The following is a 72,089-nucleotide window of genomic DNA, read 5'->3' as shown; positions in this document are numbered from 1 at the left end:
GTGACCTAGGGCAAGGTCACTTAACCCGTTCAGACCTTATTTTCCCAAGTTTAAAGTAGGGATAATGCATAGAACCCTCATCCATCTGTCAGTTTGTCGTACTGTGATGGTCTGCATGTCACTATGATGCTAGAAGCTCTGCCAATGGTATTTCAAATACCAGCAGGGTCACCCACGGTAGACAGGTTTCAGGGAAACTTCCAGACTAAGACTAGGAAGAAAGGCCTGATGATCTACTTCCAAAAATTAAAAATTAGCCAATGAAAATGTTATGGATCACAACAGAATATTGTCCGACATAGTGCTGGAAGATGAGCCCCTAGGTTGGAAGGCACTCAAAACACACAATGGCTGCAACAATGGACTCAAACATTCCAATGATTCTGAAGATGGCCTAGGACCCGGCAATGTTTTGTTTTGTTATACATAAGGTCACCATGCCTTGGAGCCAACTCTACAGCAATTAACAATGACAATGTATAGAAAGTAGATGGAAAACACGTAAGTGCTATGTAACTGTAGGCTTGTTCCAGTCTCTTCTGCTTTGACACTCCCCTGGGCGACATTTACAAGCTCAGCCGTGTAAGCCCTGTGGCGTAGATAACATAGACTTGATTCCCAGCTCTGCTCAAAAAGGCTGATTACCATGATAGTGTTGACTGAGCCCTTCTTCTCTGTTCCAATGAGTTTTCAAGTAAACTTTGTACAAACCTTAGGTTTATTACTGTTATTAGTGAGAAAACTTTTGTGAGAAACCTATTGGCTAAAGACTTCATCCTAACTCTTGTCCTCTGGGGAGTTTTATCTCCTCATTAAGCTTCTTCCCCAAAAAATATGGGAATGGCAATTGAGCCATTCTCACATTTTGCAAAATGTGAGCCAATTGAGCCTCACATTTTGCAAGGATTTGTCAATTTCTGCAGATTAGACACTGCCATAGGGGTTGGGAGGGAGCATTCTTTTTATTATTACTATTATTGGGTAAAACACATATAACAAAGCATTTGCCATTTCAACCACGTGTGCATTGTTTTTGTCAGCCGTAAAGAGTGCACAAGTCTTCTGTTCTGTGAGGTTCTCCAGCCCAGAGAAAGGAGCTAAGTTAAACATACTACAATTAGCAATTAACTATCTTGCATTGACAGAAATCAAACCATATCTATATTATATAATATTAAATATATGAAACTGTGGCCTTTGTAGGTTAAAAATTGTTCAACCGAATGTGTTTTGTCACTGGGCAGATTCTAGTAGCTTTTATTATTTCTTTCCCCACTCTTCCCTGTTTTGATGTTTTTTTTCTTTAAGAGCATCAGGTATGAGCGAAAAGAAGAAATAAAAATGTATTCTTGTAAATGCTCATCTCCTTCAACAATAAATAAATATTTTGTACATCGGCTCTATGGAACTCTGCTAAGTGCTTAGAATAGGAAAACGTATACAACCAAAGGACTTAGCCTTTTGCCAGGGAGAAAAGACAAAAAAGTAGGCAACCTGTTGAGTTGCTTATATTAAAAAATTTGAAAAAATTATAGGAAACTAAAATTAAACACCCCCCCCAAAATAAATTATCTGTGTAATAAAACTAAAGATATTTAATTATGTGATAAAGATCCTAGTCTCTGGATTTCATTATTGGGTATCATACCCCATAGAGACAAACCACGGGTCAATTACAAATGTATATTGAAACATACAACACTTTATTAAGGCTGTGATCATTCAAGTGCCGTTGCTGAAGACCCTGGTACTTGATGGGTTCATCTCACTGCTGTTAACTCCAACCTCCACAGCACTTCTAAGTTATGCAAGTAGTTAGCATACCCACCTACTTAGTAACAAACTGTTGAACCTATTATATACTTAAGTCCTTGGCCATGACCATGTAATTAGATACCTGGGTCCTTTAAAGGAGAGGAGCTTCATATAAATAAAGTAATACGACTGTATTCGTTGCCCTGACAGTATGTTTTACATTTATAGCACCCAGGGCTGGTACCCAGTGAGCATTCAAGGACCACTGGTGTTGATGATGAGAATGTTATTGAATTTACCCAGCCTGGCTGTAAGTTAACATAAAAAGGATTTTAAACACGAATTGATGACATCATAAGAATCTCTGAGGTAAAATAAATAACAGGATGATTTTCCACGAGCTGTTATAAAAACCCTAGACATAAACTTCTAGGGGTGAGGAAAAGGGAGTTTAGCCCTAGACTCAGTTACTAAATGAAAAGAAGGAAAAAAGAGAAATTGGGGGAAATCATCAGCTGATAACAAACTATGGGAAGTGAAACGCTTGGCTACCTGGGGTCTTAGTCTCTTTGTGCTGCTGTAACAAAATACCACAAAGTGGATGGCTTCAAAGAACAGAAATTGCTTATGTTCTGGAGGCTGTAAGTCGGAGTTTAGGGCTGGGCTCTCTCTATCCGCTCTAGGGAAAGACCTTTCCCTGTTTCCTTTAGCATCTTGGTGGCTGCAGGCCTTCTTGGTATTTTTAGCTTCTAGATACATCTTCACGTACCTTCTTCCTGTTGCCTGTGACTCTGTTTCTGTATCTGTCCTTCTCTTCCACAAAATAACACTCAGAAGAGATTAGGGTTAGGACCTACCCTACTCCAGTAGGGTGTTTCTGCAAAGTAAATCTATTTCCCCAAACAAGGTCACATTCACTGGTGCAGGGGTTAGGACTTCAACATATCATTTTTTTTTTTTTAGGGTTGGGTGGGGGGACACAATTCAATCCATAGCACCCTGTATATATGAACATTAATTAAGTAAATAAGGCTGTGAGGATTGTACGTCTGTTTGATAGGTTGTTTTTAGCTGCTGCTGAGTCATCCTATGACTCATGCCCAACCTCGTGTACAAGGGAAGGAAATGCTGCCCGGTCCTGCACCATCTCCATGATCAGCTGGGATCAGACCATTGTGCTCTGTAGGGTTTTCACTGGCTGATTTTTGTAAGTAGATCACCAGGCCTTCCTTCCTAGTTTGTCTTAGTCTGGAAGCTCCACTGAAACCTGTTCAGCATGACAGCGACACGTCAGCCTCACTGACAGATGGTGGATGATAGGGGTAGCACGTTGGCCTTTGGGGTCTGAGTCCCCAGCTGTGACATGTTCACTCCCAGTGGTCAGGAGTGTTGGCAGAGTGAGTCCCCCACACCCTAATGCTCCTGATCTGCCTACCCCTCTCCATTCTCTTTCTCCTTTTCTTTTTTTTTTCCCCAGCCAATTTTTTAATCTAAATTTTAAAATCCCATAAGCATCCTAAATTGAATTCCCTCAGGCAAACCTTGAACTTTCTCTTCATTGTTCATTTTCAAAGCTCCATAACTCTAAGAAATGTTTTGTTTGTTTTAAAAAAATATATTTTTTAAACAAAATACAGAGTAAAAACCCAAGCATCCACCACTCAGAATGAACAAATGTTGAGAAGGTGAGTCATGGTGCAGGAAGCATTGAGTTTCTGTTTACTCAATAGTGATGGAAAACTTGGCAATGGATATTGGTGACTGCACAGCATGATTGATGTAATTGGAGTCACTGAAATGTGCACGTGAAAAATGTTGATTTGGCAAATGTGTTACATATATTTTTACAACAACAAGAAAATAATTAAAAAGCAACAGAACATTATAGATAAAAACTAAAGTCCCCTGTACCTCTGACTTAGTCTCATTTCCCTTCCCCCTACTCCATGCCACCATCACTAACGTGGTGAGTCCTTCTAGTTCTTGTTTTAGACTTTTACTGCATGTATATGTATTACAAACAGTACACAGTATTGCTTTGTTATTATTCTATATTTTACACAAAGGTACACATCCTTCTGGAATTTGTTGCTTTCATTGGACATTGAGCTCCAGCCCTGGGAGTACAAACAGACTGTGTTCATTCCTTTAACTGCCCCACAGTATTTCTTCTTCATATGAACATTCTTCAGTGTATCCATTCCCATTTGATAGCTGTATTAGTTCCCTAGAGCTGCTGTAACAAATTACCACAAACTTGGTGGCTTGTCATTGTTGTTAGGTGCTGTTGATTTGGGTCCAACTCACAGCGACTCTGTGTACAACAGAACAAAATGCTGCCTGGTCCTGTGACATCCTCACAATCATTGCTATGTTTGAGCCCATTGTTGCAGCCACTGTGTCAGTTGTCTTAATTATCTGGTGCTGTTATAACAGAACTACCACAAGTGGATGGCTTTAACAAACAGAAATTTTTTCTCACAGTCTAGGAGGATAGAAGTCTGAATTTAGGATGCCAGCTCCAGGGGAAGCCTTTCTCTCTCTGTTGGCTCTGGGGGAAGATCTTTGTCACCAATCTTCCCCTGGCCTAGAAGTTTCTCAGTGCAGGGACCCTGGGTCCAAAGGACAAGTTCCACTCCTGACCCTTCTTGCTTGGTGGTAATGAGAGCCCTCTCCTCTCTGCTGGCTTCTCTCTTTTATAACTTAAAAGAGACTGATTCAAGATACAACCTAATCCTGTAGATTGTGTCTTGCTTCATTAACATAACTGCCTATAACCCTACGTCATCAACATCACAGAGGTTAGGATTTACAACACACAGGATAATTATATCAGATCATAAAATGAATCATAAAATGAACAACCACACAGTACTGGGAATCATAGCCTAGCCAAGTTGACACACATATTTGTGGGATACAATTCAACCCATAGCTAGGGTCTTCCTGTTTTTCACTGACCTTCTACCAAGCATGATGTTCTTTTTCAAGGGCTGGTCCCTCCTGATATCATGTCCAAAGTATATGAGATGAAGTCTTGCCATCCTTGCTTCTAAGGAGCATTCTGGCTGTACTTCTTCCAAGACAGATTTGTTCATTTTTCTCGCAGTCCATGGTATATTCAATATTCTTCACCAACACCATAATTCAAAGGCATTGATTCTTCTTTAGTCTTCCTTATTCATTGTCCAGCTTTCAAACACATATGAGGTGATTGAAAAGACTACGGCCTAAGAAAAAAAAAATAAAATTTTTATTTTTTTAAGTCAGGCAGGTGCACCTTAGTGTTCAAGGTGACATCTTTGCTTTTCAACACTTTAAAGAGGTCTTTTGCAGCAAATTGGCCCAATGCAATACATCATTTGGTTTCTTGACTGCTACTTCCTTGGGCATTGACTGCAGATCCAAGTAAAATGAAATCCTTGAGAACTTCAATATTTCCTCCATTTATTATAACACTGGTTACTGGTCTAGTTGTGAGGATTTTTGTTTTCTTTATGTTGAGGTGTAATTCATACCGAAGGTCGTAGCCTTTGGTCTTCATCAATAAGTGCTTCAAGTCCTCTTCACTTTCAGCAAGCAACGTTGTATCATCTAGGTTGTTAATGAGTCTTCCTCCAATCCCGATGCCACTCCTTCTTCATAAAGTCCAGCTTCTCGGATATTTGCTCAGCATACAGATAGTTGTATTAGTTTTCTAGAGCTTCTGTAACAAATTACCACAAACTTGGCAGCTTAAAACAACAAAAATTTATTCTCTCATAGTTCTGGAAGGCAGAAGTCCAAAATCAAGGTTTCAGCGGGACAGCACTCCCTCCGAAAGTTCTAAGGGAGAATTTCCTTGCCTCTTCCAGCTTCTGGTAGCCCCAGGTGTTTCTTGGTTTTGTGGAGGGATCACTGCAATGTCTGTCTCAGTCTTCACATGGCCGTCTTCGGTGTGTGTCTGTTTCGGTGTCCTCTTCTTATAAGGATACTAGTTATACTGGGCTAGGGCCCACCTCTCCATGACCTCATCTTAACTTGATTACATCTGCAAAGACCCTATTTCCAAATAAAGTCACGTTCACAGCTACTAGGAGTTAGAACTTGGACATAGCTTTTATGAGGACAGTGTTTAACCCACTACAATGACCCTTCCGGTTGTTACCAACTTGTCGCTATTACAAGCAATGGTGCTATTTCATAGAGTGCATGAGGGGTCAGCTTTTCTAGATATTGCCAAATCACTCTGCAAGGTGGCTGTACCAATTTACACCCCCACTAGCAGCACCTGAGAACTCCCATTTTCCCACATCCTTTCAAACCCTTGGCATTGTCAGACATTTTAATTTCTGTCAACCGGATGGGAGCAGCTCTTTGTGGTTTTAACTTTCATATCCCTGATGACTGTGGAGGTTTAGCACATCCAGGTGTCCCTTTATATGTATCGTTTGTCCCCGTCCTTTGCTAGTTTTCTATTGGGCTATTTATCTTTCTCTTATTAACTTGTCGTTCTTGGTATATTCTGAATATAATCCGTTGTCTATTTTATTTGTTGCAGATATCTTAGTCTGTCATCGGTCTTTTAACACTTTCATGGTGCTTTTATAGTACAGATGTTTTTCATTTGGAGGAACTCAGATGTATCCATTTCTGCTTTTTTGTGTCATGTCTAAGAAATTCTTGCCTGTCCCTAAGGTTATAAAAACATTTCAGAGTTTTGTTTTTCACTTATAGGTCTTCAGTCCCATCAAGAATTTATTTTCCATATGACAGGCAAGGTGCAAATCTGATTTTATTTTTTCCATTTGGATAACCAAAACCAAACCAAACCTGCTGCCGTCGAGTCAATTCCGACTCATAGCGACCCTATAGGACAGAGTAGAACTGCCCCATGGTGTTTCCAAGAAGCACCTGGCAGATTCGAACTGCTGACCTCTTGGTTAGCAGAAGTAGCACTTAACCACTATGCCACCAGGGTTTCCCAGCTGTCCCAATATCTCTGATTTGTAGCGCCATTGCTGTCACATCCCAAGTCCCAAATATACCTCGGATGGTTCCTGGGCCTTCTACTCTGTATAATTTTAAGTACCATTGCTTCTGCCCTTTCTATTCAGTTTATCTCTGCATGACTGCCCGGATATGATGTCTGCAAAGTGGTTATTTGATATAATTAAGATTTACAGGGAAAACTTTAATTTATTTGGCTGGAGGAAAGTGTGTTGATGAAGGTGGGGACTATACTTCTCTTTGGATGGGGTTTAATAAATGTTCAATAAAACAAAGAATTCTATGAGGAGGGGTTAGAGCATGGCAGAAAAGAATTCAAGCTTCTTAAAACACCTAAAATGTGCCAGGCATAGTTCTGGGCTTAGTTTATTACCTCATTTACTCTTCTCCATAGCACTTTGAAGTAGGTCTTATTCCCATTTTACAGATGAGAAAAATGGAGACCCTGGAGAGTTAAATAACTAGGTCAAAGTTACTTAGTGAGTGGGTAGCACAATTGGGACTGAGAGTTAAGACTGTCTACAAAGTCCTTGGCCTCTCTACCACAAAAAACAAAGCCTTCAAAGGCCAGCGTAGCAGGGGTGGGAGTTTGAGGACCATGGTTTCAAGGAACACCTAAGTCAATTAGCATAATAAAATCTGTTAAGAAAATATTCTGCATCCCACTTTGGAGAGGGGCATCTGGGGTCTTAAATGCTAGCAAGCGGCCATCTAAGATGCATCAATTGGTCTCAACCTACCTGGAGCAAGGAAGAATGAAGAACACCAAAGCCACAAGGTAATTATGGCCTCAAGAGACAGAAAGGACCACATAAACCAGAGACTCCAGAAGACTGAGACCAGAAGAACCAGATGGTGCCCAGCCACAACTGATGACTGCCCTGACAGAGAACACAACAGAGATCCCCTGAGGGAGCAGGAGAGCAGTGGGACACAGACCCCAAACTCTCATAAAAAGACCAGACTTAATGGTCAGACTGGGACTGGAAGGACCCTGGAGGTCATGGTCCCCAGACCTTCTGTTAGCCCAAGACAGGAACCATTCCCAAAGCCAACTCATCAGACAGTGATTGGACTGGATTATGGGGTGGAAAATGATACTGTTGAAGAATGAGCTTCTTGGCTCAAGTAGACACATGAGACTATGTTGGCATCTCCTGTCTGGAGGGGAGATGAGAGGGCAGAGGGGGCCAGGAGCTACCTGAACGGACACAAAAAGAGAGTGTGGAGAGACGAACTGCGCTCTCATTGGGGGAAGAGCAATTAGGAGCGTATAGCAAGATGTATGTAAATTTTTACATGAGAGACTAACTTGATTTGTAAACTTTCACTTAAAGCACAATAAAAATTAATTAAAAAAAAAAAAAAAAAGCTTGTCCAGCAGGACCAGGCCATCTCATTCAAGAAACTGGTGCTCAGAGACAAGAAGATGGTTTCATCCCAATTCACACAGCCATTGAGTTCGGGACTGGGACTAGCTGTGACCTTCAGCAGAGCTCACATTTGCTAAGTGTCTGTCACTGCGCAGCAGGCAGTTAGCACACATGATCACGTTACCTCTAACACAGCCCTGCAAAGTAGAAACCTGAGCCTTGTAGAGGGTAAGCAGTTTCCCAAAGTCACACTGCCACCAAGATGGACTACCAGGCTGCAGCTAGCTTATATGCCTTCGTGTACATTAGATAGAAAAGACATCTCTACTCCCCTGTTCCCCGTAAGGGGAGACACAGCCCCATGTAAGGGCCCACAGTGTGGCTGGCAGAACACAGGCTATGTTTCTGCCCCCGTGAGGCCCTCTGCCAGAGGCCCTTATGCAAATACAAGCTGACCATTGGTACATGGAGGCCCTGACTGGTTATAGGGCTTGATCCTAGCCTGGTCTGACTCCAAAAACTTGTTCTATTTCTCCTGCATTTCTTTTTTTTTTTTTAATAACTGCCTCCCAATTTTTCTGGTTCTAGCCATTTCATTGAGGCAAAATACTTCTATACCAACTCATTTCAAGCTCCCAATGGAAGAGCAACTAGGTGACAACAAGGAGTTGTTATGGACACGTAAATGTATACAACGTGTTTTGCTGTAGCTATGGTTAACGCATATTTGAACCACAATGGCTACTAGGTCATGTTCTTGTTATTGTTAGTTGCCCCCCAGTCGATTCTGACTCCTGGTGACCCCATGCGTGCAGAGTAGAACTGCTCCATAGGGTTTCCAAGGGTGTGACTTTTTCGAAAGCAGATTGCCAGTTCTGCCTCCCCAGGTGCCTCTAGGTAGGTTTGAACTGCCAACCTTTCAGCTAGTAGTCAAGCACTTAACCATTCATGCCACCCAGGGACTCATAAAATCTATTTATTAAGAAAAAATAAGTTAAAAGTATGTTGGTACAAATGTCCACTGTTAGCCCTACGGCTAACGTACAGACTGATACATTGGTGAGAACGCAGCCATGTCGAGAGTTCCAGCACGTGCAACAGGAGCTTGGCAGTGATGCCAAATGTTGTCAGAGACAGGCCTCTTAAAAAAAAAAAAAACCCACTGCCGTCGAGTCGATTCCGACTCATAGCGACCCAGGTACTCGAGGATTGTGCTAAATTTAAGTTGATAAACGACTAGTACGTGGGCTTAAATGGTACATAAAAATGAAAGCTGATGAAAGAAGTTGCACTTTTGGGTCAGCTCCCAGCCACCGGGGATGTCACTTTGAGAACGACTTCCTGAAACAAAAAGAAAAGTCAGACAGTGTTGGCTTTCTCTGGGTTCCCAATAGAAATTCTAGTATGGAAATACTCAGGCGTGTTTATTACTGACCGCATACCTGAGCTATTCCCCGTTCTTTCCAGATGTCGGAATGCGCTGAACTGTGTCCACATGACAGTAGCTCGTCTAGCACACACACTGCAGATGTTTAAGGCAGAAATGACTGCAGTCCCTTCATGCGTTTAGAAAGAGATGATCAGAATACAAACCAGAAAGTGGCTGTGGGACTAGAATCTAATTATCCTACAAGGAATGATAAAGCAGTTTTATAGCTGTACCAGAAATAGGGAAACCTAGAAGGAGTGGAGACGAAGAACTTGATTGAAGTTCTAGGAAAAAAAAAAAAGTTTCCACATGTCCTAAATCCAGATATTGTTCTCAAAAGAGCTGTTTAATAGCTAAATGGTACAAAGAACAAAATGTTGCCCTTCAGGGAGAAATTGAGACCCTAAAACCAATAACTGCCCGTTCTGCAGTTATGGCTCCTCCTGATCAAGTACCGTATTTTTACACAAATAACGTGTGCATTATACGATTTTTCCAACCATGCAACCCCCTCCTGCATTATTTTCCTAGGTGCACTATACATGTTACATGCAGAGGAAGATACAGTAGCTATTGGCTCAAATTGGACCGAGTTAAAACCTTTACTACCATGGTTTCTTTTTACCTGGCCTCATGTCCACCCCCTTAGTTGATCTCCTGAGCCTGGTTCCCATGCTTCAGGCAATCCTTTAATGAAAAAAGCAGCAGAATGACAAACTCTGCTTAACCCTTCTTGGCAAAGGAGCAGAGATTTCATTTGATTTTTGGAGAGAGGCTGTCGCCCCCTTTCTCTACAGCCCTCACTGTGGCCAAGAGGAGCGCATGAAGCACTTGGGTTTGGTGATTCAGCTGTTTTGTGACGCTCAGTTCGGTCCTCAAAGGTTTCTTTCTGTTCAGACTGAGCACCACAGAGTTCTTTCTCGGTAATAAATGCCTCCTTTTCTAATTATCCTTTTCCTGCTGTTGTCTGTCCTCTGATCACATTTTCCAACTTGGTCTGTGTGCCAGCCGGGTTCTCAGCGATACCTCAACCTGATAGGACTTGGCACTTGTTTCTTTTAGTCACTAGTGTGTTCTGAATAAAGCTCAGAAAAGTCACTTCCTTGGAGATTGTTAACACAGCCTCATTCCACGGGCAAAACTTTCCAGCCCTTTGCTCCCCTAATCTGTAGTTCCTGTCTGAGTCAATTCCAATTCATGGTGACCCCATGTGTGTCAGAGCAGAGCTGTGCTGATTTTTCAGAACTAGATTGCCAGTCCTTTCTTCCAAAGCACCTCTGGGTGGACTCAAACCTCCAGCCTTTCGATGACCAGTCAAGCATGTTAATTGTTTGCACCACCCAGGGACCCCTCATCTGTAGCAGACCAATCCAAATTTCCAAAACGGCTTTAATAAAAGAGCCTGGAATTGGTTCCCAGCAGTGAAGGCTGAAATTTGGCTTTTCTATTTGCCAGAAAACGTGAGAAAATATTTCTTTTTACCTTACCCCTTCTCCTGAATTTCTGTCTCACTAAGGGTAAAAAAGGAGTAAAATCTAATTCATCTCAATTAATGTGAGCTACCAGCATTTTTTACTGTTTTGGCCAAACAAATCCCCCCATTAAATAATCAACAGGCCAAATAAGGAAATGATTTCTCTTGCCAAGTTTATTCACTATGCTTTTATTGGCAAGCCTTATCTGACATGGAGTAACAGAATTTCAGTATTGGAAGAGATCTGACCTCGTCTGATTCAATCATCCAACGGCCGCCTGAACGTCCTCTATGTGGCAGCGGCTCTGAAACCTGGCTGCACATCAGAATAATGGAAGGCACTTGCTAAAGTGAAAAGCGTTTGGCCTCACGTCCTGAGGTTTGATCTGATCGGTCTGGGTGGGACCTAGAATGTTTATTTTGAAGAACACCCTGGAGATCCTGATGCAGCCACTCCACAGATCAGCGCTCAGGAACTATCACACAGCGTCTGTTATGGGTTGAATTGTGTCCCCCAAAATATGCCTTGAAATCCTAACCCCTGTCCCTGTGGATATAATCCCATCGGGGAATAGTGTTTTCTTTGTTATGTTAACGAGGCAATATCAGTGTGAGTTCTGTCCTAAACCTAATCACCTCTGAGTTATAAAAAGGGCAGATCAGACACAGAAGCAAGCACAGATGATGGGGGGAGAGACGCCACATGAAGACTGCCGAGGAACTAAGAGCCAAGGAACACTGGGGCCACAGAAGCTGAAAGAGACGAGAATCTTCCTCAAGAGCCAACAGAGAGCCTGCCTCTAGAGCTGGTACCATGAATTGTGAGAAAATAAATTTCTGTTTTTCACAGCCACCCAACTGGTGATATTTCTGTTACAGTAGCACTAGAAAACTAAGGCAGTGTCATAGTGTTTGGAGAACCTGCCAGATGTCAAAACCCCTTCTTGATCTTCTCCAACATCTGGCCCTCACCACCTTCCAAAGGAGCCAGATTTGAAGAGCTGTGACTATTGGAAAATTCTTCCAGTCTGAGCAGAAATATTTCTTCTGACAACTTCTTCCCACCAGTTCTACTCCTATCCCTTGAAGCTGCCCAGAACCAGTCTAAACACCAGGAAGCCTTCAGATATTGGAAGATGGCGCTCATGTATCTTTCCCGTGGTTTCTTCTCCAAATGAAACATCTCCCACTTCTTTAACAGTTCCTCTGTGTCTTGGTTCTGACTTTCTCCCCGGTGGATCACCCCGCCTGAGAATGACTCACCTTTGGACTTTGAAATTCAATAGACCTAAATTCTAGGGCAAGCTCTTCCTCTCACTAAGCAACTGTATGAATTTCGCCTTTGTGAGACTTGACTTTGTCATCTATAAAATAAAGATGGTACTACTGATTGTATGGTTGGTTGTTGGGGCCAGCATAGAGCCCCTTACACAGCAGGTCTCAAAGTCAGTGCCCTTCCACTTTCTGCTTGTCCTAGCTTTCTCTCAGAGCATAGGGTTTAGACAAACATTGTCCAGTAGAAATGGAATGTAGCCACATGAGTAACTTTTTTCAGAGGTAATTTTAAATTTTCTAGCAACCACATTAAAACAGTAAAAAGAAACAGTTGATATTTATTTTAATAGTATATCTTATTTGACCCAATATAGCTAAAACATGATCATCTCAACATACAATCAATATTTAAAAAATAACTATTAATCAGATGTTTTATATATATATTTTTCACTCTGAATCTTCAAAGTCTAATGTGTATTTTACTCTTCCATCACATCTCAGCTTGAACTCGCCTCATTTCAAGTACTCAAGAGCTGCATGTGGCTACCATATTGGATAGAGCGGGTTTAAAGATATATCTGCTCTTCAACTGGGTGGTACAAAGGGTTAATGTGCTTGGCTGCTAACTGAAAGGTTGGTAGTTCAAGTCCACCTAGAGACTGCTCAGAAGAAAGCCCTGTTGATCTTTCCAAAAATCAGCCATTGAAAACTCTATGGAGCACAGTTTTGCTCTGACCCACATGGGGTCACCATGAGTCGGAGGTGATTCAGTGACAACCGGTATTGGTATTGCTTCCTAAATTTGCTTGTAGCTTTTCCACTGTCAGAAGCCTCAGTTCTTCTGCTTCTGCTCTGAAAAGTTTATCTGTTTCTGCAGATTAATCTCGTGTCTAGAGCACAGTTCCTTCGGAAAAAAGCACCTGTGTTTTTAAATCCTGATGTATGAATTCATTATTCGATAATCATTTATTTATTTTATTGTGCTTTAGGTGAAAGCTTACAGTTCAAATTAATTCCTCATTCAAAAATTTATACACATATTGTTTTGTGACATGAAATGCAATCCTTATAATGTGACAGCACACTCCCCCTTTCCACACCAGGTTCCCTGTGTCCATTCAACCAGTTCCTGTCCCTTCCTGCCTTCTCATCCTGCCTCTGGACAGGAGATGCCCATTTGGTCTCATGTATCTGATTGAATTAAGAAGCACACTCCTCACATGTATTATTTTTTGTTTTATACTCCTGTGTAATCTTTGTCTGAAGAGTGGGCTTCAGGAACGGTTTTAGTTCTGGGTTAACAGAGCATCCAGGGGCCATAGTTCTGGGGGCTCCTCCAGTCTCTGTCAGACCATTAAGTCTGGTCGTTTTACGTGAATTTGAGCTCCGCTCCACGCTTTTCTTCTGCTCCTTCCAGGACTGTCTGTTGCATTCCCTGTCAAGGTGGTCATTGTTGGAGTAGCCAGGCACCATCTAATTCTTCTGGTCTCAGGCTGGTGGAGTCTCTGGTTTATGTGAACCTTTAGTCTCTTGGGTTAATATTTTCCTTGTGTCTTTGGTATTCTTCATTCTCCTTTGCTCCAAGCAGGTTGGGACTAATTGATACATCTTAGATGGCTGCTCACAAGCTCTTAAGATCCCATACGCCACTCACCAAAGTGGGATGCAGAACATTTTCTTAATAAACTTTGCTATGCCAGCTGACATAAATGTCCCCCCAAACTATGGTTTCCAGGGTCCAGTCCCTGTTACTCTGTCCCTCAAAGTGTTTGGATGTATTCAGGAAACTTCTTATCTTTTGTTTTGATCCATTTGTGCTGACTTCCCCGTACTGTATGTTGTCTTTCCCTTCACCGAAAATGGTCCTTGTCTATAGTTAGTGAATCCCCCTCCCTTTTCCCTCCCCACCGTTGTAACTATCAAAGAATGATTTCTTCTGTGTTAAAACTTTTCTTGAGTCCTTATAATAGTGGTCTCATACAATTTGTCCTTTTTCAACTGACTGATTCCACTCAGCATAATGCCTTCCAGATTCATCCATATTATGAGATGTTTCACAGATTCATCATCGTTCTTTATCATTTCATAGTATTCCATTGTGTATGTGTACCATAATTTGTTTATCCATTCATCTGTTGATGTGCACCTAAGTTGTTTCTATCTTTTTGCTATTGTGAACAAAGCTGCAATGAACATGGGTGTGCATGTATCTATTTGTGTGACAGCTCCTATTTCTCTAGGATATATTCCAAGGAGTGGGATTGCTGGATAGTAACTTCTATTTCTAGCTTTTAAGGAAGCGCCAAATCAATTTCCAAAGTGGTTTACCGTCTTACATCCCCACCAGCAGTGCTTAAGTATTACAGGCTCTCTACAACCTTTCGAACATATATTAGTTTGTGTTTTTAGATTAGTGCCAGCCTTGTTGGGGTGACATAGTATCTCATTGTAGTTTTGATTGGCATCTCTTTAATGGCTAAGGATCGTGAGCATTTCCTCGTGTATCTGTTAGCCACCTGAATGCCTTCATGAGTGAAGTACTTGTTCATATCCTTTGCCCATTTTTTAATTGGGTTATTTGTCTTTTTGTTGTTGAGGTGTTGCCGTATCTTGTAGATTTAGAGATTAGACCCTGATCAGATATGTTGTGGTCAAAAATTTTTTCCCAGTCTGTAGGTAATCTTTTTACTCTTTTGTTGAAGTTTTTGGATGAGCATAAATGTTTGATTTTTCGGAGCCCCGGATTATCTAGTTTCTCTTCTGGTGTTTGTGCATTGTTAGTTATGGTTTGTATACTATTTATGCCATGTGTTAGGGCTCCTAGCATTGTTCCTATTTTTCCTTCCATGATCTTTATCGTTTTAGATTTTATATTTAGGTCTTGGATCCATTTTGAGTCAGTTTTTCAGTGATGATTTATTGAGCACCAACTCTAGTCTAAGAACTGGGGGGAACACTGTCATTAACAAGGCACAGTTCCTGCCCTCAGGGAGCTTAAAGTCTAGCTAAAATACATACCCAAAGAACTATAAAACCGAGGCAGAACTATTATATACATGGAATAGCCAATATAACTGGTAGATATTTTATTGTCTTGACCACTGACATCAGAATTGCTCTTGAGGTTGTTTGCATTGCTGCTATGTAAGCTCTTCCTGTGCTTCACCCACATGCCCAGCTCTTTAGACTACTGCACTCATAGATGTTTTGTGGGACTAGACGGTTTTTTTGTCTGTTTTTTGCTGAATGGTTGGAGGGTATGGTGGAGGGATTCTCAAAGAAGTAGCTGGGCTGATGTAGTGTGAACAGTGTGTGCTGTAAGGGAGGAACCTAGAGGAGAAAGGGATGATAACAGTGTGCCTATGTCTCACATCCCCAGCTCCTCCCAAGCCAGAAATCTCATGGAAAGCTTTGGAATTTCGGGGGTGGGGGGTGTAGAACAAGGATTGAGCTGTTCGTACCTAGGTCAGTGGTTCTCAAACTTTGCTACACGTTAAAATCACTTGAGGGAGCTTTCAGAAATCCCATTGTCCAGGCCATACCCCAAAGTAATTAATCAGAACCCCTGTGAGTAGGACCCCAGGCATCAGTATTTTAGAACACCCCAGCAGATTGCAGTGTGCAGCCAAGGTTGAGAACAGGTGATCTTGATCAGGCAGGGCTTCTCAAACTTTAACATTCATACAAATCACCTGGGGATCTTGTTAAAATGCAGGTTCTCATTCAGTAGATCTGGGGTGTAGGGGCAAGAATCTGCATTTTTGACAGGCTCCCAGATGATACCAATGCTGCTGATGTAAAAAGTACTAATGTCTACATTTAACGCGCCAGGAGAGCCCACCTTATAGTTGGGTTACATGAAGTTCTCTTAGTAGTCAGAGGCTGGTCAGCTTACTTCTAGCAGGGAGGACAAGAGCAGGTTTCAGGGAGATGAAAACAATAAAGCTGGAGCATGAAGGGCAGGTGGGATTTCAAAGGATGAGAAGGGCAGGGAGTATTTCAACAGGAAAACAACTCCCACAGAGAGTCGGGAAGAAACAAAAACACAGCATATGTTTGGAGAAGGTAGTCTTGTGTGAAGGGTAGAAACCAGAAGACAACCGGAAGAAAGTAATGAGCCAAGAAAGTAGATGTAAAAACTGAGCTTAAGTTGCCACTGGAAAACTGGGAGGTCTTCTTTTTTTTTTTTTTCTTTGGTTGTGCTTCAGATGAAGGTTTACAAAGCAAATTAGTTTCTCATTAAACAATTAATACACATATTGTTTTGTGACTTCGGTTGACAACTCCATGATGTGTCAACACTCTCCCCTTCTCAAACTTGGGTTCCCTGTTATCAGCTTTCCTGTCCCCTCCTGCCTTCTTGTCCTTGCCACTGGATGGTGTGCCCATCTAACCTCACTTTGTTTTGTGGGCCTGTCTAATCTTTGCCTGAAGGGCAAACCTCAAGAGTGACTTCAGTACTGAGTTAAAATGGTGTCTGTAGGTCATACTCCTGGGGTTTCTTCAGTTTCTGTCAGACCGGTAAGTCTGGTCTTTTTTTATTTTTATTTTTTGAGTTAGAATTTTGTTCTACATTTTTCTTCAGCTCTGTCTGGGCCCCTCTATTGTGATCCCTGTCAGAGTAGTCAGTGGTGATAGCCGGACACCATCTAGTTGTGCTAGTGGAGTCTGTGGTACTTGTGGTCCATTAGTGCTTTGGACTAATCTTTCCCTTGTATCTTTGGTTTTCATCATTCTCCCTTGCTCCTGATGAGGTGAGACCACTCACAAGCTTTTTAGATCCCAGATGCTACTCACCAAAGTAGGATGTAGAACATTTTCTTTATAAACTATGTTATGCCAATTGAACAAGATGTTCCCCAAGACCATGGTCCCCACAGCTCTCAGCCCAGTAATTCGTCCCTCAGGGAGTTTGGATGTGTCTATGGAGCTTCCATGACCTTGCCTTGGACAAGTTGTGCTGGCTTCCCCAGTATCGTATACTGTCTTACCCTTCACCAAAGTTACCACTTATCAATTGCCTAGTTAGTGTTTTTCCCTCCCCACCTATCTGCTCCCTCATAGCCATCAAAGATTATTTCTTTTTGTGTGTAAATCTTTTCACAAATTTTTATAATAGTGGTCTCATACAATATTTGTCCTTTTGTGATTGATTTTGCTCAGCATAATGCCCTCCAGATTCATCCATGTTGTGTTTCACAGATTTATCATTGTTCTTTATCATTGCATAGTATTCCATTGTGTGTATATACCATAGTTTGTCTACCCATTCATCTGTTGATGGGCACTTAGGTTATTTCCATCTTTTTGCTATTGTGAATAATACTGCAATGAACATGGGTGTACATATGTTTATTCTTGTAATGGCTTTTACTTCTCTAGGATATATTCCTAGGAGTGAGATTGCTGGATCGTATGGTATTTCCACTTCTAGCTTTTTAAGGAAGTGCCATACCATTTTCCAAAATGGTTGTACCATTTTGTAATCCCACCAGCAGTGCATAAGAGTTCCAATTGCCAAGCTGGGTGGTTTTTTATTTGAAGTGCCAGTTTCTGAAAACCATCTAGTGACTTATCTCTGCCACTAATAGCAAAAAGAAAGAGACTGTCTTAGACTGAATTTTCTAGAGAAGCAAAATCAGTGAAGTGTATATAGAGAGAAGGCTCTCAATGAAATGGCTCACACGAATGTAGAAGCTGGCAAGTCTTAAGTCCGTGGGTCAGGCATCAGGCTGGAGTCTTCTTCTGATTTACACAGCAGCAAGGACTGACAAGCCCAAGATCAGTAGGAAAGACACCAGGCCTGTGGCTCACAGGCTTCAGAAGCCAACAAATCCCAAGATTGGCAGGTAAGCTGCTAGCTCATGTCCCAAGAACCAGAGGTCAGATGATGACAACCTAAATGCAGGATCCAGAGTGAAACCCTTACTGGAATATCTATATGCTGGAGGCAGGCCGCACCCTCAAGGAAACTGTCTTTTAACTGATTGGCTGCTCATAGCAGATCTTATCATGGAGGTGATAACATCATTACATAGCTGACAAATTACATTATTACATAACTGCCAAACTACATCATAACTCCCAAACCACTGAGAATCATGGCCCTGCCAAGTTGACGCACAACCTTTACCATCATAGTCTAACCCTTATCAACTTGGCACCTGTACACAGGTCCTTTAACCAAACATAATCTTTAAATAAAGACAGTGGTAAAGTCATCCTTGCATGATACAACTAACATGCATACAACCAAAAATGCACTAGCCCTGTTTTCATCTTATATTTTATAAGTGAAGAAAACAAAAATATATTTGATGCACAAATACAAGGAAGGAATACTCATAAAAATTACAGTCCTCATTTCTGCAACTGGTCACTTGGTCATAGCCATTCTGTATTCCCTTTATCCTCAACAAGCACCTCAGCTGGTAATGGTTCTTTGCCTGGGGCGATAACCCAAACCTTCATTCTTGAAGGGTCTGGACCATCAATAGTCATATCAGAATTGGGTTACTGTAATTTTCCATTGACTTTAATCACAGGACATGGTAGTACTAATAGACACCCTCCTGTATCCCAGACATAATCTTCTTTACCTCCATTATGCAATACCGATTCAATTTCCCCTTGGTAGTTAGGATCAATTACACTAGCCAATATGATAACTCCCTTCTTTGCCTATAGATCTAGAGGCATGAGGAGCCCAAAGTGGCCAGGTAGCATTCTTAACATCCAGTTCAATAGAATCTCTGCTATGTTTCCAGGTGGGAGCATTCCTCCCTTTGGAACTAAGACCTCTAGACCTGCAGAGCATGGGGTCACAGGGAAAGGAAGCAAAAATTTTGCAAGTGGGTCAGTAGGGGTAACAGTGAGTGGTTCTACTCCCATTTTCACCCCTTGATTCCTGGAACTGTGAATCCTGGTTATGGGAGAAACAGCACCATATACTGGACACAGGTTTAGAGACCATTATAGCCTCCTAGAGAACATTGCCCCAACCCTGTCAAGTATTACCAGCTAACTGGTGCTATAATTGTGTCTTTGGGAGGCCATTCCATCCTTCTATCAAGCCAGCTGCTTCAGGATGATGGTAAACATAGGGGTAGCAATTAGCCCATGATCATGGAATTCACTGGCCTTACCATGATCATGGGCCAATTGTTGCACTTCATTTGCTGTGAAGCGAGTCCCTTGATCTGAGGCAATACTATATGGGATAACATGATGGTGGATAAGGCATTTTGTAAGTCCACAGGTGGTAGTTTTGGCAGAAGCATTGCATGCAAGGAAGGCAAATCCATACCCAGAGTGTCTATTCCAGTGAGAATGAAACACTGCCCTTTCCATGATGGAAGCTCTCTTAGGCTGGGTTCCCTAGAGAAGCAAAATCAGTAAAGCTTATAAATATATAGAGATTTATATCAAGGAAACAGCTCACATGATTGTAGGGCTTGGAACATCCCAAGGTCTTGGATCAGGATAAAGGTCTTTCCCAATTCACGAAGCTGCAGAAGCTGGTGAACCCAAGATGAGCAGGTAAGAGAGAGCAGGGCTCCTGCTCACAGGCTGTGAAGGTCAAGGAATCCCCAAGGTCAGCAGGCTAGACTGCAAAGTTTCTCCTGATTCATGTAGCTAGAGGGGCTGGCAAACCCAGGATCAGCAGGTCAGGGAGCAGGACTCTTGCTTGCAGGCCGTGAAGACTGACACATCCCAAGATGGATAGGTACGCTACTAGCTCAAGTCCCAAGAACCAGAGGTCAGACAAAAGACAGCTGCTGGATCTAGAGCAAGCCAATAACCTTGGCAAGGTGAGCAGGAAGGAAGTAGGTTGCAGAAGGTGGAGAGACAAAGGCTGAGGGGGCAGTGAGCTGCTGCAGGCCCCACCCCCACCAGTGCAACTCAGCAGATTCCATCATGGCGGTGATCACATATTAAATTTCAATGGGGAAGCAATCACAACATTATACAACTGCCAAAACAGAGAATCATGTCCCAGCCAAGTTGACATACAATCTTAACCATCACAGAATGGTCCAATGTAATCAACCAGCCATCAGGTTGCTGGTTGATTACCTTAAGAATGGTACCATATTGGGGACTGAGTGTTGGTCTCTGCTGCAGGCAGATTAGGCACTCAGGAGTGGCTGTAGCCACGTTGGCCTTGGTGAGTGAAAGCCCATGTTGCTGAGCCAATGCAAAACCTTCATCCCTGCCACCATGGCCACTTTGTTCATGAGCCCGTTGGGCAATGATGGAATTGGCTAGGGAAAGAGGATGACTAGTTCCCACAGAAAGTGTCATCCTAACCACTTGATTGTTAAAGTCTTCCTCTGCCAAGATCACCTTTTGGGGAGCATTTTTTTTTTGTTTTCATTTGAGACATAAATGTCTTCAATTCTTTGGCCCATTTAGATAGGTCTATTTTTTTTTTTATCCACATATCTCTTCCCCATACCTCCTTGTCACTAATCGTCCAATCATGTTCCTTCCAAGTCTCTGACCACGCAGCCAAACAATTGGTCACAGCCCATGAATCAGTATACAATTGCACATCTGGTCTCCTTCCAAGCAAAGTGAACAACCAGGTGCACTGCTCAAAGCTCTGCCCATTGCGAGTATTCCCCTTCAACATTGTTCTTCAGGGAAGTCCCAGAAAGGGCCGCAGTGCTGCCACTGTATACTTTTGAGTGGTGTGTGTATAAATAAGAATCACTTGGGAATCTTGTTAAAAGGTAGAATCTGATTCAGTATATCTGGGGTGGAAAGGCAAATTCTCAGCAGGGGGTTGAACCGGAACAAATTAATTCAAAGCCCTGCCCCAAAGTAGGCTCTCGAGAAATATTTGCTGAATTTAATTAAAATATCATATCATGCAGATTCTGTGACCTCTGTAACACTCAGGGCCCTGAGACTTAACAAAGTTTAATAGCACTAAGGTGCTCTTATTTTAAAAAGTTTATGCAGAAAACCAGCTCAGGGGACTCTGGAAACACCAATCATTTCCCCTTCACTCCCGATACTAAGTTGTCTTCCCCTTCAGAGGCCAGGGCCTGTGGACAGATGGCCCCATGTGACTGAGGCCAGGAACTCTGTGGGGTTGCAGCAGAGAGGGTAGCAGGACTTGCTCCCTTGTGGAGAAACTGAGGGAAGGGAGAACGATGTTGACAGTGGGCATCAACCAAAAGAGGAAAAAGAAAATAATTGGCTGTGATGCCAAATGTTATCACAGCCAGACCTCTTAGGAGAGGACATATTTGGAAGTATAGAAGATTACTTGAAGGAATAAGATTTTTTTCCTGGCTCCATATTAAGTAGAAATTTATCTTGTGGACCTTGAACTAATAGGCACTGGATCGCATAAAAGATAGCATCTTCACCTTCAAGCTGGAGTTCCTTGTATCTGCCCTTCATAGAAGCTGCCCTCTGCAGAATTGTCACCTCTTTATTCTAAGAGTGTAGTTTGCTGGAATGTGTTATTGAGAGAAGCAGGATGTCCTTCTCTAGAGAATTTTAGAATAAAAGACATGAAAATCTGCACGTGTTAAACCCTGAGGAATCCTTGTGAATTAAACGAAATGGAGATGGTATAGGTACCATCTTACTTGGTGATGTGCTGTTGGCCCTGATGGCTTCTCTCAGTGGCTGCCAAGCCTGTTATAACTCTTTCATAGTGACCAATAGGACAATAAAACCTTGTGTTTGTGACCCAGCCTATTTCTTTCCATTCTAGCTATAACTTGGAATTTCTTACTTTTCAGTTTGCTATTCTTTGGAGACAGGGGCCCTGGTGGTACAATGCTTAAGCACTCAACTGCTAACCGAAAGGTCAATGGTTTGACTCACCAGCAGGTCCACCTGGTGCTCTGCTCCCATAAAGATGACAGCTTAGAAGTCCCTATGGGGCAGCTCTACTCTGTCACATGGGGTTGCTATAAATCAAAAAAAGACTTCACGGCACTCAACAACAGCATTCTTTGGAGAAGAGTCTGATTTCGAATACCTTTCTTTTAAGGTGTAATGGTGCCTTTCTGCTGGATGGAGACTTCTGGATTGGAAGGTATCTCTGAAGTTGAGATATCCTGGCTCTGGATTTTCCTTTGTGATGGCTGCGTGTGCAAGAGTTATTGCTAAGCAATTACTGTTCATCTACCCAACTGTGGAAGGGAACCAGGTGTTTGGAATAAATAAGTATTGTGAGGCATAATGGAGCCCCAGTGGTGCAGTGGTTAAAAGCTCGGGTCCTAACCAAAAGGCCAGCAGTTTGAATCCACCAGCCACTCCTTGGAAACTGTATGGGGCAGTTCTGCTCTATCCTATAGAGCTGCAATGAGTCAGAATTGGACTTAAGAGTAATGGTTTGTTTGTTTGTTTTAAATGAGGCATATAAATGGAAAAATGGTCGTGATAAATGGAGAAAAGACTGATGTGAAGGATTTATTTTACTTGGATCAACAATCAATGCCCATGGAAGCAGCAGTGAGGAAATCAAAGGATATATTGCATTGAAGACCTCTTTCAAGTGTTAAAAAAGCAAAGATGTCACTTTGAGGACTAAGGTGCACCTGACGCAAGCCATGATATTTTCAGTCACCTCATACGTAAGTGAAAGCTGGACAATCAACAAGGAAGACTGAAGAAGAATTAATGCTTTTGAATTACGGCATTGGTGAAGAATATTGAATATACCATGGAATGCCAGAAGAACAAACAGAGAAAAAATCAGCCAGAGTAGTCCTTGGAAACAAGGATAGTGAGACTTCTTCTCACCTACTTTGGACACGTTATCAGGAGGGACCAGTCCCTGGAGAAGGACATCACGCTTGGTAAAGTAGAAGGTCAGCAAAAAAGAGGAAGACTCTCGACGAGATGATCAACATGGTGGCTGCAACAATGGGCTCAAACATAACAACAATTATGAGGACAGCACAGCACTGTGCACTGTTTTGTTTGTTGTATATAAGGTCACAAATATGAGTAGGAACCAACTCAATGGCACCTAATAACAACAACAACAATGAGGCATAACTCCTTTACCTGGAATTAGAGGGAGCAAAAAGGTTTTTGATAATATTTCAAGTCAATTCTCTGCAGTGTTGCTAGAAGACAGGAATGCCATGGAAGGAAAGGCAGTGGTCTGACAGGCCTCTTTGTCTATCTCAGAGATGAGATGGAAAGAAACAACTGAGCTGATGCCGCCTTCTTTTTATAAAACTGCTATGCAGAGGGCACTGTCAAAAGGCAGAAAAAAAAAAGCAAAGGGTGTCAGTAGCTGTTTAGATGGAGAGACCCCAATGCTCTTTCCAGAGCGTCCATTTAAGCCAATTTGCTGTGAAACTTTCCAAAGCTAATGAGATATTAAATATGTTTTGTTGAGGGAAGAGGCTGATTAATCTTTGGTTTGATTTTCAATGTAACTGGCAAGACAAGGTACATGGCTTAAGTTTTGGAAGTGATTTTCATTTCGTAGCCCTGCAAAAACATGATTAGACTCATGAAGGGCATGGAGACCTGTGCCCACTTGGCTGGAAATTTAACAGCAGAATAGCGTGTGAAGTGTAACTTCTCTTCTGGATTGGGTTCATCAAATGGCCTTCCTGGTGTCAGTGGGAAGCTCTTCACCCCTCATTTAGATCCCTGAAAAAAAATTTTTTTTCCACTTGGCTGTAATGGTTGTCAAAGGCAGTTCTCGGTCTGGGAAGATTTCTAGAACTTGGGACTTTTCAGATAACTTTTTACACCAGATTAATGCCCAAAACTAAGACCAAACCCATTGCCATGGAATCAATTCTGGCTCATGGCGACCCCACATGTTACAGGGCTTTCTTGCCTATAATCTATACAGAAGCAGATCACCAGGCCTTCTTCTGTGGAGCCAGTGGGTGGGTTTGAACTGCCAACATTTACGTTAGCAGCAAATAGAAAAATGTTTGCACTACCTGGGCACTGAGGATTTATGCCGGTAATCAGTAATTATTGTTGTTGCTAGCTGCCGTCGAGTCTGCCCCGACTCATGGTGACCCTATGCATCATGGGATCAGACCATCGTGATCTATAGAGTTTTCATTGGCTAATTTTCAGAAGTCAATCACCAGGCCTTACTTCCTAGTCTATCTTAGTCTGGAAGCTCCTCTGAAGCCCGTTCAGCGTCATAGCAACACACAAGCTTCTACTGACAAAAGGGTGGCACCTACCCATGAGGTGCATTGACTGAGATTTAAACCCGGGTCTCCCCCATGGAAGGTGAGAATTCTACCACTGAACTACCACTGTCCCCTAATCAATAATTAACCTGTATCAAACCTATCGCTAGCCAATATAGAACCATATGTTATGTAATACACAGGTCACGGGCTAGTTGGTATGTAGAACATTTGGCTTTAGGGAGCCAAGAGCTGTTTACAATCAGGGTGAGTTGTTCCTTTATAGATGGCATCAAACCAAAAAGTATCGGAGGGACAGCTGGAAGAGCCCAAGCTTGCTTCGTGCTGAACAGCCTTGAAAAGACACCTGGATGCGCTTTCCAAAAAGCGGCTTCACATCAGTATCCCGCTATCTTCAACCTTTATTTGGAAGATTACTGCATAAGGTTAAGTATTTTTGTGTATAAAATTTCATTTATGTGGGATACTAGCTTCCTGATACAAACTTAGGGAGGCTAGCTATTTCTCATGTTCCTGTCATCTTCTAAATATAGCTGTTAGATGATCATATGACAGATGAACCAGGTAAAAATAAAAACAGACAATGCACCTGTGAGAAAATTGGAATGACTTCTAATCAGCCGGTGTACCTACCCATCAGAAGGAGTGACTGTTGTAACTGTAGTGATGACAGTTCTCACAAATGTCACTATTCAAGTGGAAACATGTAGAGCTCCACATTCAACAAGATCTTGAAATGCGTAAACAAATGGGGGAAAAAAACAGGAAAGATGTTAAACTACTGGCATTAGAACGTAGGTGCGGATTGAGGTGAAATCGAATGTACTCAGGGGCCAAGCACAAATGGGTGAAGTAACAGGGGCGTATGGAAGCAGGAACTGGGATGAACCGGAAGGTAAAAGCTTGCCGAAATTTATTTGTATTCATTTCCTGAAGCTGCCCTAACAAATTACCACAAACTCAGGTGGCTTACAAGAGAAATTTGTTCTCTCACGGTTCTGGAAGCCAGAAGTCCGAAATCAACATACGGGCGGGGTCATGCCATCTGTGCAGACTCTAGGGAAGAATTCTTTTTTTTTTTTTTAATTTATGTATTGTGCTTTAGGTGAAAGTTTCCAAATCAAGTCAGTCTCTCATACAAAAAGTTATACACATCTTGTGTACTCCTAGCCACTTTCTTCTTAATGAGACGGCACATTCCTCCTCTTCACCCTGTATTCCCCATGTCCATTCAACCAATTCCTGTCCACCTCTTCCTTCTCATCGTGCTACCAGACAGGAGTTGCCCACATAGTCTCATGTGTCTACTTGAGCCACGAAGTTCACTTCTCACCAACACAAGAATTCGTTTTTTGCCTCTGGCCTTCTGGTGGTTCAGGAGTTCCACAGCTTGTGATTGCATGACTCCAATCTCTGTCACCGTATTCACATGACTTGCTCCTCTGTGTCACTCTGTGTCCTTTCCTGTCTCCCACAAGGACACTCTCATTGGATTCAGGGCCCACCCTAATCCAATACTATATCATCTTCATCCCTAATTACATCTCAAAGACCCTATTTCCAAATAAGGTTATGTCCTGATAGAAATGAATGGGGGGCTGGGGTGAGGACACTATTCAACCCCCTACATTACTCAAATTAAAAAAAAAAAAAAATCCACTGCCCAATACTTCTCTGCTGACTGGGTTTGGCCTGTGAGCTACCAGTTGAGACCCTGGCAATATTGAGCTAGGCCTTAAGTCAAATGGTTAAGTCAGGAGTAGAGTCCTCTAGGCCTGTGTTCAAATTCTAAGCCTACCACTCACTAGCTGAGTGATCCACAGCAAATTACTTCTCTTAGTCTCCATTTTCTATCTGTAAATTGGAGCTAATACTGACGCCCAAATCACCGGATCATTGTGAGAATTAAGCTGCTAGCCAAAGGGTCGGCAGTTCAAATCCGCCAGGCCCTCCTTGGAAACCCTAATGGGCAGTTCTACTCTGTCCTATAGGGTCGCTATGAGTCGGAATGAGATAATATGTCAGCGTCGACAACAACAGTAATAAACGAAACTTGGTTTGTCATATGAAAAAGGAAAACTGGATATAAAGAAATAAAAGTTTGGTTTAAACTTAGAAAGATAGGGGTAAATATTAAGGTAACCACAAAGGAGGCTAACAATCCTACACATCAAAATAAAATACGAAAAAACATAAAATAAAATACGAGAAAAACATAAAGACTCAGCAAAAACAAAATCCATAACCATGAAAAAGAGGAAAAGACAACATATAAAAAAAAACTACTCAGCACAAAAAATTAAGTGAAAAGAAACTGTCAACAACACACAAAAAAAGACACCAACATGACAGCACTAAACTCATGAAAAAAAAAAAAAAAAAACTCATACCTATCCATAATTATGCTGAATGTAAATGGACTAAATGCACCAATAAAGAGACAGAGACTGGCAGAATGGATAAAAAAAATACGATGTGTCTATATGCTACCTACAAGAGACACATCTTAGAGACACAAACTAAAACTCAAAAGATGGAAAAAAATAATATCAAGCAAACAACAATCAAAAAGGAGCAGGAGTGGCGATATTTATTTCTGACGAAAAAGGAAAACTATTTTTTTTTTTTTTTCCCCTTGTCAAATTCTTCAAGCTGAAGGAAAAAGAATTTTAAAAAATACATTGACCCTGCTAACTCAGAACTGAAGTGACTCCAGAAGTCCACTTTTCAGTCAAAGATGAGTCAGGCCTATAAAACAATAACACGCTTGAGGAATGTGCTTCTTCTTAGTTCAGTCAAGTATACAAGACCAAATGGGCAACACCTGTCCAAAAACAAAGACAAGAAGGCAGGAACAGGAAAACTAGAGGAATGGACACTGGGAACCCACGATGGAAAGGGAAAGGGGGAGAGTGCTGACACATTGTGGGGATTACAGCCAATGTCACTGAACAATTTGTGTATAAATTCTTAAGTGAAAAACTAATTTACACTGTAAACTTAACACAATATGTATATACATGTATATCAATATTGAAAAACTCCTCTGGTGAATACCTTTGATGGAGGCCATGAGGGAGGGTTTGGAGTGCAGAAAATGTACCAACCAGGTGAACAGCCAAGACGTCCTTCCTTGCTCTCAGAAGGGAAGGAAGCTTTGAGGCATGCTTCGGCTCTTTAACCGGTTTCGAGCCAAGCTGTGGGGTTAACAGCCAACAAGTTGCAGGACTCATTGGCAAAACCTGGTGGCGTGTCACTGAATCACTGGTAATACTAAGGGTTCCCAAACCAGGGGACAGTTTGCTCAGTGACCAACTGAAGTTGCGAAGGTTTTGTTCTAATATTCATAAAAGAAACATTTAACCAAAACACCAATAGCAGCTCTTTTATCAAAAGTATACCTTTTAGCCTTTATTGAGGCAAACGACTTATGTGATGTATTGAGTTCCTAGAATTCACCCAACAGCAACTGGTTTGGTTTTTTGGTTTTGAGTTCCTAAATAATTGTGGGTTTTTTTTTTTTTTTTACATTTCTGAATTATTTTTGGACAATGGTAGATGTATCCCTAAATCTAGAATAAAAAAAAATCTAGAGAGCATCTAAAAAGTTGATGTACTGTATTAAGATTATTTTTGCACTACGTTTTAGCTATTATTTTTAAAAACTGGTTAGCAGTTTTCCAGAACTCTCCTCTTCTCACCCCTCCCTACTACCCAACTGAGAGTTTATGAAATTTATTTTGTTTTGTTTGTTGTTGTTGTGTGCCATGGAATGATTCTGACCCATCCATTGACCCATTGCCGTGAAGTCGATTGCGACTCATAGTGACCCTATAGGACAGAGTAGAACTGCCTCATAGAGTTTCCAAGGAGCGCCTGGTGGATTTGAACTGCTGACCTTTTGGTTAGCAGCCATAGCACTTAATCACTACTCCACCAGGGTTTCCTTAGTGACCCTATGACAGAGTACGACTGCTCCATGGGGTTTCCTAGGCTGTAATCTTTATAAGAGCAGGTCGACAGGTCTTTTCTCCTGTGGAGCCGCTGATGGGTGCAAACCACCACCATTTTGGTTAACAGCAGAATGCTTAACCATTGCGCCACCAGTGCTCATTTGTTTATCTGTGTTTAATTATATAGTCTCTGAAACTATATTTTATCTCAAGTGTAGATACTCAGTGACAGGTAAATGAAAAGGAACTTATGACATCCATCTTCAAATTGCCTTCATTCAACCGTCAAATTTGACTGAAGGTCTACAAAGTGTCAGGCACTGTGCCAGCACTAGAAATGCAAAGATAAAAAGATCAAACAAGGCTCAATCCTTGTCCTCAAAAGATCTCATTCCAGGGCTGAAAACAGACACATAGTCCCAAAGCACTATGAAGAATGTTCCCTGTTAATGCTGAGGCTGCTAGTTAGGGACCACACTTTGAGAACCACTGGTCTAAGAGAGGAAACCCTGGTGGTGTAGGGGTTAAGTGCTACCACTGCTAACCAAAAGGTCGGCGGTTGAAATCCACTAGGCGCTCCTTGGAAACTCTATGGGGCAGTTCTACTCTGTGCTAAAGGGTCACTATGAGTTGGAATCAACTGGATGGCAGTGGGTTTGGTTTTTTGGTTGGATCTAAGAGAATGGTTTTAACATGCTAGGTCAACACAGAGATGGGAGAAAGCATAGATACCAATGAACTCATTGCCTTTGAGTTGATTTCGAATAATAGCAACCCTGTAGGACAGAGTAGAACAGCCCCACAGGGTTTCCAAGGCTCTAATTTTTACCGGGAAACCCTGGTGGTGTAGAGGTAAAGACCTATGGCTGTTATCCAAAAGGCTGGCAGTTCAAATCTACCAGGAGCTCCTTGGAAACCCTATGGGGCAGTTCTGCTCTATCCTATAAGGTCGTTATGAGTCAGAATAGACTCAACAACAATGGGTTTGGTTTTGGGGGTTTAATCTTTACAGAGGAGCCCTGGTGGCACAATGGTTAAAGCACTTAGCTGCTAACCAGTGGCTCTGCAGGAGAAAAGACCTGGTGATCTGCTCCTGTAAAGATTGCAGCCTAGGAAACACTACGGGGCAGTTCTACAGTGTTCTATATGGCCACGATGAGTCAGAATCGACTCGACAGCACACGAAAATAACAATCTACCAAAGCAGACGCCACCTCTTTCTCCCACAGACCGGCTGATGGGTTCAAACTATAGACCTTTTAGTCAGCAGGCAAGCTCTTAACCACGGTGCTACCAGGGCTCCGTATAGACACCAGAGGACTATTACTTAAGTTGTGTCTTGAAGGACAAGGAGGATCATCAGTAGGAATAGGTACAGAGGTTATTTTAAGCAGTAAGAATGGTATGTTCTGAAGGCCCTTGATTTGACCCACGTTCATTCCTCCTCCTCTCCTTGCAAACCCTTTCACAGAGTGAAAATCACTGTTCTGGGCACTGGGGAGCCATTGAGAATTTCTATCAGGGAATGTCATAATCAAGTCTATGATAGCATTGTTGGGAACTGGATTGGGGAAAGGATAGAGGCTGGGAAAAGATTTAGGACATTACTACAGAGGTCCGTGCCTGAAATAAAAGCCCAGGTTAAGAGAGCGGTTGAAGACAATGGGGTAAATTAAAAACGTAGATATAACAGAGATTCAGTGAGACTTGGTGATCCCATTGGAGATGAGCCCTGGATTCCAAAAAGTTCCTTTAAATAATCTGCTTATTCCCCCTAATGCTATATCAGAGCTAAGGAAAAGGACTTACTTCCTTTTAATGAATGAGACCCACTTGAGTCCACCATCCGAGATCTGGCATAGTGATGCCTTAGGTGGATGGTAAAAGGGTCTCCCATCTCTAGCTACATGTGAAATGGAGAGTAGAAATGACCGTGGATTAGAAGAAAATTCCCTTGAAAGCACTAGCCAGATATTAGTAAGTAAGGCTGTCACCACAGTAGCAGAATCTCTGAGTCCTTCAGCTTCTCTGGGTCCAGCTTCTCCTGGTTTTCCTCCTACCTCGCTGGCCATTCCCCCCTCAGCCTTCTTTGCAGCTTCCTCATCCTCTATCCAATCATTAACTTTTGGTGTTCTTCAGGGCTTTCTCTGCTCAGGATATACTTCGTCCCCACGTGACTTTATTTACTACCATGGCTTCAAACCTGCTAACAAATCTCAATCCCCTGTTCACACTTCTCTTCTAAGCTCTCTAGACTTGAATATCCAAGTGTATATTTCCCCTATCCATTTGGGTGTTGTATCAGCTTGCTCTTGCCACAATAATGATGCATAACAAACAACCACAAAACCTCAGTGGCATAGGACAATAAGTATTTATTGCTCAAGTGTCTGGGATGCTTGTCTAGGAAGCCTTGGCTGATCTTGGCTGCATGTTTATGGTCAGCTGGATTTTGACTAATGAACAACTGGGGCAACTCTGTTCCACTTTGGTGTCTCATCCTTCAGCAAGCTAGCCTGGGTATGTTCTTCTGCCAATGGCAAAAGCACAAAAATGCGAGGGAAAACATGCAAGATCTCCTAAGGCTTAGAACTGGCCTACCATCATTTCCACCACATTCTACTGACCAGAGCAAGCCTCAAAGCTGGCCCAGATACTATGGGAAAACAAACAGACTGCCTTCTTTAAAGAGAGGAACTGGCAAAGGTCATGGGTACAGGGAAGAGGAAGAACTACAGCCATCAATACTATCAGTCTACCTCAGATGTTTTGTGGGTAGCACAAACTAAATATTTACAACATTGAATTCGTTCTCTCTCATCCCCCCAATTTGCTTTAATCCAACCTCACTGCCACTCCTGGCTCCAGCCACAAGTTTAGGCATTGAGTTTGCACTTCCCTCCCCTCCCCCTGCAAAGCCCCACACCGGCTATGAGTCCCCTACTTCCCCATGTGCCCTGGAAGCCAGCCTGGACCTTCTCTCAGTCTCTGGGACCTCAGGGCTTGTTCTCATTCTACATACTCTCTTTGCCTGCAGTGTTTTTCCCTTCTCTGTTCACCTGGTGTCACAGCATGAGAATCATGCCCCAGAAAAGCCCTCTGTGGTTTCTGCAACTCAGTCAGGAACCCCTGGCATGATGCCACCCAGCTTCCTGCATTTTTCTTTCTCATCTTTTGTATACTTTTAAAAAAAATGAATCTTTGTCTCTTCAACAAATGATGCTGGGAGAACTGGATCACCACATGAAAAAGAGTGAAGTTTAATCCCTACCTCCCATCATATGTGAAAACTAACTTAAAATGAATCAATGCCCTAAATGTAAGAACTAAAACCATAAACTCTTAGAAGAAAACATAAAGCTTCAGGGCCTTACTTTTGAGAAGAGATTTTTAGATATGATACCAAAAGAACAACAGCAAAAGACAAAAGAGGTAATGGGACTTCATCAAAATTATAAACTTTTGTAGATCAAAAGATTTTAACAAGAAAATGAAGAGACAACCTACAGAATGGGAGAAAATATTTGGGAACCACATACCTAATAAGGGTTTAACATCCAGAATATACAAAGAACCTATGCAACTGATTAAAAAATAAACAACCTAATGGACATAAATAAATATTTCCCCAAAGAAAAAGTACAAATGGTCAATAAACACATGAAAAGATGCTCAACAGCACTAATCGCTGGTGTTACTAGTTGCCATCAAGTCAGTTCTGACTCATAGCAACTCTATGTACAACAGAACAAAACACTGCCCATCCTCACAATTATTGCTACGTTTGAGCCCATTATTGCAGCCACTGTGTCAGTCCATTTCACTGAGGACCCTCTACCTTTTTTTTTTTTTCTGTCCCTCTACCCTACCAACCATGGTGTCCTTCTCCGGGGACTGGTCCCTCCTGATAACATGTCCAAAGTATGTGAGACAAAGTCTCACCATCCTCGCTTCAAAGCAGTGTTCTGGCTGTGCTTCTTCTAAGACAGATTTGTTCGTTCTTCTGGCAGTCCTTGGTATATTCAATATTCTTCACTAACACTGTAAGTCAAAGGCATCAACTGTTCTTTGGTCTTATCCATCGCCCAGCTTTCACATGCATAGGAGGCAATTGAAAATATTATGGCTTGGATCAGGTGTACCTTAGTCCTCAAATGTAAATCAAAACCATAATGAGATACAACTTCCCATAGGGTGGCTATTCTCAGAAAAATGGAAAATAACCACTGTTGTTGAAGATGTGGAGAAATTAGAGCCCTCTTCCATTGCTGGTACCTGTACACCAATGTTCATTGCGGCATTATTCACGGTAGCCAAAAGGTAGAAACAACCTAGTGTCCACCAACAGATGAATGATAAACAAAAGGTGGTATATCCACGCAAAGGAGTATTATTCAGCATTAGAGAGAAACAAGGTTCTGATACAAGCTACGACGCAGATAAACCTTAAACCCATTGCGCTGAGTGAAATAAGTTAAACATACAAAGACAGATATTGTATGATCCCACTTATATGAAATATTTAGAACAGGCAAATGCATAGAGGCAAAAGTTTATTAGTGATTACTAGGGGCTGGGGGGAAGAGGTGAGTGGGGAGTTATTTTTTAAGGGGTACTGAGCTTCTGTTTAGGGTGATGAAAACTTTTGGAAATGGATAATGGTGATGATTGTACAACATGGCGAATGTAATTAATGTCACTGAACTGTACACTTAAAAATGGTTAAAATGGCACAGTTCTTGTCATATACATTCTACCACAATAAAAAGAATTTTTTTAAATGAATCTGTGTACTTAATTGCTTCATGTCTTCCCTGTTGGACTAGAAGCTCCTCATGGTATCCCTAGTGTTCTCACAGTGTAGGCACATAGTAGGTGCTCAGGACAACCTTGTGGGTGTAGAAAACTGGAAGGATTCCCAGAGAGCCTTATGTATAGGTGAGAAGTCTGAGGCTCAGAGAGGTTAGGGAACCTCACATAGGGTCAAACAGCAGGATTTGGACCCGGGTTTCGGACACCAAGTCAGCTAACCTCCTTCCTGCACCTGTGGCTTCCAGGGTCCCTCTCCAGTTTCAGGGCAGAACACCAAATGTCCTATTCTAAGTTGGCTGACTTGCTCTGCCTCACTAAGAAAGTCAGAGATCCTCTCTTACCTTCAGTCTCCAAATTCAAAAAATAAAATCCAGTGAGGCAAGAGCTACTTCTTACCAATTAATAGGGTGAAACCAATGAATTGAAGGTGGATACGAACAGCACATCTCATGCCTTTATATCCCCCACTTCCTCCCTGCCTGCCTCTTGAGCTTATGAGAGATTCTTAACTTCTAAGAATAGATCATAATGAAGGCAAAGATGTGTTGAATGCTTACTGTGCACCAGACACTCTTCTGTGTGCTTTGATCGTGTTTTCTTATTTAAGCTTCATTTACTTATGTCCTAGTGTAATGGATTGAATTTTGTCCCCTCAAAATGTGTGTCAGCTTGGCTAGGCTATGATTCCCAGTATTGTGTGGTTGTCCACAATTTTGTGATCTGATGTGATTATCCTCTGTGTTGTAAATCCTAACCTCTATGATGTTAATGAGGCAGAATTAGAGGCAGTTATATTAATGAGGCAGGAGACAATCTACAGGATTAGGTTGTATCTTGAGTCAATTTCTTTTGAGATATAAAAAAGAGTCAAGCAGAGAGGAGAGGGACCTCATTGTCACCAAGTAAGAAGAGCCAGGAGTGGAGCATGTCCTTCGGACCTAGGGTCTCTGTGCTGAGAAGGTCCTAGGCCAGGGGAAAATTGGTGACAAGGACCTTCCTCCAGGGCCAACAGAGAGGGAAAGACTTCCCCTGGAGCTGCTGCCCTGAATTCAGGCTTCTAGCCTCCTAAAATGTGAGAGAATAAACTTTTTTATTAAAGCCTTCCACTTGTAGTATCTCTATTATAGCAACACTAGATAACTAAGGGAAACCCCAGTGGTGTAGTAGTTAAGTGCTATGGCTGCTAACCAAAAGGTGGCCGGTTCAAATCCACTAGGTGCTCCTTGGAAACTCTATGGAGCAGCTCTACTCTGTCCTATAGGGTCGCTATGAGTCAGAATCGACTCAAGTGCAGTGAGTTTGGTTTTTTTGGTTTTAGATAACTAAGACAACTAGTATTACCTCCATTTTAAACATGGGGAAACTGAGACCTGGAGAGCTTAAGTAACTTGACCAAATCTTACAGTCAACCTAAAGTCTGGACCCAGAGCCTACGTTCTTAATCACTCTGCCTCAGGACGGTTGTGTGTTGAATGAGTTTAAAGCAATACCCTCCAATGCAACGAAATGTGAGTCACAGATGGGAATCATACAGGTAGTTTAATTTTTCTAGTAGCCACATTTTTTAAAAAGAGGAAAAAACACTAGTGAAATTAATTTTAATAATCCTTTTATTTAACCCAAATATACCCAGAATTTTATCCTTTCAAATGTAATTGATATTAATTATGAGATAGATGGAACCCTGATGGTGTAGTGGTTAAGTGCTACGGCTGCTAACCAAAGGGTCGGCAGTTCAAATCTGCCAGGGGCTCGTTGGAAACTCTATGCGGCAGTTCTACTCTGTCCTATAGGGTCACTATGAGTCAGAATCGATTCAACGGCACTGGGTTTGGTTTTTTATGAGATAGATGGTTTACATTTTTTTCATACTAAGCCTTTGAAATCCGGCGTGTATTTTACATCTCGATTTAGACTAGCCACATTTCAAGTGCTCAATAGCCCTTGTGGCCAATGGGTACAGTATTAGACAGCACCAGTCTCAGTATCTCTCACTGTCACCCCTAGGCACCCAAATAGCCAGGCTTCTCTCATTTCCTACTCACAATAAACACCTACTGTCCCAATTAGGATCGGTCCCTGGGTGGCACAACCTTTGGTGGTCCCTGGATGAGCTTGGCTAACCTAAATGTCAGCAGTTCAAAGCCACCCAACAGCGCCACAAAAGAAATGCCTGCTTCCATAAAGATTATAGCCAAGAAAACCCTAATGGAGCAGTTCTACTCTGGAACACATGGGGTTGCCATGAGTCAGAAGCAACTCAAGGGCAACATTTTGGTTTTTTGGTCCCCTTGTGAATCCCAATCAGTTACGGGAATGTCTGGGCCTCCTTCACAACTCAGCCTTGGGGAGCTGTGGGGAAGGGGTGATTACCAACCTCCATAAACTGCAAATATCTTTTGCCCCAGGGATTGAAGAAAAATTCAGATTCATAGTTCCTGTCGACTAGATTGGGATCTTGGTTTGCCACTGGCTGGGCGGCTGGTCCTCTGAACTCAGCCTCAGCTCCCCACCCCCTCTCAGAATGGTGAGTCAGGGCTCCAGTTATGAATAACCCAGAGGTCCTGGAACAGTTGTCTTCCTGATTAGCGTTTGAATCACTTGATTCTCCAGGGATCAGATCAAGTTTGGGCCGGGGAAGGGGGATTGGTTCTGCCCAACAGACCAGGGCTCCCTGCCCAGATTTCTCTTCTGGCCTCTCTGTTCCTTCTTGGCTCCCAGACAGCCCAGGCATTTGGCAGAGGGGAGCTCGAATTTTCTGGAATTGCTTTTGCAGGGAATTTGGCATAAGTTAATCAGGCCCTTCGTGAGGCTTCCATTCGCTCAAGGTTTAGTTCATCGGTCTCTCTCTCTCTCTCTCTTTCGTTTAAAAAAGCTCTCACCATGAAAACAAAGTCTAACTCAGGAAGCTGACGGGTAGTTTAAATAAAATGAAAAATCAAAAGGAGATACTGGTTACTGTGTGTTGTCAACTTCTCACTTGACTAAGACCAATCTCTCCACCTGAATCTTTACCCAGAAAATCCTGCGGGTTCTACTTCCAGGTCTCTCTGGCCATGGTACTGGCAGAGACTTTTATCCACTGGTGCAAAATTTAAAATTCTTGCCAAAGAAAGAAGGACTCCAACCCTAGAGGGACTCTGATGTTGAAAACGAAATATAACAGTGGAGTTAATTAGCATCGCATGGCTCACAAAACCCCTTGAGGGGCTCCTTCTCAAATTTAAATCAGGCCTTGCGTGCAAGATGGAGCAGCTCCCACGGAGACCCCTTCCACCAACTCCAACAGCTCTGGCCACCGTTTTTCATCCTTCTCCTCTGGCTCCGGGAAGAGGAACAGCTGAGGCTGGATCCCAGGCAGCATTTACCAGCTGCATGCTAATAGTGCTGGGCCCTTCCCCAGCCCACTTCCTCCTTCCCCTGAGCCCTATGCTTCTTCCAGACCTTCTTAACCCTTTAGCCTCACACTCAGCTCAGACTTGGGGTGGCTTCAGGCATATCCCCCGCAGCTTTTAGGCGAGCTTGGACTTTTCAAAGTTGGGAAGGAAGTCAAAGAGGCCTTGACTCAAGCTCTTGTCCCAGCTCAGAGTAAGAGGGGGCATTTCTGAATAGTCTTGGCCATTTTTTGCACAGGAGCCATGAGCTTCACAGATTACCTGCATGCTTACAACAACCCTATCTAGCAGGTATTATAATCCTCATTTAACAGATGAGGAAACTGGGACTCCAGGAGATTAAGTGATATTTCTAAGGTTGATTGATATAGGAGGTAGTCCTGAGATTCCAACCAAATCTGTCTTGCTCCAAAACCCTGTGCCTGATACACTGTTCCTTATCCCTCTCCAGGCCAACTGCTGCAAACTTTACTACTACTAATGATAAAAAAATGATAGTAATGGTAATAAAACCAAACCAAACCCATTGCCACTGAGTCAATTCCAACTCATAGTGACCCTATAGGACAGAGTTGAACATCCCCATAGGGTTTCCAAGGAGCAGCTGGTGGACTTGAACTGATGGCCTTTTGGTTAGTAGATGAGCTCTTAACCACTAAGCCACCAGAGCTCCAGTAATGATAATAACGGTAGCTAATACTCTGTGAAAGAGCCCTAGTGGTGCAATGGTTAAGCGCTTGGCGGTTCAAACCCACCCAGAGGCTCTGCGGGAGAAAAGATGTGGTAATTTGCTGCTATAAAGATTACAGCCTAGGAAACCCTATGGGGCAGTTCTACCCTTGTCCTATAGGGTCATTATGAGTTGGAATTGGCTGGGCAGCACACAACAACAACAAATGCTCTGTGACAGATTGTATTTCCCAAAACCCCACTGCCGTCGAGTTGATTCTGACGCATAGTGACCCTACAGGACAGAGTAGAACTGCCCTATAGAGTTTCCAAGGAGCATCTGGCGGATTCGAGCTGCTGACCTCTTGGTAAGCAGCCGTAGCACTTAACCACTACGCCACCAGGGTTTCCTTGTATTTCCCAAAGATGGATAAATAGCTAAATATAACACAGAAGGCCCTGGTCAGAGCTATTAAGAGTTGGTAGAAGAGGCCTGTTCTGTGGGCACTGTTCCATCTCACACACAAACCTTTGATTAAATCTGAGGAATTCCTTGAGGGAGTTTCATGAGCCAAGCCAAGAGGGAAACAAGCAAAATATACATACTAAAAAATACATAATAATATACATAATTAATACATAAAAATACATACATTTCCAGAGCCCTGGTGGCACAGCGGTCAAGTGTTTGGCTGCTAATCAAAAGGCCGGCAATTGCAATCCATCAAGCGCTCTTTGGAAACCCTAAGGGGCAATTCTGCTCTGTCCTATAGGGTCGCTGTGAGTTAGAATCAACTCTATGTCAATGGGTTTAGTTTCTTTTTTTTTTTTTTTTTTGGTTTGAACCTGGGTGGGTTATGACTGCGCCGAGCAACAGAAGACAATAGAAGTGATGCTATATAACTTTTGAGGTATTAAAAATAAAATTTTCAAGGTATTAAATTTACGTATGAGGTCATTAGTCTTAACTTCTGAGCTGGAGAATGTCTGGTCTGGAAGTCAGACAAGAGTTCTAAAGAGATGTACAAAGCTATACTGAGCAAATTTCGGATTGGCTGGAGGGCATTTTTTTTTTTTTTTCCTTCCTTATTTGGGGTTAAGGGTAAATTCTGAACTAGGTTTAAATGAGCAGGCACGTCCTGATTGGCTAGCTTAGGTTTCCGTTTCCGGGAGAGTCAATTGATTGGCTTGAATTTCAACTCCTGCGAAGGTTAGGCGTTTACAAGAAATACACAGTTAGGCTTCGGTTTGCTGACATGGAGTTCAGCAAACTAGGTTGGAACTAGTACAGTCAGGATGACAGATGTTAGGTCATAAAAAGGACTCCGGGTCTCTCAAAGGGCTGCTTTTATCCCAAGGCTCGACTTCCTGGCCTCATTGCTTTGAACTGGCCCCCTGCTCTCCAATTTGCAACATGTTAATGTCACTGAATTGCACACGTAAAAAATGTTGAAATGGCAAATGTTTTCTTATTTATATTTTTTATAATATATATATTTACCCACAATAAAATAGTTAAAAAAAGAAAAAGGCTTTTCCTAAAATGTAAAATCAAATTACACTCTTGCTTAAACCCTTCAGTGATTTCCTGTTGCTTTCAGGATAAATTCCCAAGTCTTCAGAACATTCCAGCCCACCTCTTTCCTTCCGCAGTTATCTGATCCTCCTTTACTTTTACAGCCACGGGATTTGGTGCAGTCCCAGAACCTGCTCAGCTGCCCTGGCCTTTGCCCTGCTCCTCCCTCTGCCTCTCAGGCCAACTCCTTCTGTAAGACTCAGCTCAACTGAACTGGCCCCTCCTCAGGAAGCTTCCTTGATCCTCCCCCAACTCAGAAGTCTGAGTGAGAACACCCTAGACGGCAAGTCTCTTGCCCCACTAACCTGGCTTATTGTGATGACAGCTCACCTAGCATAGTAACTATTCAAAAAATGCTTGAGAGGGAAGGAAAGGGGAGAGGGAAAGAGAGATGGAGGGGAGGAGGAAGGGAAGAGAAGGAGGGGGGTGGAAGGAAGGAAGGAGATTAGGTAGGGAGGAAATAAATTAGGTGCTTGAATGATGGATGGGGGGAAATTACCGAAGAAAGAAAACAAGGAAGGAGCTTGGTTGGATCATTCCATCCTGGGTCTTCAGGGTTACAATTCCTTCATTGCGAAATAACCTATATCAAGGACCCAATAGATGAATGTTGATCAGAAGGAGGAAAAGTGTGAAACAGAACTTCAATCTTATGAAAACCAGACTTACTAGATACATTGAGACTGGAGGAACCCCCAAATCTATTGTATGAAAACAATTTTTAAAATGTGATCCGAAACTATCCCATGAAGTCATCTTTAAAGTAAACAACAGATTAATTCAATTAATAAAGAATGTTTGCTTTGAGCATTGTGCTCTTTTAAAGATTATCTATATGAGATCAAATCAACAACAGTAACTCTAAAGCACAGACAAGAACCTTAAGGGGCAGAGAATCTAGGTGTTAATGGTGGTGAAACAATATGGACAAAGAGAGTGAGAATGGCTACACAATTGAAGTACGCAACCATTGTCACTGAACTGTACACATAAAAATTGTTGAACGGTCGTATGTTTTGTTGTGCATATTTTCACCAAAAATTAAAAAGCAAAACAAAAGAGAAAATCCTACAATAGACAGTAGCTCCAGTCTACGCTCCAGAGGTTTTCTTGAAAGTTCACTACAACATGAAATGACAGTTCAACAAACTTTCTTGCCAAACACACTCTGTCAGTCTGGTAACACCCAAAAGACCTCAGCTTATTCAAAAACTAATGCCTCAGCTTCAAAAAGTAAAGATTGGAAACATTTTTCATTAGAAATGAAAATGTAAGTACCTCACGATGATGGGAAGACAACTGAACCCTTCCTTACCTTTGGGGAGAGGGGACCTGTATCTCTAGAAGCCAGCCTTTCTTCCAAGTTGGAGTTAAAATCCCAAAGGAAGATGAAGCAAGCATGATTTCCACTGTGACTTTCTCTCCCCTCCTCCCAAGCTCTCCCCACTTTCCATTTTTTCTCTGCCTGTCCCAGACTGACAATGGCCCTTTCTGTCTCCATACTGCTGGCTTCTTTTTTAACGTCTCTTGATGTAACTTGATTAAATCAGATCTTTTGCTTTGTTTTACAAATGACCACACGTCCAACTTTGAGAATCCCAGCCTGGGACACACACCTGTCCCACCTAAGTCAGGTGCCCTTGGCCTGTTTTTCTGCCAAATAATCTCCATGATGACATAATGAATGAGAGACTCCTTCTTGCCACCCTTCCAGAAGCACAACAAGAACAGGGCCCTGGGCTGTTCCCCGTGGGCACATCGCAGTGCAAATGAAGGAGAGACACTGAATCCCCTCTAATATGTAAAAAATGAAAGCCAATCATTTTGACACCTATGACACTAAGTGGAGAAGTAGAAGACTACTTCTGACCTAAAAATGAATCAAAATACATCATGTATTCTAAACCAGAACAGCACTGGTGGTCCAGTGGTTAAGAGCTCAGCTGCTAACCAAAAAAGCAGTTTAAATCCACCAGCTGCTCCTTGGAAACCCCATGGGACAGTTCTACTCTGTCCTATAGGGTCGCTATGAGTCAGAATTGACTCGATGGCCACGAGATATTCTAAACCAGAGGTCTCTTAAACATTAACGTACAGGTGGAACACCTTTGAAAATGTACCTTAACAAATGCTGTGTTCTCCTCGGCGAAGATGTTTAGGGACTTGATTGGGATTGACATGCTTTTAAAAATACAAAATCGCCTCAAGATTTTAATATAAGTTGAGTAGATGGTATGTTTACTTATCAGAGGGCAAGACGTAGAACATACCAAGTGCTCACTAACAATGTGTTCAATAAAATAATTCAGAAATGGGGGGTGTTTTTTGCAGTTTTTGTTAGTTGCCATTGAGTCAGCTCATACCAACCTTATGCGTAACAGAGCAAAACGTTGCCCCGTCCTGCACCATCCTCACAATTGTTGCTATGCTTGAGAATATCGTTGCAACCACTGTGTCAATCCATCTCACTGAGGGTCTCTCACTTTTTTCTGACCCTTTACTTTTCCAAGCATCAGGTTCTTCTCCAGTGAATGAGGGGGAAATTCACATCACTGTAATTTGTTGGGGACCTGTCTCCCCTGTGAGCTCCTTGTGCCACAGAGGTATAGCGCTGACACACAGTAGGAGCTCAATAAATGTTAACTGAACTGAGCTGCTTGTCAGAGGGCTGAGTCAGTCAAGCAGATGTAAAAAGAAACAGCCCGACTCCGAAAACTCTCTCTGGATTGTAGCCACAACTTTATTTCAGCAAATACTCTTAGGATTAAAGATATACTTATTTGCAGGAAAAAATGAAATGGAAAATCGGTCTCTTTTTTTTTTTTTATTGTGTTTTAAAAAATCTTTTGCAATTATCCACTGCCATTTCTTATCCATCAGGACTACATTAACGTGGCGTGTTGCTGTGAAAAGGCCTCCCTTAGACACATCGGATGGATTAACGCTGGCACTTGATCAGGTACAATTTTTGTTTCCAGAAAACATCTTTAGATACATAAAAACTACTTAAATGAGAAGCAGAAAATCCATCCTTTCTCCCGTCATCCAGCCAACCCTGGAAAAACTGACACTTCTAGAGGCTCCAGCTTTGTTCCCGCAGGAGCTGTTAACTTTGTGAAGGGGCCAACTCATGCGCTGTGAATTCCTCGCCACCTAAGCACTATAACAGCCGGGAGCAAAGCCGGCTGACTAACCCTGGCTTTAGCCACCACGCACCAGGGGGAGGAGGGACAGAAGGTACAAAAGGAGGGGCCGCAGGAGCTGAGCAGGGTTAACCAAAATCAAACCAAACCCATTGTCTATTTCAACTCATAGCGACCCTATAGGACAGAGTAGAACTGGCCCATAGATTTCAAAGGAGCGCTTGGTGAATTTGAACTGCCCACCTTTTGGTTAGCAGCTGTAGCTCTTAACCACTACACTACCAGGGTTTCCTGAGCAGGGTTAAAAAAAAAAAAAAAAATTGCTTGGAAAATATTCCTTGTCCCTGTCCTTGGAAATAGGATAGAAGAAGCTAACTTGGGGGTCATCCACTAGACACCCTAGAAATGCAGCTCTGCACACCCGTGTAAGCCATTATTTCCTGGGGCTTGCCCTGTCCTCCCTCCCCACCCCCCCACCTCCGTGTTGTTAATTCTTAGCTTAGGATGCACTAGTATAAAGTAGAGGGTCAACGAAAAAGAGGGAGACCCTCAATAAGATGGATTGACACAATGGCTGCAACAATAGGCTTGACACTAGGCTAAAATCTGTTTTGCCCTCAAGTCGATTCTGACTCATAGTGACCCTATAGGGCATGATAGAACTACCCCATAAGGTTTCCAAGGAGCAGCTGACAAATTTGAACTGCTGACCTTTTGGTTAGCAGCCAAGCTCTCAACCACTTTGCCACGGGGGCTCCGAACAGTGGGCTAGTGGTTCTCAAAGTGTGGTCCCTGGGCCAGCAGCAACCTGGGAACTTGTTAGAAATGCTTATTCACAGGCACACCCCAGGGCTACTGAATCCTCAGTCTGGTTAACAAGCCCTTCAAGGAATTCTGATGCACATTCAAGTTTGAGAACCATTGCACTAAACAAGTCCTAGGAAGAAAAATTCTTCCCTCCCCTCTTCAGCTGGCAAGGATTCCCACCAATTTTTCAAATCCCTCCTTGTGGTCCCCACCAGGGTCATCATTTGTTACGGCTCTGAAGGGTTGGTTGTAAGGGTTCAGAACAAGTGAAAGAAAATAGCATTTATTGAACGCTTGATGTGGTCAGACACTATCACAGACCTGTCACATGCCTCGTTTTCTTTGATCCTCAAAACAATCTTTTTAGGTAGATATTACACCATTAAAAAAAAATCCATACAGTAAAGATAGCTGTACCCGATGCTTATCCAATACTCACTGTTGTTGATGTTGTTTTTAGGTGCTATCGAGTCGGTTCTGACTCATAGTGACCCTGTGTACAACAACAGAATGAAACACTGCCCAGTCCTGTGCCATCTTCATTGCTGTTTGAGCCCATTGTTGCAGTGCTGATCCGTCTTGTTGAGGGTCTTCCTCTTTTTCGCTGACCCTCTGCTTTACCACATACTCACTAGGCTCTAGTTATGTTACAGGTATATCTCGTTTAACTGTCTTAATACTGCTATCATGTAGGTTCGATCAAAAAGTCCCATTTTACCGATGAGGCACTAAGGTTTATTAGAGAGAGGAGAAATGATTTGCCTAACTTGGCCAAGCTGGTAAATGGTAAATGAGGGTTTTGAAGCCAAACAGACCCCAGCGGGGCTATGTGTTAGCCCCATTTCTCCATCACCTCCCTGCTCCCGGCTCTGTGCTAGGAACTTTATGTGCATTATTTAATGTTTGCAGCAAGTCACAGGGCATTAACGGCACTCTTAGTATTCCTCTTTTATAGACGAGAAAACTGAGGCTTAGTGAAGATGAAGGGACTCCCCCAAGGCTACCTAGCTAGCAAGTTGCTGAGCTGAGAATTCAGCCCAGAACCCCTTTCCTTTCACTGAACTGACTTCTACCCAGAAGTCTTATTTTTCCCAGATGTATCTGTTTCCAAAGCCTTCAAGACATAACAGAATACATCTTTGATGGAAGAATCTAACAGGAGGCAGGAGAATGTGTGCCAGAAATAATATAATAATAGTACGTAAAATATATCATGTATAAAAACTCAAAAACCCACCGCTGTTGAGTCAATTCTGACTCATAGCAACCCTTTACAAGAGAGTAGAACTGCCCCATAGGATTTCCAAGGAGCAGCTGGCGGATTTGAACTGCCGTCCTTTTGGTTGGCAGCCCAGCTCTTAACCACCGTGCTACCAGGGCTCCCCTATCATATATAATATATAGTAATATAATAATTTAAAATTATCAAATTGGATTTTAATATAATAATTGTGAGAAAGCACCAAGTGCCTACTGGGTACCCAGCACTGTGGCTAGATTCACTATCATGCACAATGTTACTTACACATTTGCCCTCCTCCTACAGTCTCTGCCACAGCAGAGAGGAGCAGTTAGATATAAAGGAGCCAGACCACCCAGCGATCCCTGGCCTCTTGACTCACTAGCTGGAAGACCTTGAACAAGTTACCGAACCTCTATGTGCCTCAGTCTCCTCATCTGAGGTACATGGGGATGATTGTGATAATATCTCCCGTCTCCTGGGTTTGTTCTGAAAAGCAATTGGGTTAATACGCCCAAAGCACTTAAAATCGTGCCTGGCACATGACGGTAAAAGAGTTTGTAAACATTTCCTGTTATTATTATTAGAAAAAAAAAATTATTATTAGACAGGCTGAAAAAGGCCTTTAGTCCGTGGTCAGACAAGTTCTCAGGGTCTTCAGTTCAGCCTCAGGTTGCGAAGGAGAACTGCTCCAGTAACTAGGGATGAGTTATATGCAAGCCCAGGTAAGCGAGTTCCTAAGAGCAATGAGGAAGGGAGGTGGAGAGAAATTGGCTTTAAAATCTGCGTGATGTGTTCCTAATTATCTCCTGCCAAACCCAGCCTTTACAATTAATAAACAGTGTTCTCTCAAAATTAAACTACAATTGTTATCGGAATAAGGTTCTTGCCTCTCACTGGTCAAGAATGAACAGGCAAGGCACATAGAGCTTTCCACATGAGCAAAGCTTTATCGAAGAGGCTTGCAACTGGAGACAAGGAGGGCCTAAAGCAACGCTTACCCTTGTCTCACAGAACAAAAGATGGGCCTGGGTTTTTAAAAGTTCTTGGGTGGGAAAAGATTCATGTTTATTCACAGGCGTAGGCAGGGATATGTTAACTATGGTGCGTGCACAGCGGCATTCTAAGATGGCTCCTGTCCCAGAGGCTTCTGGGATTTGTAGCAGGACTTATTATGGGGTGTTGCACCTATGCAGTCTCCCAGCTGCTACTGCAGCCCCTCGCTGCCCCTGGTGGAGGGTCACACAGAGGTCACAGGTGGATGTTCTGTGCATGTCCCTGGGGCTGGTTTTCTCCAGCTGCTTCTGAAAGACAACTTTAAAGAAGTTTGTGGGCTATTTTCTGATACCCTGCCCCATTGTTCTGGGGAATGGCTTTGTTTCTGTGCCCTGCCCCATTTCCTGTTACTTTGTAGATTTGGGGACCCTCTCCCTGTCTTACAAAGATCCCTCAAATTGTCCCTGTCCCTTTCCTGCACAGTGCTTGGTCTCATTAACAATAACTGATAATGATGATAAGAATGCGTGAGTTCCACCATGAGCTAACAACAACAGAAAAATGAATTTTGCAAGCATCACATACATGTTGGTTTGTTAGTGACATTGTTATTGACAATAACTGAGGAACCCACCCCGGCTCCCAGTGGAGGGAAAGGGCTTGTGAAGCAGGAAGAGAAATTTCAGAGAAATACTTGGACATCCGCCAAGACCTACTATTCATTACAACACAGGCAGCAGCCTCAATGTCCATCAATATAGGACTGAATAAATAAAACTAAGGTACAGCCATGGAAACCCTGGTGGCGTAGTGGTTAAGAGTTACGGCTGCCAATCAAAAGGTCAGCAGTTCAAATCCACCAGGCGTTTCTTGGAAACCCTATGGGGCAGTTCTACTCTGTCCTACAGGGTTGCTATGAGTTGGAATCGACGTAACAGCAACAGGCTTGGGTGTTTGGGTATGGTACATCCATACAGTGAAATGAGATGCAGCTGTAAAAAAGAGACAAGTGTTTCCATGCTCATATGGAACTATCTGAGATAAATGATACATAAAAAAGTGAGACACACTTTAAATGGGTGAATCGTATGGTCTGTGAATTATATCTCAATAAAGCTGTTCTAGCACAAAAATAAAGGAAGGCACAGAAGTGCGTCGTGTGCTACCGTTTGTCTTTTCCAAAGTGCATATATAAAAATACAAATGTATATTTATATTCGGAGCCCTGGTGGTACAGCGGTTCGAATCCACCAGCCACTCCTTGGAAACTGTGGGGTAATTCTACTTTGTCCTATAGGGTCTCTCTGAGTCGGTATCGACTCAAAGGCCACAGGTTTGGGTTTGGTTTATTGTATCTGTATTCACTATTTGGACAGTTACACAGGAAACATGTTCTGGGCGGGGAAATGGGGGTGGATGTAAGGAATAGGAGGGAGAGTTTATTTTCACGACTTGGAAGCTTGATTTTTAAAAATTATGTTCATGTCTTTCCTATTCAATCAGTGAAGATAGTCATTTTATAAAACAGAAGAAGGGTAAGTGGAGCATTTATTGAGTGATACTGTGTGCCAGGCACTGTTTTAAGTGCTTTACGTATACATTAAGTCATTCAATACGCATTATACAGCCATGAGATGCATAGTATTATTATTCTTCCATTTTACAGAGGGGTTAAATAAGGTTTTACAGGTAGGAGGCTCAACCAATGAAATCTGCTGAAATCTACCTCTTCCCTCCCCAGCTTCCTTTGATCTCTGAAATCCTAGAGAGAATTTGAGATCCCCCTAGGGAGTCCTGCTGGCGTGTTCTCAAGATGAAAAGGACTAAACTATTTCAAAAGGAGAAAAAAAAAAAATCCCTCAAATAATCCTAAAGCCTTGGGCTGAAAGGTGACCTGCTGTATCTAAATTGTGTTTGTTCAGGAAACCGCACTCATGGTCTCCCATCAGGCTATCCAGCCACATTCTTGCAACCATGAAGCAGCTCGTGTCTCCCTTGAGCCCCCCAAGAACAATGTGTGGTAGGCCACCTGGACTGCTCGGGGAGCCTTCCCTCTAGGCCCACAAAGAAAATTTGTTGGAAAACTTACTGTTGCATATAGTATAGCTCCCCAGTCTCTCCTCTGGGACTGTAAGTGGGGGTTTCATTACAAAGCAGGTGGAAAACCTTTAAAATAAGGGGTCAGGCCTTCCATTGTTTGCTTAACTTCTTTACATGAGAACCACCAGATTACACCGCAGATTGGCTGTTTCCCGGACAATTTACATTTCCTCTGCATGAGCTGAGTTGCCAGGCTGTTGAGAAAAAAAGGGACATTTTCTTGAGAAAGAGGAAATGCCAGGGGCCAAAGCTGGCAGTAATTCTGAGAAAGTGTAGTTTTTCACTCTGCAATTCCTGCAAGAAAAACGTGGGTGTTGGGCTAGGATTATGGAGCCTCAACTTAATTTTTAGAACTAGCATTCGTTTGGGGCCTACTATGTGTCACGTCGCTATGAGTTGGAATCGACTCAACAGCAACGGGTTTGGTTTGGTTTATGCGTGAGGTGACCCAGTGGTTAAGAGCTGTATCTGCTCACCAAAAGGTCAGCATCTTGAATCCACAAATTTCTCCTTGGAAATCCTATGGGGCAGTTCTACTCTGCCCTGTAGGGTCCCTGTGAGTCGGAATCAACTCGATGGCAGGAGGGTTTTTTTTTTTTTAAATGTGTCAAGTGTAAGGAAACTTGGCGACACAACGGTTAAGCGCCTGGCTGCTAACTAAAGGTCAGCGGTTCCAACCCACCAGCCACTGCATGGGAGAAAAGACCTGGAAAGCTTCTCCCCTAAAGACTACCAAAAGACCCAGTGCCGTCGAGTCGACTCTGACTCATAGCGACCCTACAGGACAGAGTAGGACTGCCCCATAGAGTTTCCAAGGAGTGCCTGGCGGATTCGAACTGCCGACCTTTTCGTTAGCAGCCATAGCACTTAACCACTATGCCACCAAGGTTTCCCCCTAAAGATTACAGCTTAGGAAACCCTATGGAGCAGTTCAACTCTGTCCTTTAGAGTTGCTGAGTTGGAATTGACGCTACAGCACACAAACAACAACAACGTGTATCAGGTGAAGCAACATTGGTGGTTCGGAGGTAGAAGTTGTGCCCTTCATGCGGGTGACCCAGATTTGATTCCTGGCCGATGCCCCTCATGCGTGAGAGTCACTGATGCTGAACAGCTTTCAGCGGAGCTTCTAGACTAAGACGGACTAGGAAAAAGGCCTGGTGATCTACTTCCAAAAACCAGCCAATGAAAACCCTACAGGAACAACAGTGTGAGTCATAACCGATCATGGGTTGGCGCAGGACCAAGCAGCATTTTGTTCTTTTGTGCATGGGGTCACCATGAGGTAGGGACTGACTGGACAGCAGTAATTAACAACTATGACAGTATCATGTCAAGTGGTTTTATGTACACCATTGGTCATTTAATCCTCACAACCCGTAAGGAGGTGTCAAGGAAATGGCTGCTTTCTGCAAGTTAATTAAAACCCGGGAGCTTCTGAGTTGGTTCCAGACAGAGGGGCACTGGGATTCCTGACTCACCAGCCCAGCTATTGTTGTCACCAACACACTGGCTTCCTGGCGGGGGGTGGTGTGGGGGGGATGCTCCCCAACCTTTCTCTGGTTACTCTGTAGCACTGCTGAGACACACGGGGATGTTTCAACAAGGGTTGCTGGTGTCAAAGGATGACAAAGGGAAAAACAGAAAAACACAAGCCTAGAAAATGTGGTTTAGAGGATGCAGCCTATTTCCTGGGGTTCGTAAGTCACTTTCCATCCACATAGGACCCCAAGAAAAGAGGATCCCCATTATATTCCCTTCTGTTTCTAACTTGGGACCCTATTTATTCATTCATTCATGAATTCATTTATTCAGTGAATTTTTATTAAGCAGCTATTATGCCCCAAGCACTGAAAATACAGCTTTGAATAAGACAGGTAAATCCTTAACCTCCTAGAACTTTGGCAGGGACACAGATAAACAAGCATAAAAATACGCATAAAATAATTTCAGATGGCAACAAGAGCTATGCAGAAAATAAAAGAAGGTGATGTGAAAACCAATCACTAAAAAGCTTTCTTAATCAGCCATTTAAAGCAATGTCCTCACAAATATGTACATTACTATTCCCATTTTATAGGTGAGGAGACTGAGGCTCAGATAGGCTAAGTGTCTTACTCAACGTTCTCTCTGGAGCCCCAGTTGTCCTCCCTATACCCTGCTGCCCAGACTGTCTTGTCAAAGGTGTGTTTGGCCCCCTCCAGCTCTGTGGGGCACAGTGAGCTGGATTAGCACTGAGCCTGTGGCATCCGGTTTACCTAGTCACAGTGACATAAAGCTTCCTGGTAGTGGCAACACGTGCAGGCCTTTCAGAACTCACTCATGCCATCCAAAAATCAAAAGACTGGCAGGGGACAGAAAAAGACAGATTCATAGGTAAGCTAGTGCTGCTTAGCCCAGAGCCTTATATAAAATCCATGTTTAGTAAAAGCTGGTGATGCTGTCCCATCCCATTCAGAGCAAAGGAGAATGAAGAAAACCAAAGACACAAGGAAAATACCAGCCCAAAGGACTAAGGGACCAAATGAACCAGAGACTCCACCGGCCTGAGACCAGAAGAACTAGATGGTACCTGGCTACTACCAATGACCACCTTGACAGGGAACAGAACAGAGAGTCCCAGACAGAGCAGGAGAAAAATATAGAACAGAACTCAAATTCACGTAAAAAGACCAGACTTAATGGTCTGACAGAGATTGAAGGAACCCCCAAAACTATGGCCCCTGGATGCTCTGTTAACCCAGAACTGAAACCATTCCCAAAGCTCACTCTTCAGACAAAGATTAGACAGGCCTATAAAACAAAAAATAATACATGTGAGGAAAGTGCTTCTTAGTTCAATCAAATATGTGAGACCAAATGGGAAGCTTCTGTCCAAAAGCAGGATGAGAAGGCAGGAAGGGACAGGAACTGGCCGAATGGACACAGTGAACCCTGGGTGGAAAGAGGCAGTGTGCTGTCACATTGTGGGGACTGCAACCAATGTCATAAAAAATATGTGTATAAATTTTTGAATGAGAAATTAGGTTGAGCTATAAACTTTCACCTAAAGCTCTCTATATATAAAGTCTTGAAAAAAAAAAAAAAAAGCTGGTGATGCTCATATAGTCCCTGCTCGGAACCATCCACCTCCACCCCTACCTCCCTTCTGATAACAAAATAACGGATTGTTCTTTCTTGACCTCAGGCTGGGCGCATCACTGGAACTCTTCCACCTGGTCACTGTGATGTCCACGGGTGGAAACTCAACCCAACCTGACCTATCAGTTTCTCTCTCCCAGGGATTTCTAAAGAGGCTGGAATTATGAGAGAAGGTCTGAAAATTCCTACAGAATTCGTTATTCCTGTCCTTGCTGAGACTCTGGGGTGCTTTTTTTCTTTGATTCCCACAAGCTACCCCCTCTTTTTAAGCAAGCCAGAGGGGTTTTCTGTTGCTTTCAACCAAAAGTGTATTGAATAATAGATAAAGCTATAGACTCGTAGTCAAGCAAGCAGATGAAGAAATCAATATATAATTACACAATGTGATAAAGTACCATGACAAAAAGAACAAGGAAGTTTGAGAGACTAACAAGGGGAGACCAACTTGAGATTGGGTGGTGAGGAAAAAGAGTCTTTGGGGAGACTATATTTAAGTTGAAACCTTAAAGAAGAACAGTCAACCTCTTGAAGAGTAGGCAAAGGATCTTTTAGGCAGAGGGAAACGTGAAAATTCTCTAGGACGGGAAAGAGCTTGGTGCACTCCAGAGACTTAAAGGCAATTAGTGTGGATGAAGCAAGTGGAGAGAGAGATTTATTTTTTGAGTCTAGTCCAGTGCAGTCTTCCTCCTCTTGGTTAGAGTGGGAAATGTCTGTAGTTTTTTTCCCTTGAAAATAGGCAAAATACAGCTTCGTGTTTAGTATACCATAGTGGAGTGCATGTGTGGGTATGTATGTTGCACAATCATGCTAATCCCATTTGGGAATGGGCAAATTTATTCTCCATATCACATGATTTTAGCACTTACCTGCAGGAATCTCTGCTAGACTGAGAACTTGGTTTCTTCAGGATTAACTCTGATAAATCAGATAATTGAACACGTGTCTTGGGTTTTGGTAGATCCCTTCCAGTCTAGGGAGATAGCGGTGTGTATGTGTGAGTGATGGAGGATGGTGGTGATGCATAGAGGCAGGACAGTGGAGAAAGCTCTGTTATACCTGTGATTGCCCTGCGCACCCACTCCAGTCCAGCTCAATAACTGGGGATATCTACTAGTTTTCTATTACTATGTTAACAAATTACCCCAAACTTAGTGACTTCATGCAGCACCCAGTGTCATGGACTGAAATGTGTTCCCAAAAAATGTGTGTCAGCTTGGCTAGGCCATGATTCCTTATAGTGTGTGGTTGTCTTCTAGTTTGTGACTTGATGTAATTATCCTCCATTTTATGATGTGTTGTAATTCCTAGCCTCCATGCCTATGGTTATGATCTCATTATTGAGTGAGTTGTCTGTTTTGTTATTGAGGCAGGATTAGGGTGGGCTGTATCTTGAGTCACCACCTTACTAGAGGGTATGACTCCGGTCACTGCCAATATGCCAGTCACTACCCTTACCACCCTTATTCAAGTCATGCCCTTACTTGAGTCACACCTTTTATGTTACAAGAGATAAAAGGAGAGACCAGAAGAACTAGACGGTGCCCAGCTACCACCAATGGCTGCCCCGACAGAGAACAAAACAGAGAGTCCATGACAGAGCAAGAGAAAAGTGGGGTGCAGAACTCAAATTCTAAAAAAAAAAAAAAAAAGACCAGACTTAATGGTTTGACTGAGACTGGAGGAACCAGAGAAGACATGACCCAGGACTCTAAAACCATTCCTGAAGCCAACTCTTCAGACAAAGAATAGACTGGACTATAAGACATAAAATGATATTCGTGAAGAGTGTGCTTCTTAGTTCAAGTAGATACACAACACTAAATCAGCAGCTCCTGTCCAGAGACCAGATGAGAAGGCGAAAAGGGATAGGAGCTGGTTGAATGGACACGGAAAATCCAGAGTAGAAAGGAGGAAGTTGTGGTCACGTTATAGGGATAGCAACTAGGGTCACATAACAATGTGTGTATACATTTTTGTATGAAAAACTAACTTGAGCTGTAAACTCTCACCTAAAGCACAATAAAATAAACAAAAAGAGAGAGGGAGAGAAAGGGAACTCCTACCACCAAGAAAGAAGAGCCAGGAGCAGAGCAAGTCCTTTGGACTTGGGATCCCTGTACTGAGAAACTCCTAGACCCAGGGGAAAATTGATGATGGGGACCTTCTCCCAGAGCTGAGAGGGAGAAAAAGCCTTCCCCTGGAGCTGCTGCCCTGAATTTGGACTTGTAGCTTTCTAAACTGTGAGAGAATATATTTCTGTTTGTTAAAGCCATCCACTTGTGGTATTTCTGTTACGGCAGCATTAGATGACTAAGACACTCAGTTAGGTTACTGTTCTATAGGTCAGAAATTAGGCACGATGTGAGTGGGTTCTTTCTCCCAGTATCACAAGGCTGAAATCAAGGTATTGGCTCTGGTTATGTTTCTAATTTGAGCCTCACAGTCCTCTTCCAAGTTTAATGATTGTTGGCAGAATCCATTTCCTTGCGGCTGCTGGACTAAGGTCTTCTTTTTCCTGCTAGCTATTGACCAGGAATTGTTCACAGTTGCTAGTGGCCATCCTTCTCCATCAGCACTTCATAACGTGGGTGTTTGCTTTCTGCCAAGTCAGCTGGAGGGCATCTCTTAGGCTTCTTCTTTTGTAACAAATCGGAGAAAACTCTGCTTTTAAAATTGTGATTAGGTTAGGGCCACCCAGATAATCTCCCTACTTAAGATCAACTTATTAGTAATATTAATTACATCTGTAAAATCTCTTCACCATGTAACAGAACATAATCATAGGAGTAACACCTGGGGGTTGAGATTATGGGGACCAGTCTTAGAATTCTGCTACCACAGGATGTCATTGCTGCCTGCCAGTTCCCAGAAGCTTTGCACAGTGACTTCTAGTAAAGGAGGACAGGGAAGGAAAGGAACTAGCCTCCTTGGGTACACAAACCAAAAAAAAAACCAAACCTGTTGTCATCAAGTTGATTCCAATTCATAGTGACCCCCTATAGGACAGAGTAGAACTGCCCCATAGGGTTTCCAGGGAGCACCTGGTGGATTCAAACCTTTCGGTTGGCAGCTGTAACTCTTAACCTTTACGCCACCAAGGTTTCCTCCTTGGGTATATAGCTAAAAAAAAAGCTAATTTCATTTTCTCCTTATCTCTCCCCACACCCATTACCCAGTTTAATAGTTTCCTACATCTGCTATAACAAATGACCACAAACATGGTGGCTTAAAACAACAGAAATGTATTCTCTTACAGTTCTGGAGATCAGAAGTCCAAAATCACGGTGCTGTCAGGACTGTGCTCCTTCTGCAGGCTCTAGGGAAGAATCTCTTTGTTGCCTCTTCCAGCATCTGGTGGCTGTTGGCATTCCTTGGCTTGTGGCGGCATCACTCCAATATCTGCCTTTGTCTTCACATTGCCATCTCCTCTGTGTGTGTCTGCATCAAAACTTCCTGTGCCTCTCTTATAAGGATAAACCAAAAAACCCAAATCCGTGGCCATCGAGTTGATTCTGACTCACGGCTACCCTATAGGACACGTGGTAATATTCACAGGTTCTGGGGATTAGGACATGAACAGATCTTTGAGAAGCCATTTTTCAACCTACCACACCCACTGTTCCAATTCCAATTCCCGAGACCTTGGTACCGAGTATTCAATTGTCAGATGACAGGTGTTCATGACATATTTACCCATTACTCCCTCTGGGATGCTGAAGGTGCTCTGTTCCTTTCTTTCCCATGAAAAAGAAATGTTAAAGTTGTTTAATACCAAATGTGATGTCCATATTCACTTCTGCAATCATCCGATCCTGTTGGCAACTCCTGAGGACCTCACCTCAGGTTCCAAAGTTCTCCTCCTCTGGAGGGCTTCGTGCTCCTCCATCACGTCTCCTTCGGACAAGTGATCATGGTGAGCAAACATCTGCATGGACCATGAGAGGTCTTTACCAGGTCTCTAGATATTGTAAGACTTGGGAACTGGGTCCTTCTGCTTTTGAGGGCTCTTTTTTTTTTTTTTTTTTTCTTGATGCTTTTTTATTTAAAAGACCTGTTGTGGTTTAAACCCAATTTCTTATTTTTGAAATGCAAAACAGTTAGCTACATGTCTAGCCTGCCTTTTTCCCCATTTCTTTTTAGTTTTCTGTGTAAAAGATCTATTGTGGTTTAATTTAAAACCTATTTCTTTTCTTTTCTTTTTTTAAATTGTGCTTTAGATGAAAGTTTACAGCTTAAGTTAATTTCTTGTACAAAAATTTATACACATATTGTTATGTGGCCCAAGTTGCAATCTCTGTAATGTGACAGGACACTCCCCCGTTCCACCTTGGGTTTCCCATGTCCATTCAACCAGCTCCTGTCCCTTTCTGCCTTCCCATCCAGCCTTGTGTATCTACTTGAACTAAGAAGCACACTCTTCATGAGTATTAATGTTTTGCAACCCAGTCTAATCTCCATCTGAAGAGTTGGCTTCAGGAATGGTTTTAATAAAACCTATTTCTTAAGGGACAAAAAAAAAAAGGCCTAAATGATGTGTACAGATTACTTTTCAACTCATTTCACAAATGTGTGATTTGTGAGTATTCTTAAAATGTGATGATTCCTGGTTAAATTTTGGGTCTGATTACCCTTATCTCCCACTTGGCAAGCTTCTAGATGAACTACAAGAATAATGACAGAAATGAGTTCACGTTGATTAATCACCACGTTCTGCAAAGAGCAACAAACTCCCTTTGTAAAAGTGATCCTTGCAAAGAATTCTGAAAAGGATAAGGCATTGTATGAAATGAGAGCAAAATGGTCTCCAGAAAGAATATTCTCTGCCAGCAGCAACCAGGGCTTCAAACCAGTTTGTTCTGGAATGAACTCCTGCTGAGAATTTGAATTTCTAACAAGTTCCCTGCTGAGAACTCAAATTTCTAACAAGGTCTCAGGAAGTCAAACGTAAGAATCACCTGGGAGGTCTTATTACACTGTAGATTCTGCTTCAGTATATCTGGGGTGGAAATGCAAATTCTCAGCGGGGATTTGAACCAGAACGAACTGATTCAAAGCCCTGGTAACAACTACCTGTTAGATTTCACCTGACATGGTATCGTTTTTTGATGCCCCAGGCGTAGTTATTTTTTTGACAGAGTTTAAAATATTATTTGAGAAACATATACAAAAAGAGTATATATGTATATATACAGCTTGAGATTAATAATAAAATGAACATAAAGCATTTTTCAAAGAAAGCAGCAGTAAGCATGTACAGGCTCAGTGTAACTGGGGAAAGAAATATTTGACATTCTATTGTGGAAATGCTAACACACAAATTATCCTTGTTCGTTTTTTATTGCTGTAGGTCTACATTTCCCCAAATAATGCTGTGCAAACATTTTATCAAAAATAGTGGAGGAAAGAAAACTCATTGGAAACCACACCTGGTAATTTGGTTACTGATATAACAGCTTTTGTACCTGGATGGGTATATTGTTTTCTGTATTCAACAGAGAGCAAGAATAACATATTGAGCATAGTTATAAAAAGGCCGAATGGAAGTTAAAAAGGCAATATGCCATAATATTCTCACCTCCCTGGTTTCTTCCATTCTGAAGCCCATTATGGAAATATAACAGTGGCCCATCTCACTGATGATGTGGACTTTAGCACAGTCTGCAAGGTGCTATCACCACCTGCCTGTCAGTGTGTAGTACTGTGGTGGCTTGCACGTTGCTGTGATGCTGTAAGCCACGCCACCAGTATTTCAAGTATCAAAATGGTCACCCACGGTGGACAGGTTTCAGTGGAGCTTCCAGGCTAAGACAGACTAGGAAGAAAAAGGCCTAGAGATCTACTTCTAAAAATTAGCGAAGGAAAACATTATGGATCACAACTGAGCATCACCTGACTCGCTTGCCTCGGGCACATTGTCAGGAGGGATCAATCGCTGAAGGAGGATATTGTGTTTGGTGAAGGAGACAGCAGTGAAGGTGAGGGAGACCCTCCAGGAGATGGACGGCATAATAGCCACAGAGATGCACTTGAACATGTTGGCAGCTGTGTGAGAATGATGCAGTACCAGGCGACATTTTGTCCTGTGGCACGTAAGGTCGCCATGAGTCGGTGTTGACGCTGAGGGCAGCTACCTACCTGTCTAATGAGCTGCTGGGATCTGCTGGGTCTTGAGCAGGCAAGTCAAGCAGGGAGGCTAGTGGCAGGTTTGGCCCAAATATGAATCAGATTGTGGAATCCGTCTTCTTAAAACCTGACGTGGTTTGGGCAGTTGTTAACTGACTGCCTCTGAAGACCCACCAGTGATCTGGAAGCCTGACTTTCTGTCACTTATGGCTAGGTGAACATCAGAGAGTTCTCATGGCTCCTTTCTTCATCTGTAACCAGGGGAGGATAATGATATGAGCCTGCCTTTGTTGTATGGATAAAGTGAATTAACATATACAAGACTCCTACTGGAGTATGTGAGCCACAGAGAGTGCTAGCATGGGTTTGCTGTATTAACATTGCTACAGAATTTCAACTCCTTACTACTCGGGTTTGTGTGGAACTCTTCTGTCTCTCACACCAACATCCCTGGCCTTTCTTCTTTACCTCTGACTTGTGCGGTTTGTCCCACTTTCAGCCGTATTCCCTCAACCTACAACACTTCTCCCTGGCTCTTCAGGCCTCAGTTCCAGTGTTGCCTCCTCAGAGAGGCCCTTCTAGACCATCTACCAACAAAAGCCTCCTCCCCATCTCCCTGGTGGCGCAGTGGTTAAGAGCTCAGCTGCTAACCAAAAGATCAGCAGCTCGAATCCACCAGGTGCTCCTTGGAAATTCTATGGGGCAGTTCTACTCTGTCCTATAGGGTCGCTGTGAGTAGGAATCGACTCGACGGCAATGGGTTTTGTTTTATTTTGTTTGTTTGTGTTATTTCCTTCATTGCATTTATCACTATAATTATTATATTTATTTGTATACTGGGTAATGGTCTGTCTCCCCTTGTGGGATAGGATGACCTATTTGTCCCGGTTTGCCCAGGACTTTCCCAGTTTTAGCTCTGAAAGCCCAGGTCCTGCGACCCCCTTTAGTCCCAGACAAATTGGATAGTTGGCCACTCTGCTAGAGTGTAAGCTTTCTGTGGACAGGGAATTGGCCTTAGTCACCTTTGTATCTCTGGTGCCTAAACAGTGCCTAACACATAGTAAAATCAAAACCAAACCAAACCCATCACCACTGAGTCGATTCCATCTCATAGCAACCTATTAGGACAAAGTAGAACTGCCCAATAGGGCTTCCAAGGAGCGAGCAGCTGGTGGATTCAAACTGCTGACCTTGTGGTTAGCAGCTAAGCTCTTAACCACTGTGCCGCCAGGGCTTGAACACAACCCCTCAATAAATATTTGTGGAAAAATGGATGAATGACTAGGCAGTTGGATGAAAATGAAGGCATACCAGAGGGAAGCTTACTATAAAGCTTACAGTCATCCCACTTGATAAAGGCCCGGGAATCCTGCTTTTATCATTTACAACACATAACAATGATGCCAAATCGATCCCACTGATATTTTCATTCCTAGAACCGGCTGCCTGCTTCCTGACATGTTCACTGATGTTTATATTCGCCTCCTGTCTCCACAGTTACCAAGATACCTCAGAAGCCAGCAGCTGTTTCGCATTCCAAGATCAACACACACAAGTGTCTGGGGACCCTGGGTGATCAAGGCCAGGTAAGAGTTTTGGAAGCTGCCACGGTTGTACATGTCATTCCCTCATGGACCAAATGCCTGGAGCCATCTCGTCACAGTATCAGACTTAGCTTGTCAGGGCTCTGCAAGCTGTAGACACAGAAGGGATTTACAAAGAATTATTCTAAATAAGAACGAGAGGTTAGAAGGAAGGACTGTCAGGGGAAGAAAGCAGAGGATGCCAGATGTTTGGGCATCTATGGGAAAAAAGTGCAAAACTAGGTGTCTCTTTCTTTACGATGATAAAAAAGCCTTGGCATTTGGCTTTCTGGTTAAGGGAAATACACACACGTATTTGAGAAGAGACGCAATGGAAGATGGGAGTTAATCCTATACCAAAAGAGATCCTTCTTAGAAATTATGTATTAAGATGATCTGGTGAACACATTATTAGGCCAGAAATTAGGACCTCTCTTGTGTGACTGTGAAACTTGTACTTAATTTTCTCCATTTATTAAGTCGGAATGGTAATTTCTACCCTGACTTACTCAAGAGGATGTTACGTTATTATGTGATAATCAGTCTGATCCGATGGGCTGAGAGAAGTAAACGGTTCCCTCTCCCGGGATGTGTTAAGTGGGTCGGGTCATTCCAGTTGAGTGAATAAATCAATTTCAGTTGACAGGTTGGTTTCCTGCTTCTCCAGAAGTTTTCGCAACAGGGAGAATTTACTTTCTCTTTATCAACAGAGACAGCTGGCATGCAGAACTATTAAGGTCTTCTAAAGAACTATTGGCTTGCGGAACTATCTGAGGAACCACGATAAACTTACAGATACATATAAGATTTGTCCTTCAAACTATTAAAACCAACCAGTTGCTATCACGTCGAATCTGAGTCATGGCGACCCCGTGTGTGTCAGGCTAGAACTGTACTCCATAGGGTTTTCAGTGGCTGATTTTTCAAAAGTGGATCTCCACGCCTTTCTTCTGAGGTGCCTCTGATGGACTCGAACCACCAAACTTCTGGGTAGCAGTTGAGTGCATTAGCCACTTGCACCCCCCAGGGATACCCTTAAATTATTAGGGTGAAATATTTTAGAGTCTAGCAAGCAAGGGATAAGGAGCAGGCATTGAACTGTGCATTGAGGGATGGAGACCCCACTAGCACCTGGGGCCCATTTGGGGACACAAAGTTCCTCCAAGGAAGTGCTTCTGAGGCTCCAACTCCTTATACTAAAACCTGACCTTCTCTCTTCTTCCCCTACAAACCCTATGCTTTGGGGTAACCCTTCCTCCAAATGTTTGCTCATCCAGATTCCTACACTCCACTGACCACCCAGAAGTCATTGCTGAAGGCCTTTACGGCCCAGCTCAAATGCTGCCTTTTCCATGGAACCTCTTCAGGCCTCCCTGACTGAGGTGCTTTTCTCCATAGCCCCTCCTTCAGTTGTCGCCTCTACCTTGCCAGGCCTTTTTGGTGCCTTCTCACATTATAACAATTTACAGATCTTCCTCTCTTCTAGATAGCAAACTTCCTAAAGCCAGACCCTGTGCATTATTTATTATTGTAGCCCCCTGGAGCCTATGACAGTGTGAAGAGCCCCAAGGGGCGCTCATCTACAAGAGACACGTGAATGGGCCCTGGGTCAGGGAGAGCAGAGGACTGTTAGCGGTCAAGACCAGAGTTCTCGTTGGTTAGGTCAGCCTTGGTCCTCGGAGGGGCGGGTTGTGGTTTTATGCTGCGACTGCTTTGCATCTGGTGGCCACGTCGTGCACATTTGGGTTTCATGGCGTCATTTATTTGGAGGTGCAGAGTTTTAGCTAGCCAGTGTCCCTTTCAGGAATCTGTCTTTGTACCCAGGCCAGGACTAGAACAGCTGGGTGCCTGGTCCTGAGAAGTGCCAAGGAGCAAGGCCTGCTTAATGTTAGAGGAAAGGGAACCAGGATTGAATGTAAATCAAGACCTACAGGGATTTGTTTGATCATGAGAACACAGGTGGGAGAAAAACTCTCCTATCTCCATGGAAAAATTTACACTCTTCTCCAGTCAGCTGTGGAGGAAAGCCGGGACATTTGTAATAATTTGCAAGTTTGCCCAAAAGGATGGAGCTGTGTCATTTTTCCTGCAACAGTCTGTGTTGCTGGCTGACAGCATGGAATTTCTTCCTGAATTGAGTTGGTGATTACTCATGAAAACAGCCAATTAGGCTGTGCAAAGCCAAAAACAGTGGCTTGCCTAATTCTGTAATAGAGGGAGAGGAGGCAGAGGGTGGACTGAGGTCCTGCAACGTGACTGTTCTGCATTTGGACCTCCCGTGGCATCGGGTGTCTTCTCTCTGATACCATCAGCCCCCTGGTTTCACTGGCCAGTCTCTGGCTGGCCTGACCTCTTGCCAAAGCTTCCTTGGACAGCTTTTCCTGGGCCCAGGACTGCAGCTCTTCTCTCCCCTCCCCCATGGCGCCTTTTGCTTACAGGCACCTCAAAGACAGATGGTGCAGTAACCCGGGAAACGCTCCCTAGATTCAAGCAAAAGAGATGCTGGCTTTAGCTTGTTCAGAGGATTGCTCTCTGTGGTACCACAGGCTGCTGAAGCCAGGAAAGCCACGGCCTCCCTGATCTTAGAGTCGTCGAATAGTAAGGTGAAAGACATCTCTTCCAACCACAGCAAAGCTACCCTTTGGCCACCACACTGCCCACCTTACCACCCCACTCTTAATGTTCTAGACAGCCTTTTCTTGGACTTAATCCCTTTAGGAAAGGCTACCTGAGAGATTTAAAGCCTGACTGTCTTAGACATCTAGTGCTGCTATAACAGAAATACTACAAGTGGATGGCTTTAACAAAGAGAAGTTTATTTTCTTACAGTCTAGTAGGGTTAAGTCCAAATTCAGGGCAACAGCTCCAGAGGAAGGCTTTCTCTCTCTGTGGGCTCTGGAGGAAGGTCCTTGTGATGCCTCAGCCTTCTCTTCGTCTGGGAGCATCTCGGCACAGAAACCTCAGGTCCAAACGATGCGCTCTGCTCCCAGTGCTGCTTTCTTGGTGCTATGAGGTGCCCCACTCTCTGCTTCCTTCCCTTTCCTTTTGTTTCTTGAGAGAGAAACAGTGGTGCGGGCCACACCCCAAGGAAACTCCCTTTACACTGGATCAGGGAGGTGACCTGAGTAAGAGTGGTGCTACAATTTCACCCTAATCCTCTTAACGTAAAATTACAATCACAAAATGGAGGACAACTACGCAATACTGGGAATCATAGCCTAACCAAGCTGATACACACATTTTTGGGGGGATATAATTCAATCTATGACCCTTTTTTTTTTTTTATGACCCTGCCCTATACACTTATTACCTGATAGAGAGCAGAGGAAATGACTACTTGTTTTTTCTCATTTCTTTTGTTTTCTAGTCTGGGTTGACTTTTACACAGGTGTTTTCTGCATAGTTTTCCTCTTGCCAATCTGCCACAGTAGGGTTGCCAGATAAAATACAGGACACACAGTTAAATGTGAATTTCAAGTAAACAATGAATAATTTTTTTTAGTATAAGTATAAGTATATCCCAGCTATTTCATGGGCTATACTTATACTAAAAAAATCACTTGTTTACCTGAAATTTATCTGGGGGTCCTGTATTGCTACTTGCTAAATCTGGCAACCCCTAAGCCATTTCATTACTCTGAATTGTCACTCGTGTTTGTTTATCTTGATGGCAGGAGCTTCTGTGGCATGGTGTATCATTTAGCTATTGTCACAAAAATGTTGCTTAACCAACATCCCAAAACTCAGTGACTGCTGGGAGTCTCTTGATCTAGGCTGGTGCAGCTGGGGCGAGTCTGCTCCATGTGTCTCCTTTCCGCCTCCTGAGACCTGTGGGCTAACCTAGGCATGTGTTTGTTGTAGGGATGGCAAAGGAGCAAGATCCAACACACTTTTCAAGCCTCTGGCCACGTCTCACATGCAAACGTTCCATTAGCCAAAGCAGATCACACAGTCAAACACATGGAATTGTAAAGGATGTGGATACAAGAAAAGGTGAAGAATTGAACCAAACGACTTCTCATACTTGGAAATGCAGTTAAAAATGAGGTAGGCCTAGGGTCTGACCCCACTTTCTCACCTACCAGGTGTGAAACCTTGGTAATGTTACATAATCTCTCTGTACCACCATTTCCTCGTCCATATGGGGCTGTGGCGAGGGTTAGGGCGGTTTGACAGAGCCACCACTAAATATTAGCTATTATTAAGGTCAAGAACAGATTTCATTTGGGGAAGTCATTCATAAACATGACTTCCAGCCTCTAACCCCTAATCTTCTGATTCTGCTATAAACTTCCGTAAAAAATATGGCCGACAGGATACACTGAGGAACTGAGGGAAGTAGATCCAACTGCGAAGCCAGTGAGGCGTGTGCCACCGTTCTGGGTCTGTGTTTCTGCTCCTCAGCCCTGGATGCTTTCTCTCCATTATGGTAGGACCCCAAGGTGTCTCACTAAGGACCATGGGCTGTACCCTGACCCTGTTACAAGGTACAGCTGAGTGTCTAGCACTTTAATCTGCTATTATCATTATTCTTTCCTTCTCTATGAAAGGTTATGTTTATAGGATCTGTAGACCTTTTTTTTAAAAATTGCACTTTAAATGAAAGTTTATGGAACAAACTAGCCTCTCATTAAACAATTAGTACATGTATAGTTTTGCGACATTGGTTACCAACCCCGTGACATGTCAACACCTGCCCTTCTCAACCTTGGGTTCCCTATTACCAGCTTTCCTGTCCCTTCCTGCCTTCTAGTCCTCGCTTCTGGGCCAGTGTGCCCCTTTAGACTCATTTTGTTTTATGAGCCTGTCTAATCTTTGGCTGAAGGGTGAACCTCAGGAATGACTTCATTGCTGAGCTCAAAGGGAGTCCAGGGGCCATACTCTGGGGGTTCCTCCCATCTCCCATCTCCGTCAGTAAGTCTGGTCTTTTTTTGTGAGTTAGAATTTTGTTCTACATTTTTCTCCAGCTCTGCCCGGGTCCCTCTATTGTGATCCCTTTCAGAGCTGTCGGTGGTGGTAGCCAGGCACCATCTAGTTGTGCTGGACTCAGTCTGGTGAGTAGCAGTTGTGGTCCATTAGTCCTTTGGACTAATTTTTCCCTTGTGTCTTTGGTTTTCTTAATTCTCCCTTGCTCCAGGCAGGGTGAGACCAGTGGATTATCTTAGATGGCCACTCACAGACTTTTAAGACCCCAGATGCTACTCATCAAAGTAGAATGTAGGACATTTTCTTTATAAACTATTTTATGCCAGTTGAGCTAGATGTTCCCTGAGACCATGGTCCCCACAGCCCTCAGCCCAGTAATTTGGTCCCTTAGGGAGTTTGGATGTGTCTGTGGAGCTTCCACAGAAACCCTGGTGGTGTAGTGGTTAAGTGCTACAGCTGCTAACCAAAAGGTTGGCAGTTCACATCCACCAGGTGCTTCTTGGAAACTCTATGGGGCAGTTCTATTCTGTCCTATAGGGTCGCTATGAGTTGGAACCAACTCGACAGCAACGGGTTTGGGTTTTTTTTGAATGGAGCCTCCATGACCTTGTCTTGGACAAATTGTGCTGGCTTCCCTAGTATTGTGTACTGTCTTACCCTTAACCGAAGTTACCCTTTATCTATTGTCTATTTAGTGTTTTTCCCTCTCCTCCCTTACCCTCCCTCATAACCATCAAAGATTGTTTATTTTTGTATGGAAACCTTTTCATGAGTTTTCATAGTAGTGGTCTCATACAATATTTGTCCTTTTGGGACTGACTTATATCCCTCAGCATAATGCCCTCCAGATTCGTCCATGTCGTGAGATGCTTCACAGATTCATCATTGTTTTTTATTGCTGCATAGTACTCCATTGTGTGTATGTGCCATAGTTTGTTTATCCATTCATCTGTTGATGGGCATCTAGGTTGTTTCCATCTTTTTGCTGTCGTGAACAATGCTGCAATGAACATGGGCGTGCATATGTCTATTCATGTGATGACTCTTATTTCTCTATGGTATATTCCTAAGAGTGGAATTGCTGGATCATATGGTATTTCTTTTTTTTTGTAAGGAAGCACCATATCATTTTCCAAAATGGTTGTACCGTTTTGTGTTCCCATAAGCAGTACATAAAAGTTCCAATCTCCCCACAGCTTCTCCAACATTTTCTACTTTTTTAATTCATGCCAGTAATGCCAGGGTAAGATGTTAGCTCATTGTGGTTTTGATTTCCATTTCTCTAATGGCTAGTGATCTCAGGCATTTCCTCATATGTCTCTTGGCCACTTTAACGTCTTCTATGGTGAAGTGTCTGTTCATTTCCTTTGCCCGTTTTTTAATTGAATTATTTGTCTTTTTGTTGCAGAGGTGTTGGATTTTCCTGTGGATTTTAGATATTAGACCTTAGTTAGTTTTGTCATAGTCAAAAAATTTTCCCGGTCTGTAGGTTCTCTTTTTACTCTTTTGGTGAAGGCTTTTGATGAGCAAAAGTGTTTAATTTTTAGAAGAACCCAGTTATCTAGCTTATCTTCTGGGGTTTGTGTGTTTTTAGTTATGGTTTGTATCCTGTTAATGCTGTGTATTAGGGCCTATAGCATTGATCCTGTTTTTTCTTCTATCATCTTTACAGTTTTGGGTTTTATTTTTAGGTCTTTGATCTATTTTGAGTTAAGTTTTTGTGGACATTGTGAGGTATGGGTCCTGTTTCATTTTTTTACAGATGGACGTCCAGTTTCGCCAGCACCATTTGTGAAAAGACTGTCTTTTCCCCAAATGATGGACTTTGGGCCCTTGTCAAAGATCAGGTGACCATAGGTGGATGGGCTTACATCTGAGTTCTCAATTCTGTTCCATTGGTCAATGTATCTGTCATTGTACCAGTACCGGGCTGTTTTGACTACTGTAGCTGTATAGTAGATTCTGAGGTCAAGTAGTTCAAGTCCTTCTACTTGTTTCTTCTTCTTCAGTAGTGTTTTACTTATCCAGCGCCTCTTCCCTTTCCATATAAAGTTAATAATTAGTTTTTCTATCTCTTTAAAGAATGCTGTTAGTATTTGAATTGGGATTGCATTGTATTTGTGGATTGGTTTGGGTAGAATCGACATGTTTGCAATGTCAAATCTGTAGAAAAACATATCCAGAAGCATGGTATGTTTTTCCATTTATGTATATCTCTTTTGGTTTCTTGCAGTAGTGTTTTGTAGTTTTCTTTGTATAGGTCTTTTACAACCGTAGTTAGATTTATTCCTAAGTTGTTTTTTTTTTTTTTTTTTAGGGGCTATTATTAATGGTATTGCTTTCCTGGTTTCCTTTGCATCCTTGTCTTTATTGGTGTATAGGAATCCAGTAGATTTTTGTATGTTTATCTTATATCCTGCTACTTTGCTGGATCTTTCTATTAGTTCCAGTAGTTTTCTCGTGGAGTCTTTTGGGTTTTCTACGTATAGTATCATATCATTCACAGATAGGGACAGTTTTACTTCTTCATTACCAATTTAGATGCCCTTTGTTTCTTTTTCTTGCCTCACTGCTCTAGCTAGGACTTTCAGCACAATGTTAAATAGGAGTGTTGATAAAGGGCATCCTTATCTTGTTCCTGTTCTCAAGGGGAATGTTTTCAGCCTCTCTCCAATAAGATTGATATTGTCTGTTTGTTTTATATAGATGCCTTTTATTATGTTGAGGATTTTCCCTTCTCTACCTATTTTGTTGAGAGATTTTATCAGGATTGGGTGTTGGGCTCTGTCGACTGCTTTTGCTGCTGCATCGATTGATGTGATCATTTGATTCTTTTATTTTATTTATATGATGGATTACATTGATTGCTTTTCTAATGTTGAACCATCCTTGCATACCTGGTATGAATCCCACTTGTATAGATTTGCTTGGCAGAACTCTAGAAAGTCTCAGGATTTGGAGGATCAGGTACTTCTAAATGCTATGGGTTATAGGCCTCTAGATGGCACAAATCGTTTTCGCTCAACTGCAAACCCACCCCGAGGTACCAAACTTTAGGTTAGCAGTCGAAATCCTGAGACTTTCTGGAGTTCTGCCAAACAAATCTGCATCCCTATCTGCAGGAAGTGAGTTTTATTTTCTCTGTGCTGCTAAGTCAATTATCTTTCTTCCATCTGATTTCCCTTTTCCAAAATTTTGTTGATAGTGCTCATCTGCTGCTTACTCCTCTTGTTCTTCTTGTGGGTTTATGTCATTGTTTTTAATTTACTGACTTTTTCAGTAGAATTTCAGTAGGGACCAGAGATAATGGGTGTTCAATCTGCCATATTTAATCAGAAGTCAGAGATGGTCATGCGCCATTTGGAAATCCTCTCGGCTTCCAGAGACCATGGCTATAGCCATTCAATTTTTGGAAGGTTGGCTGTGTGGGAAAACAGTGTGAGAAAGTGTTTGAAGAACTGGCCGACCCCAGGGACATCTGTATGCCCTTGGTGCTTCAGTGCAGGTTGTGACTTAGAGAAGGAAGAGGAGATAGAGATCTATTCCAGTCCTTTGAGGAGGAACCATTTAAGATGAATAAAAAGAGATAGGTAGGCAGAAGCTAAGAACAAAGACCAGGTGCTCAGATATGGGTTGAGACTTGAAGTGTAGGCAGAGCACATGGAATAAGGACATGCATGTGATAAAACCCAGATCAGTCCCATCTTCAGGATAAAAAAAAATCAGGATAGCTGATGTTAAAGACACATCCATGGCTTCAGACAGCACTGTGCTCTACTACTACAAAGATGAGGAAGAAAAGTTAACAACTATATATGTAAGACATTTTGAGAGTTTGTGCAAAAGTGTATTAACTAAAGCATCATCTATATTTAACTTACCTACACTAGCAGCTCTAACTAGGTTTCCTGGACCAAGTCATTTTTTTTCTTTTTTGTGAGGAGGAGAGAGTTGCCCTCCATTCCCACATTCCTAAAAATTAAGCAATAGAAGCAATAATTAATCAATGTGCACTGCATCTGGTTATTTGGAAATAAAACCCATTCTACTGTGGGATACCATGAAGCAATTAAAAGGAACGAGGTGGAACTATGCGGACTGGCATGGAAAGGGGTCTAAGAAAAATTACTCGGTGTAAAAAAAAAACAAAAAACTGAAGATGCAAACTAATGTGACCAGTGAGCTACAGTTTATATAAACACAAGTGCCAATCAATACCATGTATTTTCTACAGGTATGTATATTAATTAGATCAAATAATATGAAATTCACGCAAAATTCCTGATGTTCAACCATCTTTGACCAAAATAGCAATTTCCTGCGATTGCACAGGCCGAATTCTGTAAGGATGTGTACCCAACCATGAACAGTGTTTCCTTCTAGGAAGTACTGAGGTTTGGGGTGGTGGTTGAAACGAATTTTAACTGTAATGTTGTAATGTTTACAAAGAGAATGTATTCATGCATTGCATATATTATTTCTGTAAAATAACAGCCAAACAAACAAAAAACAATGAATGAAATTTTTTAAAAGCAATAAAGGGCAGAAGGTGAGTTCGTGGGGAGGACCCTGTCTGCCTGGGAGGTGACAGGAGCCCTGTGGTCATTGCCAACAGCTCTTTCACTCACTGTGCCAGCCTTGCTAATCCAGTGAGGGCTGGTGGCCATGGCCACCCCAGGCCTGGACCCACTGTGCTGACCACTCAGTGGAGAAGGGCTGAGGGATGGCCTTGAGCTGGAAAGAGGTTGGTAGCATTGAGTCTGTGAAACTGTCCCAAATTCAAGTACAAATTACTGGTGACTGATGACTGAAGCCCGACCAAACCTGCTCAACGTAATTATAATAAAAGCCACGGAGTTTACATGCAGGCTCTGAGCTTGTTTATTTGATTACGCAATTGAAGGCTTACTTCGTATTCGCCTTGTGTTTTTGGCTGAACCCTAACCATGCCAGCTCTCAGAACCAAAGGTACTAGAGAAAAAAAAAAAACTATATTTCCAGCCTTCCTAGGCAACCGTTATTGAACATATAACCTTTCTTTGAGGCTTTTAATTTGTTAAACCACTCCCTCTTTTCTATAAGAGATGGGCTATATGGAATGTCAAGTTCAAGAGGAAACCACATCAACAAAAAGTGTCTAGTAAATGCGTTCAGAGAGTTGAATGTAAATAACTTAATGTTATTTTAAGTGGTTCTACCGGACATTCTGTCAAAAGTTCTTTCCTTTGCCCCTTTCTCTATGATAACTCTCATTCTTCAAATGGAAAAAGTGCACTTGTAAGGAGAGATTCGGTGGACGATTAAGTTAAAGAGGAAGGTGCTGGAGAAGGCTGCAGCACTATATTCCAATTGTTAATATGCTCATCCGATTTACCAAGACACTCAAAAGTAGTTTCTGGATACCACTCACGGAGAAGCTCAATTTTACAAATATAGCAAGCATGAGAGTTTAAATTTAAAACAAACAAATGGGGCAAGAAACAAGGGCATCTATGTTTACAAAAACTAAAACAAACCTTACTGCTGTTGAGTACTCATAGCGACCCTATAGGACAGAATAGAACCACTCCACACGGTTTCCAAGGAGTGCCTGGTGGATTTGAACTTCTGACCTTTTGGTTAGCAGCCAGTAGCTCTTAACCACTGTGCCACCAGGGTTTCCCATATATGTTTGCACCCATATAATTCTAGAGAATTGTGATAAAATTTCCATTGTCTTATGCGTACATGGTTACCAGTGAATTAGATATTATTCCTCAATAATTAATTTTTTAAGGTTGGACTACTGTAAAACCTATTTTAGCCCAATATTAAACTAACTGTGAGAGTGAGAGATTATGTGTGTGTATTTATCTTTTGCTTTGGAAATGTGTCAGTTTAATACGGAGACAATGATATCATTAGTAAGGGCAAAGCTGTAAAAATTCAATTTATGTCCTTGTTTGAAATAAACTCATAGCTCATGGGGAACAAAAAAAGTTTAATGAATCTGCCACCATGCCCACATGTTGTATAGCAATTGCAGTGTTTGAGGCAATGAATGCTTTGGTTACGTGACACTTCTCAGTGAATAAATTTCTCTAATTAGTTGTAAATTTTCGAACTGTCAACTTCGGTACTCAAAAGGAATTTCTGTACTAACCACAAAGCGTTCAATTGTTCTCAGAGAAGAGGACAAACTTGTATGTAATTGTTCTGGAGAAGACAACATTTCTTTAAAGGGGGAATAGTTGTTTTGGGAACCTGCAAATACATGTTAGAGATTATAATTTCTCTTTGAAAATGTTTTCCTAAACCTGTGGAAAATTAACTTGCATAATGTCTCCCTCCAGCAAGTCATTAATTTATGGCCTCTCCAACCACATGTTTGCCTGGACCTTAAAACTAGTTACTTAACTTTTATTTTTCTTCTCATAACTGTGGCCAAGTCTCTATACTCGGCTGCCAAAAGCTGCTCTTTACAGTCCCTACCAGTGTATACATCTACACAGAAAAGTTGCAGGGCTCCAAATTTCACATCCACTTGGCACCACAAGGCTTCTTTTAGGGGAAAGTATTGCTTTTCCAGGTGAGGTTCTTGTAAAATGCAAATATGCCTTCGAGAAAGTTTGATCAGATTGCTGTCCTGTCAGCTTGCTTGCCTCATGACTTCGGGGATGAAGGACGGATAGGGTGGAGCTGCTGCATGGACAATTGTCAGTGAAAGAAGAAGAAAAGGGAAACTTCGGCTTATGTATCAGGGTTAGATTTGGCTGCATGAGACAGAAAAATCTAAAATAAGAATGGCTTAAACATGATGGAAATCTATTTCTTCCTTACATAAAGGTAGTACAGAAGCAGGCATCTAGAGTTATTGGGACCTACGCTCCATCTATCTTTCTGCTGCTCCATCCTAGCATGTGGCTTCCGTCCTCAAAGTTGCCTGATGGTCCAAGAGGGGCTGTGGAGTTGCAGGCCAGAAAAGAAGTCAAGACAAAAAGAGGCCCCACCTGCTGAGCCAGCTCCCTTTTAACTGCCTTCCTACAAGACACACAGACGTCATCTTTACCAGCCAGAAGCAAGTCACATGGATGTATTTAACAGCAAGGGAACTAGGAAATCAATATTTTATCCTTGATCACTTGGGGAGAGTAGAGAGGAGATAAGAAGAAAGTAAGGGGAAGTAGAGAAGAGATCCTGGGGGTGGCAACTAGCCATCTGTGCACTAAGCAGGACATGAGGGTCAGGGCCAGCCTTGGAACACCACCTGGGGCTAAGCTGTTCTAGGATCTCAAGAGAATGGCGCACTTCACTGCTTCATCCAGGCCTGGAGGACAATCATAAAGGCTGGGGGACAATTGCATTGATTTGTCCAGAGGCGTCACGCCTAAAAAAATACAACTATACAAGGATTCAATGAGCATGCTCCGTGTGGGTCGCACTGAAGCAGCAATAACCTACTGGGCCTCAGATGGTGGGTTGCTCTTCACTGAGTGGTTTGTAAGATGAGAAGGCAGCTTAGGACATTTTGTTTCTCAAACTACTTTTTTTCTAATCTACAGCTTAATCAATGTGTGGTCCTACTATGATGACCACAGGAGTTCAACAATACCCAACCTATTCTGTTCTTTGTTCAAGAAGATGAGTCCACTGATCACACACTTGGACATTACAGCAATGTCAACCTGCTATGAAAGCGTCCTAAATGCTTGTTGACATTTATTATTAAATGTCAACTTGGCATTTGGTAGTTTTTCAGACACTGGACTGGTTGCTCTTCTGTAATGTAATACTGTGAAACCTATGAGATGCAGAACTTGCTGGGACTGCTTTATTTGTCCAGGTCACATAAGTTTTCCACCTTTGACAGGGTGCAGTCTTACCACTTTTCTATTGCTTGTTTTAGTGGAAAATATTTTAGTTCTCCTTCTCTAACAGGTTTCTGCCTCACCCATGTTCCAGCTCTTGCAGATTTTACTATATAAACAATGTAATCACCTTCCATTTTGTTCCCTGATGTGATCATCCATTCAGTTGAAAAGAGTGTTTCCTTGGGAGTGTGGTCTGTCTCCAATATATAAATGGACATTCTGGCAAAACTCTCTCTCTCTCTCTCTCTCTCGGTCCTGCACTCTTCTTGTTGCCTGACCTCTGGCTCTTTCTTGGGACATAAGCCAGCAGAGGTCTCTAGCCTGCTACCTGACCCACAGATTTGGGACTTTCCAGGCCCATTTCCTTCAAGTAAATCTGTCTCTCTATATATTTATATATGTCTCACTGGTTTTGCTCCTCTGGAGAACTCAGTGTGAGGCACTTGCTCTCCTTTTCTCTTCTTACTGCATTGTGACCAGGACCAAGCATGGGCCAGCACTAGCCCTCAGACCACACTGTAAGTAGTATTGGTTGGATGAGATCTTCCTGCTGATGCAGCCAAATCCATTAAGCAAACTCCTCAGACTTTTCTGATTTTTTATTTGTGGTTTCAAACGATGTTTGAAACGTGAATGTTGGGTGGAACCAGAAATAAATTCGTTATATAGATATTTCTTCTTATAAGCATATTGGTGACAGAGACTGGGAAGGCCCTGTGCATCAAATGATTAGAAAAACATCACATCTGAAAAATATTTCTGTTGAGGTATAAAATACATATACAAAAATGCATAGCTTTCGAATGTAGAGTCCGATGAGTCTACCCTTGAGTACTTAAGATACAGAACACTTGCATCACCCCCAAAATGTTCCCTTAGGCCCCTTCCCAGGCAATCCTCCTGGACCAAGAGTTCCTGCCCCGGTGGCAACTACTGTTCTCATTTTTATCACCATAGCCCAGATTTTTCTAGAACTTCCTATAAGTGGAATCATACAGTATGTATATATACCCCTTTGTTTCTGATTTCTTTCATTTAGCCCAACGTTTTGGGGAATCATGCATGTTATTGTATCAGTATTTTATTCCTTTTCATTGATAAATAGAATTCCGTTGTATGAATATACTACAATTTTTTATCCATCGATAGTGGCTTCTCTCCAGTGAGCATTCACTATTGTCAAATGCTCTGCTAAGCACCTCCCAGAAGGGAGTAGGTGTGATGGCCATTTGTGCGGAATTTTTGTTTGTGATTTTGTCTTTTGCTGCCCGGTATCAGCTCTCTGCTCTGTTAGGACCTGTGTCTCTCATTCT

This window comes from Elephas maximus, chromosome 27, assembly GCF_024166365.1.
Source record: "Elephas maximus indicus isolate mEleMax1 chromosome 27, mEleMax1 primary haplotype, whole genome shotgun sequence".
In the NCBI taxonomy this organism is placed as follows: domain Eukaryota; kingdom Metazoa; phylum Chordata; class Mammalia; order Proboscidea; family Elephantidae; genus Elephas; species Elephas maximus.
Note: the sequence above shows the minus strand (reverse complement) of the source record.